Below are 72089 nucleotides of genomic sequence, written 5' to 3'. Positions count from 1 at the left end.
AAGTAGAGAGCCGTTCAGCTCCTATATGGGGAGAGCAAACATGTTTTTCATGGCAAACAATATAATGGAGATTAGTGGTGAAGGAGAGATAGTGATTGAAACAAATAAGGCTGTTTGCAAATGCATGAAAGCGATTCTGCTCACGGAGGTCGGTCATGAAATGTACGGCATACTCGTGAATCTCCTTGCGCCCTTAAAAGCAAAAGACGTGCTATTCAATCACATTATAAAGAAGTTGGAGGAGCACTTCAACCCAAAGCCTCTGGAAATTACAGAAAGCTATAAATTTGGCACCTCTGACTGTGCAAATCATAGTGGCCAGCTACAGAAATAAACCAACCCTCCTTGGAAGGGATTGGCTGAGTAGGGAATGTTGGGTAATAAATCTCTCTCGTGATCCAGGCAGTCTGCATGTAAGTTCTTATTCAATCTGGCATCCGGAATATAACAAGGTCTAAGTTATTCCTAAGGAAAAATCTGGAATAAAAGCAGAAAGCTCTTGACCGAAAACATCATCAATCCATGTTCTCCAGAGATGCTGCCTAACCTATTGAGTTACTTCATCACCTTGTGTCCATTTGTAAAAGCAGAATATCTGGTGAAAGTCAATGGTCCAAATGGTATCTGTCATGAGGGAAATAGCCTAACGTTGCAGGCAGAGGACGTTTCATCAAAACTTGTTGGACGTTGCTTGTTTTGTATTCCGATAATGAAGTTGAAATTCTGTATTTCCATCAATTACCAGTCTTGTTGGTTAGAGTCAACATTTCACTTCAGGGTTTGTAATGTTTCCCAGGGCAGGTTAATGCCCTGACCTAATTGAAAATAATTTAATACCTGCAGATGCTGAAAATCTGAAATAATTACAGAAAATACTCGGCAGCCACATAAAAATGTGGTGTTGTTTGGACAACATATCACAGTCATTCCTTCTGATCTATCTGTCCCTCTGTCCCTTTCCCTTTCTCTGTAATTTTAAACACACTTGTTTTATCACTTTTTCCACTTTTAATTAAGGGTTTTTTTACCTGATATGGTGACCTGCCTCGCTTTTTCTCTCTCTGCTGATACTGCCCCTGTCTACTCTCTCAGATATCAGCAGAAGAACATAATATTTTGAAGCATGTTATTTTCCAAAACTCATACTAAATCAGCTAGCATCTCTGAAGAGAATAAAGGACATGTTTGGTGTACCATGTGCCGTTATGATTGCCGAACTGTAGGAAGGATATGATTAATTGGGAAATGATGCAGAATAGATTCACCAGGACGTTACCTGGACTTCTGGTCTTGAGTTTTAGGTTGAGGCGAAGTAGGCTGGGAATTTTTGGTTTGGAGCGTATGGGGCTCTGGGTGAATGTAATAAAGTATACACAATTATGAGAGGCATGGATAAAGTAAACTTCAACAATCTTTTTCCCAAGGCAGAGCATTCTAAAACTAGAGGGTTAAGGTGAGAGCAGAGAGATTTAAGAGAGGCCTCACGGGCAACATTTTCACTCAGAGGGAGTCTGTATCAGGAATGGCTGCCAGAGGAAGCTATAGAAGTGGATACAATTATGACTTCCAAAACACATTTGGACAGATGTATAGAGACGGGAAGGACATCGAGGGTTATGGGCCAATGTGGGCAAAATAGACTAGCTCAACTTGGTCGGCATGGATAAGCTGGGCCGAAAGGCCTCTATGATTATATGAATAATACCAATGTTCCTAAAATGCATTAATGATCCCATATTCTTTTGGAAAGCTCCAGGTCCCTGTCTCCCACACTTATTTGAAATGGAGTGAAACCCCAGTTTCTGCGCTCCCTTGAAACTCACTGTTGCCCTAGTTCCTGAACACCCTTGATGCTCACTGGAAAATCGGAACACAATTCCTGAGCACCCTTTGGTTTCGCCAGGGTCTGTTTAACATGCTTTGTTTAAATGCAATGGCTTTGTTGGAAAAGGTACAATAGTACAGAGCAACATTTAAAAAATTTTAAACTGTCAGGCTATTAATAGACATAATATCTAATCGTCCAGAAAATCTGTTAGTCCAATACCGCAAAAGTCCTAAGTGTGCCAGACAATTTGATGATGGCTGTATTTGGGCAAATAAAAACTATTGAAACAATGTTTTGTCCTTTACATAAATGGCATAGTATAACTGAACCTAATATTTAAATCACAAAGCATAAGAAACTGTCACTTCACTCCGTTCATTACCGCTTGCATCCAATGTTGCTAAGATACCTAGGGAGGTTCCAGCATGTAAAGACAAAGTGCTGTGAATCAAATTTATTCATGAATAGTACATTAACCAGAAAAGATTTGTGCTTAGAATTTGAAGATGCACGGGTTTGTTTTCAAAAGACTTTTTTCTACGCATTTTAAACATTTTAAAAAACACACACACACACACACACACACACACACACACTCACACACACACACACACACACACACACACACACACACACACACACACACACACACACACACACACACACACACTCACACACACACACACACACACACACACACACACACACACACACACACACACACACACACACACACACACACACACACACACACACACACACACACACACACACACACACACACGACTAAGTGCGACCCGTTGGGTACCATGTTCACATGGGAGGGCTGGTCCCTCAACCCAATATTCCACCTCTCTACCAATTCCAATTTTGGTGGCCAGTTGGGGGTGTGCTTTCTGGAGCACTAGTGTGGCTGTTGTGGGCTGAAAGGACTGGTTTCCAGAGGGCTAGTTTTGACATTGTGGGCCAAATGCATTTGTTGGCTGGCAGCTCAGTCACTCAGGCCTGGTGGGCTGGCAGCTCAGTCACTCAGGTCTGGTGGGCTGGTAGCTCAGTGACTCAGGCCTGGTGGGCTGGCAGCACAGTTACTCGGGCCTGGTGGGCTGGCAGCACAGGCAGAGCTGGTGGGTTGGCAGCTCAGAAACTGCCAGAAATGCTGCCCAAAACAGTTGAGAGACTCTGTGAGAGAAAAGGGAGAGAGGGTGGAGAACCAATTTTAGACATTTTTCATTTGTCCTGCAGATCACAGCAATGAAGGAAGAAAGTCTATCCTGGCCTGGATCTCACAGGGAGCAAATGAAGGGAGAGAGAAAAATACTTTGGTGAGGTTTAATACTTGCAGGGGGATTACTTACTGATGGGCTGAAGGGACTCCTCCTGGGCTAGTGCACTATTGTGGGGATAGGGGAGGGGGTTGGGGAAGGGGGCAGGAATGGGGAGGGATAAAGGAGCAATGTGGGTGTTGGGGGGGTGTGGGGTGGAGGGGTAGGGGGGAAGGGGGAAGGGTGGGTTTGTGGGGAGGAGGGGGTGGAGAGAGAAGGTGGGGTTAAGGGGATGTGGGGGGGAGGGGGGATGTGTGGGGGAGGGACTCCACTCAGTGACCACCGGCCGCGGCACCACACAGCAGCTCCTGACCCCACACAGCAGCTTACCTGACTTCACCTTTCCCAAGTCCACACAGTGACTTCCCGACTCTACACAGTGCCTTTCCCGACTCCACACAGTGACTTACCGGATTCCACACAGCGGCTTTCTCGACTCCACACAGTGGTTTTTCCGACTCCACTCTTGCAGACTCAATTGGCATGGCTTGCTTACTCAGCCCCGCCTCCGGGGTTTTATTCTCCAGCGGGTGGCGGAAGGGGCGTTACCTTCATGGTGGCTGACATATGAGAAGACCAATCTGCTGATCTCACGATTTTTTAAACCTTCCTAACTTTTCTCATATTTCACCAATTTTGTGGTGGCTTGGAGCAGAGAAGAACGGTGAGTATGGTGGCAATAAATTGTAGCAATATAGGGTAGCATTTTTGCACAAATTTAATTACAACGCAGACCGGAAGTGGTCAGGATGAGAGTTTTAGTAATAGTATAGATATGATATGATATGATATACACACACCACACACACACACACACACACACACACACACACACACACACACACACACACACACACGCACACGCAAAACAAACAACAATAATAGTGCACTAATAACAATAATAGTTTATGCGTTTCAGAGCTTAATGGAGGTTTTAGTGTTTAATTGCCTTTGTTGCAGGGAAGAACCTGTACCTGAAGTTGGACATTACAGTTTTCCAGCTCCTGTACCTTCTTCCCGATGACAGGGGTGAAATGAGTGTGTGGACAGGGACACTGATGATGCTGGGTGCCTTTTTGAGGCAGCGACTCCTGTAAATCCCTTAGATGGTAGGGAGATCAAAACCCATGATGGACTAGGCAGTGATCGCCACTTTTTGCATTCTTCATCGCTCTTCAGTATTATTTTTGAATATCTAATGGTATTTATGGTAATATTTTTCTAAAGACAAATTATTTACTAAAACATTTGTAACATTTACCCAATTACATAGGATCCTGCAAAGGCTTGGATACTGATCATCAGAAAGTCATGATTCATTTAGGTGTGACTCATATTCAGAATGGAGACCTTCCACTGTATCCCCAGCAATGAAGACAATACAGGTAATCTGCAGTATGAATTGAAATTAGAAGGATTCATAAACTCATTTGTGCACATGGGTGTACACTTGTACTGTTTATATGTTAGCAGATTAGTATCCCAGGTGCCTGGGATAATGATCTGTAGGCAATAGTTCAAAGTATTCTCGCGCATCTGGGCACATTTTAAATCCAATTAACACATCTGAATAAAAAGTTGGCATCAAAAGCAGGGATCTGAAGTTACACAGGTTGCATTAAGGACCCTCAGGTTCATTACTTTTTTTTAAGGGAGGAAATCTTCCATCTGTTAAGGAGATTTGCTAATGCTCTTCAAGATGGTTCAATCTAATGTGAACCAGACTGGATTGAAGCATGGAATGGGTCTCAAACTATGTGGGCAAATTGAAGCAAATGTTAATAATAAAGTAAGCAATTCAGTAGGCAGGACAGACAGGGTCAAGGCAGGGAGCAAGGAACTAAACTGCATTTATTTTAATGCAAGAGGCCTGACAGGTGGGAAAGGTGAAATCAGGCCATGAATTGGTACATAGGCCTGACAGCTCAATGTTACAGGCACGATAGAGGTGCAGGTAAGAGAGGAAGTGAGAGTCGTGTTTTTGTTAAGGCAGAATAACACAACAGTATTTAGGAAAATAGTATTCTTGGGGGATTATCCTGCAAATCTATATGTGGAACTTAGAAATCTTCTTATCGTCCACACCACAAGATTAGAAATTGTTCAGCCAGAGGTTCTTGTGCTTCTTGTGCATAGTGGTGGAAAGATTGGTGGAAACAGGGCCGCGACATGAACGGTGTTTCTTTGGCCCCAACGTAGAAATAAGAACGCAATTATTGCTTTGATGGGATTTAGTTTAGTTCTGAGATACAGAACAGAAACAGGCCCTTTGTCCCACCGAGTCTGCACTGACCAGCGATCCCCACACATTCATACTATTCTACACACACTAGGAACAAATTACATTTATACCAAGCTAATTAACCTACAAACCTGTACGTCTTTGGAGCGTGGGTAAAGACCGAAGATCTCTGAGAAAGCCTACGCGGTGACAGGGAGAAGGTACATACTCCGTACAGACAAGCACCCATAGTCAGGATTGAACCCGGATCTCTGGCGCTATTCTAAGGCACAAACTCTACTGCTGAGCCACCATGCCGCCCAAATTGTTATGCTCTGCCCCAATAGTCAGCAGAAATTTGAGGAACAAATAGGTAGGGAGATAGACACAAAAAGCTGGGGTAACTCAGCTGGACAGGCAGCATCTCTGGAGAGAAAGTGTAGGCCAAGTATATGCAACAGGAATCAAACAAATCCCTTGAAGAGTATGGCAAATAGGAGTATGCTCAGAATGTGTGGAGAGGGGGAGAGGGGAGGGGGGGGAGGGGGGGGGGGGGGGCAAGAGGATGGGATAGCTTTTGCAGATGGAATAAAGGCAAAGCTCAAGAAATTCTACAAGTGTACAGCAAAAGGATAACTAGGGAGAGGATATGATCCGTTAAGAATCAACGTGGTCATCTATGTGTGAAGGCACTGAAAAGGAGAAAGGTGTTAAATTAACATTTCTCATCTGTATTTACCATAGAGATGATCATGAAAGCTGAGGAATTAAGGGAAATGATTAGTGATGCATTGGAACAAATCCACATTACAAAAGAGAACATGCTTGCTGTCTTAAGGTGCATTAAGGTGGATAAATCTGCAGGGCCTGAGCAAGTGTGAACTAGGACTTGGTGAAATGCTAGGGAAGAAATTGCATGAGCCCTGTGAGAGATGTTTACATCGCCTTTCGTCACAGATGATCTGCTAGATGACTGGAGGGTAGATAATGGTGCGACTTTATTTAATAAGGGCTTTAATAAGAACACGCTTGGGAACTATAGGCTGATGAGCCTAACATCAGAGGTGGGAGAGTTATTGAAGGGGATTGTAAGTGACAGGATCTACCTGCATTTGGAAAGGCAAGTATTTATTTGAGATTAAGGAAATGCATTGTTTTGTGCCTGGGAAAAATGTACTTGGTGAAAAGAGGCAGAGGGTGATAGTGGAGTGTTGTTATTCACATTGAAGGCCTGCGATCAGTGGTATGCCACAGGGATCAGTACTGGGTCCAGATTGTTTGGTCAACTGTATGAACAATCTAGATATTGTTCCCATCAGTGTTGAAAACACAGTTAGTAAGTTGTGGATGACACCACCATTGCTGGTGTGATGGACAGCACAGAAGATTACCTAAGATTATATCACAGTCAAGATAAACTGCAGAAATTGGCTGAGGAATGGCAGATGGAGTTTTATTCCAATAAATGCAAGGTGTGTGTTTGGGTAAGACAAACCAGAGCAGGACTCATTTGTCTTTATTTGACTGGGCACTGAGTAGAGGAGTTGGGATGTAACATTGTAATTCTAAGCTGGCATGTGTGCAGTAAAGATTTACAGAAATATGACCAGACTGGAAGGCTTGAGTCATAAGGAGAGGATGGATCAGCTGGGTGCTTTCTCCGTGGAGCGTAGGATGTTGAGGAGTAACCTCATGGAAGTCTATAAAAACATGAGGGATTTATTGAATGGTACAGCATGGAAACAGGTCCATTGGTCCAGCATGTCCACGTCAACCATCGATTACCTGTTCACATAAGTTCTGTTTTATGCCACTTTTGCATCCATTCCCTGCCCATTAGGGTTTTTTTTTTTTTTTTTTTTTAAACAGAGGCTAATTGACCTACAAACATCTTTGGGATGTGGGAGGAAAATGGAGCACCCAGAGGAAACCCATGGTCACAGGGAAAACATTCAAACTTTACACAGACAGCATCCGACGTCAGAGTTGAACCTGGGTCTCTGGCACTGTGAGGCAGCAGCACTACAAGCTGTGTTACTCATCACCCCACGCACCATTGTGCTGTCCTATACGTAGATAAGGTAGATATCTTATCACAGTGTTTTTCCCAGAGCATGGAAGTCTAAAACTATAGGAAATAGATTTAAGGTGAGAGTGAAAAGTGACCAGAAGGGCTACTTTTTCCACACAGTGGTGCTAGGTATATGGAACAAGCCACCAGAAGCGGCTGTAGAAGCAGGCACAATTACAACATTGTAAAATACATTACACAGATAGAAGAGGTATAGAGATATGGGCCAAGCACAGACAAATGTGACAAGCGTGCATAGACATCTTAGTCAGCATGGAGAGGTTGGGCTGAATGGCTTGATTCCACACTGCACAACTCTATAAATATCCTTACCCCTTAATGTGATGCGTCTCAAATGTGATTCCAGGCTCACAACATTAAGGTTGATTTTTAATTGTCCTCAGAAATAATCTAGCAATCCCCTCAATGTATCACTAATCTACTTAAAGATGGTTTCAAACTTCCTGAAAAACCAAAGATAGATCTGGCTCATCGAGTGGGTCGCTTCCAAAAACATGATAATGCTACACCAAGGCAAATTATTGCAAAGTTTCTAGATATTTCAACTATGGAAACTCTATTAAAGAAGATAACCTATGGAGAAAATCTTACATTTGCTGGTAATATCGTAAGATTCTACAGGGATTATCCTCGGGAAATTCTGGCAAAAAGACGCGAGTTTCAAAGGGCAAGCAGTATTTTATAGGTACATTCCGAAGTTCGTTATGGCGTGATCTATCCAGCAAAAATTCACTCAGAAGGTCTCTGCAATAGCGTATTACACTGGTTCTCCAACTGATCTAATTTCAAACAACACATCTAATTTAATTCCCAAATCTCTAGCCTTGTAGTCTGAAAGTGCTCCTTCATTCCAAACTTTCCAGACTGGGGAACCATTCTCCTTGCTTCCACTCTGTCCAGCCCTGTCATAGTTTTGTTTGTTTCAATTAGATCCTCTTTGATTCTTCTAATCTCTCATTAATATAAAGCTAATCACGTTATTTCCTGCTCATTTTACATTTTACCTTCTCAGGAATCAGTCTGGTGAAGATTTACTGCGCTCCATTTACTACCTGAAACTTCCTCTTCTTCTTCTTATCGAGTCCACAACAAGATTGGAAATTGTTCAGCCAGAGCTGAACACACTTCTCGGCATCTGCATACAATGGTGTTGGTCTTGCGCTTCTTGTGCATCTTGTGCGTGGTGGTGGAAAGATTGGTGGAAACAGTGGCGCGAAGTGAACGCTCTTTCCTTGACCCCTACCTCAAACTGCACAAAATGCTCTCTGTGTGGTCCTATCGTCAATTCTGTATAAAATCATGAATCTTGTTTGTTTTAAATCATAACCGTACTTGTTTTCTGCCTGTCAACCAATTTTCAGTCCATGTCAGTATGTTATCCTCAATACCATGTGCTTTAATTTTGCGCACTATACTTTTACATGCGCTTTATCAAATGAATTGTGAAAATCCAAGTGTACTACATTTAGTTTAGCTTATTGTCACATGTACTAAGGTACAGTAAAAATATTTTTGTTTTGTGCTATCCAGTCAGTGAAAAGACTACACATAATCAAACCACCCACAGTACAGATAACATTTAGTGCAAGGTAAAGTCCAATAAAGTCAGATTAAAGATAATTCAAAAGTCTCCAATGGGAGGTCAGGACCACTTTCTAGTTGGTGAGAGGATGGGTCAAATGGCTGATAGCAGCTGGGAAGAAACTGTCACTGAATCTAGAGGTATCCATTTTCAAACTTCTGTACCTGTTGTCTGATGGAAGAGGGGAGAAGAGAGAGTGTCCAGGATGAGACTTGCCCCTAATTATATTGGTGGCCTTGATGAGACAGCATGAAGTGTTGATGGAGTCAATGGAAAGGATGTTAGTTTGCGTGATTGTCTGGGTTGTGTCCACAATTCTCTGCAATTTATAGCGGTCTTGGATGGAGCTGTCCCCAAACCATGCTGTGATGCATCCTGATATATCAACTGGTTCTCTCTAATCTATTTGATCAGTTACACCCTCAACACACTCACCAATTACAGATTTCTGTTTGAGAACGCCAGGTTGACTCTCTTCTGTCCTGTCAATAGCTTTTTAAGTTTCCAGCTATCTCTTTTTTTTTAATAGAATAGGCTCCTGCAAAGGTACTTAGGAATAATGGTGGTCTTGACAATTTTGCCCCAATTAAAACAAACCTTCAAGATACGTCAGTTTAGGTCAATGTCATTCTTTATGCTAAGCAATACCTAAATATTATGCATTTTGAGCTTTAAGGAAACCTGCTGTTTTCATAAAAGCAAGGAATAAAGTGGTTGGTGCCAGATTGTTGAGGCAAACAAAATTTGTCTTGCCAATATTCCTGCACAATGCATCCTTCAGAATTGATCACATAAAAAAACCATAATTTGTTGCACTAACCTTCTCAGTTTGGAGTAAAACAGCACCACACCCTAACTTTTCCTTGAGTTGTCAGTTCAAAACAATCTGCTTTCATGTCACATCAGCAGAAAGCATTTGCATAAATAGTTAATTAGATTGCCAAATAGGTTAACAAAGCTCATTCCTAAACAATTCAATAAACTTGATTAAGTTTGAAAATCACAATAACATTTATTTGGCCACTTTCTTGAAATTCAGTCTGATATCCACCAATCTTTTAAAATTCTATTGTTAGTGTTTCTCTCCAGCCTCATATGTTGTCCTCTCACCTTGCTTATTGACTGGTGGAACTAATGCCTGACTTTATTGAATCAATTTGATTGAAGCAAAGTAGTGAAATTTACTTCACTCCTTCTCTTTCCAAATAAGTTACATCTCTTTGCTTCTCTTTAATGAAACAACTTCTGTTGGTATAGTGTATTCTTCATTCTCATGATATCCCAAGGGTTTTACAGTTAATTAAATATGTCTAATGTGTAGTCACTACATGGTCAGTAAATAGGTAGCACGCTCCATTCACAGCAGTTTGATAATCACCTGTCAATCTGTTCTTGGAGAAGTTGGTTGATGAATAATGATTGGTTCCCCCTTCTTTACACATGAGTTCACAGAAAGGCCATGATTTACCATTCAAACAGTACAGCAATTCCATAACAAAATGTGGATGTGGACTTTGTGTTTTAATTATTCTGAGTGTGGCTTGAATCCACAAACTTCAGTCTCAGCAGTGATGCTGCTATTTGTTACTCTATACCATTCAGCACCAAACTTTTCAACATTTATTCACTTATTTTACTTCCTCCATCATTCCCTTTGTTGCATTTTGCAGGTTGGATACATTTAATCCTGGGCCACTCCTTTGCAGAAAGTCAGTGGATCGTTTCAATCGCATCGTGATCATGGGTCCCTGCAGCATCCACACCCTCTAGTTTCTGGTATTATCTTGTTGTGAATTTACTCTGCTTTACAGCAACATATAGGATACCAGACATCTTGGAAAGTTACAAGAAATCAATTCACTGACTGTTTTTTGACAGCAGAATTTGAAATGGAATTAAATCTTTAAATTTGTTATCAGGAAGTTGATTCACATTCAGTGGTTTATATTGAAAAATGTTTAAGGTACTAAAATAAACTAGACTAAGTGGGACCCATGTTCCCATGGGAGGGCAGGTCCCCCAACACAATATTCTACCTCTCCATCGATTTCGGGGGGGGGGGGTCTTTTTTGAGCACTAGTATGGGCATTGTGGCCCAAGGAGACTGGTTTCCAGAGGGCCAGTATGGATATTGTGGGCCAAATGGATTCTTGGCCTGGCAGCTCAGTCATTCAGGACTGGTGGGCTGGCAGCTCAGTCACTCAGGACTGGTGGGCTGGCAGCTATGTCACTCAGGACTGGTGGGCTGGCAGCTATGTCACGCAGGGCTGATGGTCTGGCAGATCAGTCACTCAGGGCTGGCGGGCTGGCAGTTCACTCATGGCTATTCCTTGAAATAGCATTTCAAGCAGAGTGCAGGCCACCAAATTCAGTTTCATAGTATTTCTAGCAGAGTGCTGGCCACCAAATTCAATTTCATGGTATCTCAAACAGAGTGCAGACCACCAAATTCAATTTCATAGCATTTCAAGCAGAGTGCAGCCCACCAAATTTCAATTTCATGGCATTTCAAGCAGAGTGCAGGCCACCAAATGCAATTTCATAGGATTTCAATATAGCATAACATTTCATAGCATAACATTTCAGGGGTTTAATAAAACCCCTCCCTCAGTGCATCGACAGCTTCCCTGCAGGATCTCAATATTTTCAAAGCATTCAATAGTTATTCTTGCAGGCTCTCCATGCTGTGCTGGGCCATCTGAACAACAGCTACACAAATATTAGGCTGTTGTTCATCAGCAATTCAAGCATGAGAGGAATAGATCGGGTGGATGCACAGGATCTCTTGCCCAGAGTTGGGGAATCGAGGACCAGAGGGTCTGTCCCACTCGGTGATTATTTTGGCCCCTGCCGGCACCATTGACTGGTGTATCAAGGTCGCCGAAAGATTTTGAACATTTCAAAATCCAGCAACAACAAAAAAAAGTTATGACAGCTGAGGAAACACCGCACGTCAATATGTCATCACTCCGCATCACCGCTGCATTACGCCGCAACTTGTTCTGTGACCCGATACGTCAGTCAATTATGCCAGCAGTCGCCAAAATAATCACCAAGTGGGACAGGCCCTATAGGGGAATCGAGGACCAGAAGGTGAAGGGGAAAAGATTTAATAGGAAACTGAGGGGTAACTTTTTCACACAAAGGGTGGTGGATGTATGGAGCAAGCTGCCAGAAGAGGTAGTTGAGGCTGAGACTATCCCAACATTTAAGAAACAGTTAGACAGGTACATGGATAGGACAAGTTTGGAGGGATTTGGACCAAGTGCAGGCAGGTGGGACTAGTGTAGTTGGGACATGTTGGCCGGTATGGGCAAGTTGGGTTGAAAGGTTTGTTTCCACACTGTATCACTCTGTGTCTCTATGGCTGCACTTAGCACTATCATAGCTTCCAAACCAATCATCAAAGCCAGGGACTGTATCTCAGCTCCTCTCTATGCAGTTGGAGCCTTGACTTCCTCATTGGCAGAACTCAATAAATATTAATGAGCAACAACACTTCCTCTTTGCCACCAACAGCAGTGGGGCACCTCAAGGCTGCATGCCCAATTCCCTGCTTCACGCTCATTTAAAAAAAAAGAAATTTAATGAAATTCCCATCATCTATTTCAGGGCCAATATGCAATGTGGTTACTCACATTGTGAGACTTAAGACTGTTGACCTGGCAGCTATGAGTTCAATACCCATCTTGTCAAATATGAAATTTAAATTCAAGCAGGTAAGCAAATAAGAAATTTAAAAAAAAATACAATAAACTACTATTTTGGCAAAGTCTTATTGTGTTTATTATAGCCCTTCAGGCTTTATCAAGTTTGTGACATGTTATTGTCCTCAGAGAGAGACTATTAGGAGTAGCTAATAACTACTACCCTGACCAACACACCTCGATCAAATGAACAATTAAATCAAATGAGACTGGTATGGGTGCTTGCAATTGTGGGTAGTGGACATTGCTCAGTTTTGTCTTGGTACTGATCATGCAAAATGTGTATATTTATAATCTTCAACAGATGGTATGCTGATGAATTGTACAAATTGTTTCTTCAGAGGATAGAAACATAGAAACATAGAAACATAGAAAATAGGTGCAGGAGTAGGCCATTCGGCCCTTCGAGCCTGCACCACCATTCGATATGATCATGGCTGATCATCCAAATCAGTATCCCATCCCTGCCTTCTCTCCATACCCCTTGATCCCTTTTGCCACAAGGGCCACATCTAACTCCCTCTTAAATATAGCCAATGAACTGGCCTCAACTACCTTCTGTGGCAGAGAATTCCACAGGATCACCACTCTCTGTGTAACAAATGATTTTTCTCATCTCAGTCCTAAAAGACTTCCCTCTTATCCTTAAACTGTGACACCTAGTTCTGGACTTCCCCAACATCGGGAATAATCTTCCTGCATCTAGCCTGTCCAACCGCTTAAGAACTTTGTAAATTTCTATAAGATCCCCCCTCAATCTTCTAAATTCTAGTGTGTACAAGCCAAGTCTATCCAGTCTTTCTTCATATGAAAGTCCTGCCATCCCAGGAATCAGTCTGGTGAACCTTCTCTGTACTCCCTCTATGGCAAGAATGTCTTTCCTCAGATTAGGAAACCAAAACTGTACGCAATACTCCAGGTGCGGCCACACCAAGACCCTGTACAACTGCAGTAGAATCTCCCTGCTCTTATACTCAAATTCTTTTGCTATGAATGCTAACATACCATTTGCTTTATTCACTGTCTGCTGCACCTGCATTCCTACTTTCAATGACTGGTGTACCATGGCACCCAGGTCTCTTGCATCTGCCAGGCATTTGCCCACTCACCCAACCTATTCAAGTCACCTTGCAGCCCCCTAGCATCCTCCTCACAGCTAACACTGCCCCCCAGCTTCGTGTCATCCGCATGAGAGGGTAAGGATAAATTGTCTTATTGCTGCATTTACATCCGAGCCCTCTTGGAGAGATGTTTCTACTAATTTATTTTTCCCTTCATCAGTGACCTTGGGAAGGACAATGACAGCCTTTGCTTATGTTGCTTCCCTCCGCAGAGTGTTTCACTTCCCAACTGAAACATAATTACATTCAGTCAGAGAGATAAGCAAACATTGGATTAGTAGTGAACAATCTAGAAAAGCTGGAAAAAAAAAAAAGATCAAAGTCCCTCTGGTCTGCCATGTACTAATCCTGGTACTCACATGATGCACACATAACAGAGCAGTTGAGTAGTTGCAGCAATCAATCTCTGTCAATTAGTCTAGTTGGACTCTTCATGTTCTTCTCTTTGGCAGAACCCTGCTGTTGAGGTTGGCTTTCTTCCATTCCAGCTTAGTGGTTCCTGAGTTGGCTGATGAGGCCAAAGTGACTACTGCAGACCTGATGAGTAGGTGGGTAGTTTATTAAGTTGTGCATTCCTTCTGCCCTGTGAAGGCGGCTTCTGTGTGCTCCCAGTGCAGGGAGTGGTGGTTCTCACTAGCACCCTGAATGTTCTTTCTCCATCTGGTGTAGTCATGAACCAGACACTCCTTTGAGCCAGTGGAGGTGTTCAATTTTTCAGAGGCTTTGAGCACTTCCTTGAATCTTTTCTTTTGTCAGCCTGGTAATTTCCTCCCATGATGCAACTTGGCAGAAATGTCTATTGCACAAATCTGGTGTTATTCATGTGCACAAAATGTTCTACCCAGTGGAGATGACTAAGTTTAATTGGGACCTCTATACTGAGAATCTTGATCTGAGGGTGGAGACTTAGAGTCATACAGCATGGAACCTGCCCCCTTGGTTCAACTTGCACATGCCAACCAAGATTCCCCATCTATGCTAAACCCACCTGCCTGCATGTGATCTGTAATCCTCTAAAACTTTTCTATCCACCAACTTGATATTGGTTCAGTGGTTCATTGGAAGTCATTGATTCATTGTTTCATTGGAAGTTACTTGATTCACTTAATCTTGCAGATAATTTGGGATTACTGTATGGCAACATCATTGTAGGTCTTTTTCCAGAGCTTTGAAGGATCTGCAGAAAGTAGTTCAGGTTTCAGAAGCAGACAGGAATGTAGATATTACTGTCCGTTCAAACTTGAGTTTGTATCAATAAAATTCTTGATCTTTTTTTTTGAGTTTAGTTTAGAGATACAGCGTGGAAACAGGCCCTTCGGCCCACCGGGTCCGCGCCGACCAGCAATCCCTGGACATTTAACACTATCCTACACCAATATGGACAATTTTTACATTTACCAAACCAATTAACCTACATCTTTGGTGTGTTGGAGGAAACCAAAGAAAACTCACGCAAGTCACGGGGAAAACGTACAAACTCCATACAGACAGCACCCACAGTCGGGATCTAACCTGGGTCTCTGACACTGCATTTGCTGTAAGCGAATCATCAAATATCCTTTTTCGTCAATTGACAACATATTGAAGATGAATTCCAGCCTTCATGAGAAATGGTAATGAACATTGAACATGCTTATGATGAGATGAGTTGGGAAATTTCAATTCAAAACCATCGGCTCCTGACTCCATATTCCAAAACAAGGTTGCCTGTATTAAATCAAGCTATCTTGGATTAAAGGAATCCATACTATTTTCACCATCTTCCTAGGAATACTTATTCCACTGATTCATGCCTTGATTTCAGCTGAATTGGGTTAAACTGAGCTGAGGGACAGGCAGAAATCTTGTGGGCAATGGGCAGCTGCCACCAGCTCATGGTGTGCTCTACCAAATGTGAAAGGCCAAGGCAAGATGCAGGCACGGTGGTGGCACAGATGGTGTACCACTCCCTCGCTCAATTTACTGTAGACTCCAGGCATGATGAATGGGAGAGGCTGGTTACAATTAGCATTTGGACTCTCAGCTTTATGCCCGGGAGGGCTGACCTGGGGATGCCACCGCCATTAATTTAACTGAAGTCGCCAACCCTTCGGTAAATGGTCGGTGCTTTATTTATTTATTTTAATTTTTAATAAATATATGTCAGCATCTTAAGGTTTTTTGGTATTAAAAAAACATGTTTTGATTCTTACAAAATATTTTTTAAAGATATTTAAATCTGTTTGAAGATTAAAAAATTGTTTATATCAGTAACACACAAACAGACTTCAAAGGTCTATGTTGGTCTGAGGTCTGGTCTCATGACATGCTGCCTGAGGCTTATTCAATGCTTGCAGCCCACATTGTGTCTCGGGAATGAAGGGTCAGATCATCTGGTTCACTTCATCGAGAACAGTACGTCTGTGCAGGCAGGCACCAGAGGCAGTGGACTATCATAGAGTCAAACAACGTAAACAGGCTCTTTGGCACAAATTCCCATTTATACACTAAGGTATTACACTAATTTATACACTAATTATCTGAAGAATGGTCTCGACCCGAAATGTCACCCATTCCTTCTCTCCAGAGATGCTGCCTGTCTCACTGAGTTACTCCAGCTTTTTGTGTCTTGCTTCGGTATACACTAACGTTATTCTCCCTGGAGGGCCTGTCCCACTTAGGCAATTTTTTAAGCAACTACAGGCAACTAGACTGTCGCCACATGGTCGCCGGGGTGTCGCCTGTATGGTCGTGAGTAGTCTCCTCAGTCACCCCAAGAGTCATAGCGTCTTTCAGGTCACCGCTGGATTTTCAACATGTTGAAAAAGTTTCTGAGCCAGTCGGCGATAGTGGGTTTAACGCCAATGTGCGTAGCTTGACTTCCCCTGATGTAGGTGCTGTCCTAGTTATCGCCAGGTTAACGTAGGTTGTCGCCAGGTTAAAGTAGGTTGCCGCCGGTGCTGACTCATTTATTTTGTTGATGTTAAAGTAATGATTCTATTTCAAATTTTATGTCGAGAGGGGGGGAGGGGGTTCCAGTCGCCAGTTTTTTGGCGACCTGCTATGACTATGACAGTCACCGGCAGTCCCCTTCACATTCCCATAAACTCTCTCAGTACTACAACTTACCAATATAGTACACAAGCATCGTACTTGTGTGCTTGAGATATGAGAGCTATAAATGTTTTGTTCCTGGTGCACAGGGGGCTGAGGGGTGACCTTACAGAGATATATTAAATCTAGGGAGGGGGCATGGATAAGATCAATGATCACAGTCTTATACCCAGTGTAGAGGCATATTTTTGTTTACACTGAGCTAGTGGGTATATGGAACAAGCTGCCAGAGGAAGTGGTAAAGACGGGTAGGATTACAACATGTACCTTTAAAAAGGAGATGAGGAGGAATTTATTTTGCCAAAGCATGGTGAATCTGTGGAATTCATTGCCGCAGAGAGCTGTGGAGGCCAAGTCAATGGAAATTTTTAAAGCGAAGATTGTCAGGTACTTGATTAGTAGGGGTGTCAAAGGTTACAGGGAGAATGATAAGAGCGGACGATAGATCATCCATGACTGAATGGCGGAATAGACTCGATTGGATGAATGGCCTAATTCTACTCCTATGACTCGTGAACTGAACAAAAGACATTCAGACAGGTACATGGATAGAAAGATTTGGTGGGAAATGGGTCAAACACATGCAAATGGCACTAGTTCAGGAGGGCAATTGGTCAGCATAGATTAATTGGGGCAACTGATCTGATTCTGTGCTGTGTGACAAGGGGCAATAGACAGTGGACAACTAATCTACCAACATAGATCTTTGGAAGCCAAGACTCCAAGAGGAAACCCCCATGGTGACAGGAAGATCGAGCAAAGTCTGCACACACACAGGCGTACACACCACCCTAGGTCAGGAATGAACCTGTCTCTCTGGAACTGTGAGGCAAGAGTTTTACTGGCTTCCTTCCCCTCCCCCCCTCCCCCCCTCCCCCCCTCCCTCTCTCTCCCCCCCTCCCTCCCCCTTCTCTCTCCTCTCCTTCCCTACCCCCCCCCCCCTCCCTCTGCCCTCTCTATGCAATAAATTTTAAATGTAACTCATATGTATTTCAAAGGGGACACTAAATGTTCACCTAAGTCCCAGTATATACTGGGAATATACTAGTAGTACTGAGAATCTGCTTAATCTTTCCTCACAGGACAAAGCTCCCTTCACAGAAATAGACAAGTGAACTCTTATTGCATGGCTTCGAAAGTGATTTTGTTCTTATTTAAACCACACAAAATTCGCCAGGTGTAATCGTACTAAAAACTGGTGCAGCTCTGGCAAAGCTTCCCTACATTTGTACTCCATCCTCATTTCAATTAAGGCTAACATTGAATTTGACTTCTTAATTATGCAGTACCAGCATGTTAATATTTTTGTACAAGAGCACTAATCTTCCTCTGAACAACATTGAACAATTTGTAGCTATAAATATATATGTTTTAATGGTCTTTCAAGCAAAGTACATATCCTTATAATGTTCATCTTTGTACTTGATTGGCAGTCTTTTACTCAATCACTTAACACAACTATATATTTTTGGCAACTCTGTATCTCCTTCTCACAACCTTTTCCTTCTCTCCCGCCCCTTTTTGATTGTCGCCAATCTTGGATATATTGCATTTGGGGCTTCATCTCTGTCCTTAAAATGAATGGTAAATGGCTGGGAGCTCAGCACACATCTCTGAGGCATCACATTAGTTTCAGGTTTCCAAATTGAAAATGAGCTGCTTTGTCCCTAATCTCTCTTTGTCTGTTAACCAAATCCTCTGTCCAAATTGACTGCCTTTGAGCCCTTGTCTAGCACAATATTTTTTAATATTAAATCCTCAATTTTAATTATTTGTTGAAAACAATTTATCTTTCTAAAACCGTTTTGACTAATAATGTTGTCTTTTTTAATTATGACTTTTTTAATTGCAGATTTCCATAATTGTGATAAATGGCAATAAATATTAGGCTAGACCCTGTTTTCTCTCTCTCTATTTTTCCCACAGTAATAGGACTGTATTTGTTGTCTTCCAATACCTGTATATTGGGACCATTCCAATATCTAGAAACCATTGGCAGATCATATCCAAAGCAACCAAACATTCTTTGCAGAAACCTTAATTTGGATACAGGCCATCAGGTCCTGAGCATTTATTTGCCCTTTTCCCTTCAACTTACTGTTATTGTTATATTTACTGATATAAATTGATGATACTCTTTCAATTTCTTACTTTCTTCTTACCCCCTGGACACACATTACTATTTTATGTAATATTTTGTGAAAAATATATATAAAATACTCAATTAAAATTTCCACTATTTATTTATTTTTCAATATTAATTCACCTGTCTTAACTTTATAGGGTCCAACATTGTCATTTGTTATTATCTTCTTTCTCACCTATTATTAAAGCACTTACAATAGTTGATTTATATTGATCACTAGTGCCTTGGAATACCTTTTTCCAACTCTCTAACCTGCCTGAACCCCTATCCTCTAACCTGCCTGTACCTCCATCCTCTAACCTGCCTGTATTTTTTGCAACTTTATTTCTCCATGCAATGTACATTCTTTAAAGTCCAGTTACTGTTTACCCATAATCACGTGTTCAATCCAATTTCATAATATGCTTCAATCACTCACTCCTTAAATTAATGTAATTGTCAATATTTAATATCTTGTGAAGGATTTGGCTCTCTGATCTGTTTGGTTCACTGCCAATTTGCATTTGACTCAGCTAGTAATCCAGATGTTGTTATCTTTGTAGTTCTGCTTGTTAATTTAGGGCACAGGTCCTCATGCACCATTAGCAGAACCCTGTAAGTGTCTTTGTAATTCTTGGCTTCCTTTGCACGGTGTAGGTGGCACAATGACGCAGCTGGCAGGGCTGCTGCCTCACAATTGCAGACCCAGGTTCAATCTTAATCTTGGCTGCTTTCTGTATAGAGTTTGCAAATTGTCCATGTGGGTTTCCTCTGGATGCTAGGGTTTCATCCCGCACGCCAAAGATGTATGGGTTTGTAGGTTAATATTGCTCTGGAAATTGCCCTTAAAGTGTCAAGAAGGGATGTGAAAGTGGAATAACTTAGAACTAGTGTGAATGTGTGATTAACGGTCAGCATGGGCTCAGTGGGCCATGGTGTATCTCTAAACTAAAACAAAACTTATTTGTATCAGGACATCTGCAACTTTCCTCCTGCACTGCACATTCCATTCCTGCCCTGAGGACACGTCCTTGTTTAAGACAATGAGCAACTAACAATATAAAGCAGCGGCATGAGGGTGCTGCGGTAGAGTTGCTGTGTTACAGCGCCAGAGACCTGGGTTCCATTCTGACCTTGGGTGCTGTCTGTACGGAGTTTGCACATTCTCCCCATGACCTGCGTAGGTTTTCTCCAGGTGCTCTGGTTTCCCCCATACTCGAAAGACGTGCAGGTTTGGAAGTTAATTGGCTTTAGTAAAATTGTAGGTGGGGGAGCTAACATAATTTTATGGACAATGAGCATGGTTTATCTTGAACTATTTACAAGTAAAGGAATAAATTGATTCATGTTCAGATTTAATGCTGACAAAGATAAACCTTGGATGAACAGGGAGACTCTCTTATAAAGACCAGATCAGGGGTTTCATGAAGGGTGACCCCCATACCATACAAGAAGGACATGTATGCTCCCTCTGAGGCCATCAAATATGTCAAGAGAGATTTTTAGAACAAGCTAGAGGGCCGATTCAATCAAACAAAAACAGGCGCAATCTCTCGCAACAATGCATCATTATGGAAAGAGTTCAATGCATTCTACGACCATTTGTAACAAGCAAACAAAGTTCCATCAAGGCATTCTGCCCATCCCACACTTGTCATTTGCCACTTTCTTTACCACTATATGAGATTCCACCTTCAAGGAACTATGCACGGTTATTCCCAGATCCCTTTGTTCAACTGTATTCTTCAATTCCCTACCATTTACCATGTACGTCCTATTTTGATTTGTCCTGCCAAGGTGTAGCACCTCACCTTGGCAGGACAAATCAAAATAGGACGTACATGGTAAATGGTAAATGATTCACATCTTCAAGTTCCTCGGCACCCATATCACCAACAACCTAATGTGGTCTCTTCAAACTGATGGGCTGATCAAGAAAGCACATTTATTTTCTTAGGCATCTGAGAAAATGCATCACATCTACGAGCATTATCTTAAAATTCTAATGATGTGCTATAGAAAATAATCTGACTGGATACATCTCAACCCAGTATGGCACCTACTCTGCTCCTGACTGCTTGAACCTGCAGAGAAAGAAGAACACAGCACAATCCATCACTGGCTCATAACTTCCTTCCATCCTGTAGGTCCTCATGGTGTGTTGCACCAGGAATGCTGAATGTAGTTTCTGCCACCCTGGCCAGTCCCTATTCTACCTTCGTGAAGAAGATAAAAGTATTTTAAAGCCTGGATGTCCAGACTAAAGAACAGCTTTCCCCCCATGTTAATATACTCCTAAACCAATCACCACAGATTCCCTTCCTGGAGGGAATGTACTATTGCTTTCAACTCTACATCATTCTCATATTCTGTAATTGCACTATAGGTCAGTTTTTCTACTACTTTAGGGTGCATTATGACCGTTGCACTATTTTCTTGTTTTGTATATGCCTTTTAGAGATACAGCATGGAAACAGGTCCTTCGGCCCACCGACCAGCGATCCCCGCACATTAACACTATGCTACACACACTAGGGATAATTTACACATACATCAAGCCAATTAACCTACATACCTGTACATCTTTGCAGTGTCGGAGGAAACAGAAGATCTCGGAGAAAACCCACGCAGGTTACGGGGAGAACGTACAAACTCCGTACAGACAGCACCCATAGTCAGGATCAAACCCGGATCTCCGATGCTGCAAGCCTGTAAGGCAACAACTCTACCATTGCACCACTGTGCCATCATTGTTTTTTTGTTGTATCTATTATTATCATGTATACTATTTACTCTAATTTTGTGAGAAGAAAGAAATTCATTGCACCCTGCTATATATTGCCATAAACTAATGTGATTCTGAATCTGAAGTTATCTACAATTTAAGATGACAATGAAAGATGCTGGTGTTCTTGGGACGTGGATGTCCTTGCACAAGAATCATTGACAGTTATGGGTCTGTACCACTTAGGCGACTTTTTAGGCGAGTGCAGAAGACCCTGCACTCGCCACAAGTGCGCCACATGTTCGCTGATGGTCTCTGGTGAGTCTCCTTTATGGTCGCGAGGAGTTCCCGCATTCTGGGCACTAGTCAGTATGATCGCAGCAAATCTTTCAACATGTTGGTCGCCATGGGGAAAATCAATAATCGTGTAGTCATTGGTGCAGTTGTAGTGGGGTCGCCATGTAGTTATGGGTAGTCGAGGTAGTCGTAGGTAGTTTTAGTTAATTGCCTTTGCTGACCGGTCATTTTGATTGGCTCATTGGGGAAAAAAAACGTAAGGAGGTGTTTTCAGAACTAAGGATAACCAACCGGTAATGCTAAATGTCCGCCGAACTTCACAGCAGTGTATCTCTGACTTATTAAAAGTGGTCTGGCATCTTAAAAGTTGTCTCCACTCCTTCTCCCCCCTTCTCTCCCCTTCTCCCCTATTTTAAAGGACTTACCATACACTGTGCTAGCCATCTTAATTACAGCATCAACCTTCCTGTTCATCGCGATGTGTGTCTGTATCACCTTGGCTTTGTACCATGTGAATTTCAGACAGCGTTCCCCCGCTTGCCCTGGTCCCGCCTTTGCGATGTATTTGTGTGTGTGTTCTACTCTGACAGTCGCCATTCCAGTTCCTGGTTTTTCAGTCGCTGGCAGCCCGCTGAAAAATCGCCTAAGTGGGACAGGCCCATTAATGTGCAGATAGAGCAAGCACTTAGAAAGGCAAATGACAGTCTGGCCTTTATTGCAAGTTTATATGAGTATAAAACGTTCTTGCTCCAGTTATATGTTTGTGGACAATCTGCAATGCTGTTCACAAATCATTTAGTTTAGTTTAGTTTATTGTCACCTGTTCCAAGGTAAAGTGAAAAGCTTCTGTTTCATGCAAACCAGTCAGCGATAGACTATACATAATTACAATTGCACACTGCCATCCGCATTGTACAGATACATGATAAAGGGAATAACATTTTGTGCAAGGTAAAATCCAGTAAAGTCTGATGAAAGATAGTCCGAGGGCTTCCAAAGTGGTTGATAGTAGCTATGGATCGTTCTCCAATTCTCTAGTTGTTGAAAGGATGGTTCGTTATAAGCGAAGATATTCTTGCAAAAGAGAGAGCACAGTGAAGATTCACTAGATTGATTATGCATTGATTGTGCTATCAACAGAGATTAAGCAGATTACATTCCTCCTCTCTTGAGGATAAAAGGATAATCTCATTAATATGTGCAATTTTCTTATGCAGTTTGACAGCACTAATGTTGAGCAGATGTTTATCTTGCCTGGTATGCATCTAATTTCCTTGCTCACAGTAAGGGTCAATCATTTTGGTAAGAGATAGAGAACAAAAATCTTCACCGAAAAGATTGTGGGGGGTCTAATGCTATGCATTTTCACAAAAGGATTCATATATTTTTAAATGTTGGTGGAATGAGGCTTGTAGTGTTTATTACAGAAAGAGGGCACAGAGATAAAATATTACCCATGTAGTTATTGAATGGTGAAGCAGGCACAAGGAGCTGAATGGCCTGATCCTGTATCAAATATTCATATTCCAATCAAGTGGAAATTATGTTGATTAATGCTATGTTATGCTGTGAGAAACAAATTTCCTCACAACAGTAGCAACTTGACAAGGGAAAGCACATCAAAAGTGGCCTTGAAAGTTCATTATATTTTCTATTTGTCTCAAAATATAAATCTTACACTAACACTTCAAAGTTTTCTGTGGCTTATTATTTATGGGAGACTCTAGAAATTCATTGATGTAACACATGGTTATATGAGCAGCGCAATTGATTTCAAGCTGAAAATGGATCACAAGATTACTAATTTAAGGCATTTATCAGATGCCTCTGTGCCAAACCTGTTCATGTGCTGATGTTGTTGGGTGTGGAACAGAGAGGATAGTCAGTGTGCAATGCACATTTGTAGTTCAAACTGAGGCAATGTAGTGTACATTGCACTGAAACAAATGTGTGGACCTCAACTAGAAAAGCAGGATCTGATTAAGAGCCTAGATAGTCTTAAAATCACGTTATATAGCACCAAACAAATGACCCTTTGGCCCAAATCATCCATGCTGATGAAGTTGTCTAACCAAGTCCCATTTTCCTGCATCTAGTCCATATACTTCCAATCCTTTACTGTCTATGTACCTATCCAAGTGTCTTTTCAATGTTGTAATTGTACCCACTTCTGTCACTTCCTTTGGCAACACCTTCCATATATGGATCATCCTCTGTGTGAAAAGGTTTTTCAACCCATCTACATTTACGCTCAAGTCAGTTATATACGTCACAAACAACAGAGCTCTCTGCATAGATCACTGCATAACTCCACTGGTCACAGACCTCCAGCCAGAATAACACCCTTCCATTACACTCAGTGTCCAATGAATAAACCAGTTCCCATTATAAATGACCAAATCACCATGTGTCCCAAGCATCATAATCTTCTGGATCAGCCTACCACCAATGTCTTTAAAAAAAACTCCATGTAGACCACATCCATTGCCCTGTCTTAATTAATTACCTTTGCCACCTCCGCAAAAACTCAGTTGATCAAGATTCTGTTGAAATCTAAGAATCTTTCTCACTGGCCATTATGCCACCATTTTAGTGCTATCCACAAACTTACAAACCATGCCACCTACTCTCTCATCCAAACCATTAATGCAAATAAAGAATAACAGTGGACCTGGCATCAATCCATGTGGCACACTTGTTAAGACCACCAGTCTGAAAAATAACTCTCTACCACCAACCTTTGTCTCTGAACTTCAAGCAAAATTTGAATGCCAATTTAATTCCCATGTGAACTAACCTTCCACACCAGCCTACTATGCAATACCTAATCAAAGACCTTGCTAAAGTCCATGTAGGCGACATCTACTGCTTGCCCTCATCAATCTTCATCATCAGCTCATCAAAAAAACTCAATCAAATTTATGAGACATGAAACCCCATGTGCAAGCCCCATGCCTATTCCTCATCAGTTCTTGCCTTTCCTAATGTTTTGCTCAGAATGCCCTCCAGTAACATCTGATTTTAGGCTAGCCAGTGTGCAGCTCTAAGGCATTTCCTTGTAGATTTTCTTAAACACAGGCACAACATTAGCCAGCATTTAGTCTTATTGCACCTCTCATATTGCTATTGACGATGCAAATATCTCTGCCAGGAATCCCACAATTTCTTCTCTAGCTTCCCACAATGTCTTAGGATACACTTGGTCATGTCCTGGGGATTTATCTATCGTTGTGTTTTTAAGAATGAAAGTATCATTACTTACCTTACCTGCTGTTGGGTCGTTCACCACTGAAACTAGCCATGGAATGCTGACCAATGGATTAGATGTCAGCATGGTTGATTTGTATCCTTTTTCTTTTGATAGAGATACAACAAAGAATGCCTGAATGCAATCATTCTCCTCCTTGGTGTTCTCCTCTGGTGTCACAATGTGCAAGCATCTGTAGGACACCTGGAATGCCTTCTTCTAATTTCGGTTTTCAAACACCGAAAGCTATCACTTGAAACCCAGTTCCTGCTGTGTCCGCAATTCCCACATGGCTCCTGAAATTGTACACAGTTAGCAAATCATGTTGCAAAGAAATCTCAAGAATTGTGAACGTGACAAGTTCATATCATTCAAGTCAGAATAATCTCTCCCTTGTGGCCTGGTAAGAATGTGCATCAACATGTGCATCAATATTTTAGAATTCATTTCAATACGTAATTGAATTTCAGTTGCATGATTTTCAACACTTTATTGGGAATGAAAAACAAGCTAGTTGTGAAATATGCGTATTATTGATGTGGATCGTGATCAACAGTTCAAGGTACAGGTGCACAACCTTTTGTCCGAAAGCCTTGGGACCAGACACTTTTCGTAATTCAGAATTTGTCGGCCTTCGGAATGGAAATTTTTTAGCGTAGATTTTAATGGCTGGCTCAGTGGTAGAGTGCTCGGCTCGTATGTGCAAGGTCACGAGTTTGCGCCTTGATCCCGGCAGATACTCGGTCGCGGGTTTGAGTCTTCAATGTAGTTTTTTTTTGTAGAATAAATGTCTGTATGAAATGTAGTGTGTTGAATGAATTACTGAATTTGTAAATGTGCCCGCAGCATTGAATCACCTCTCGCACTCATGTCACCCTAGCGGGGCTACATGCCCTTAGGCGGCCTAGCTCGGGGATTCTTGAATCCCGGAGCTAGGTCGCGAGTTTGCGCCTCGATCCTGGCAGTTACTCGGTCGTGAGTTTGAGTCTTCAATGTAGTTTTTTCTTGCAGAATAAATGTTTGTATGAAATACAGTGTAGGAGAGGTGTACTGACTGTGTGGGCAGAACTTTGGAAGTGATTGCCCACCAGTCTAAAAAGCCGCTGTGTCTCCCTGTCCCTGGGATAGCAGGGGGTGATCAAGCAGCACAAAACCCCCCTCCCCCTCCAACTCCAGAGGAATCCTCTCCCCGATGGGCCGCTACGGCGACAAGTGGCAGTTTGCCCACAGCCCGAGCTGCGCCACCCCAAGAACACCTTGCACACCATCAGCTTCTGCCCCTATGTGTTCCTCTGGAGTTGGAGCGGGGCTGGGCTGGAGTTGCTGCTGGCTGTGGGTCTCTGGGATCTCCATGCTTGCAGTGGGCCTGGGGGTCGGTATCCCGTTGGTCCTGACGTCTCCGGTCACCCCCCTGGACTGGAGCTGAGACTGGGAACTGTACCGCCCTTGCCCCCTCCCTCTGCAACTGCAAACAACCCCACTCTCCTGCAAGGGCGGTACAATTCCCGGAGGATAGCAAGTGGCCGGAGACGTCAGGACCAACAAGAACCCGCTCCCCGATGGGCCCCTACGATGCCCCGAGCTGCGCCCCGTCATCCGCAACCCAGGTTCCTCTGTAGTTGGAGCGGGGCTGGGCTGCTGTTGGCTGTGGGTCTCTGGGTTCTCCGTGCTTGCGGCGGGCCTGGTGGTCGATGCCCAATTGGTCCTGACGTCTCCGGTGACTGCATTGTATGCTGGCATCGCCGACGTGAAGACAGTGCAAAGCCCCCGCGCCGGTGCAAAGCGGGGAGCTGGAGAGGGGAGGGAAGGGGTCACACACATGGCTGGGATGCAGAGGGGTGTAGGTGGGGTGAAACTGAAGGGAGCGACATTCTGCTGCCGCCTGCCCGCTGAGTTAAAAAGTTCCCACGCAAGACTCACAATACACTGTGTATCGTGAGTCTACCGTGGGAACTTTTTAACTCAGCGGACAGGCAGCGGCATATTGTCAATTATTAACCCACCCGCGCAATATATCCTCACCTTTTCTTTTATGAATGGGGATTTAGTTCCCCTTTCTTCGAGGTCCGACCGGAGGTTCCGCTGTCACCTCTGCGGGCCGCCCTCGGTGAACGTTTTCAAGGACCTTTCTTCAAGGACCGAGAAAATGTCCGCTATTCGGAGGTTTTCGTTATTTGGATCGTTGGATAAAAGGTTGTGCACCTGTATTGCATACATCATTAAATATGGCCAACAGTAGTGCACTGGAGATTAGCAACAACTTGGTATAATAACACCCTAGAAAAGATTTAAACGACTTGAATGTTGAATGGATTAGGACCTGACAAGATCTGCTCTTGAATTTTGTCAGTCTGCTTTCAAAAGATTATCATAATGAACCTGGGGTGTAAACGTAACCAGGGAAGTGAATCTCATCTGCCAATATGATTTGATAAGCCACAGATTCACTTTCTCTTGCATTTGATAAAATCTAGACCTGGAGCTAGAAAGTTACATCTTTTTAAAAACCTCAATTCAGTGTTGATGCATGACAATAGACATGCTCTAGGCTGCTTTGAAACTATTTTATTTGTAAGGATCTGAAATAATAAAGCCAAATTTTTAGATTTCTGATGGTAAATTGGTATTTTTTTAATTTAAGAGTGGCAGAGTTCGGAGGAAAGGCAAGGTCGTGGGACAAATTAGTTATCTCTTTTGAATTGTTGGATCAGATTCAGTGAGGTGAAAGCTACTTCCTGTGGCATTGCAGTTCCTCGATTCTATGAATCAAAGCCTCCCTTGAACCAGCTATTCAGCTGTTCATTTCAACCAGCTGTGACCTCACTGCAGACAGGGCAAGCACATCAAGTCCTGATAGAATACATTCTATGGAATTGGTTCCATCCAATTTTGCTGCTCACCTAAGAGGGGTGCTCCTGCACAATGTTGTTTATTAAAAAACATTTTGAGGAACAGATTCATAAAGCTCAGCTGGAATATTAGGCTGGAGCACTGGATATTAGACATATATTAGTGTTACTGAACATTCACTATTACATAAGAGATATTACAAAAGCCATTAAAATTCATAGCCTACTTAAATCTTTAAGCATTGGAATTTTGTCAAGTTAAGTCTAGTTTATTGTCTTATGTGCAAGTATGGTGAGGTACAAATAGAATGGAAATCTTGTTTTCAACAAACATAAAAACATAAATTATACACAAATTCTGAATAACATCTGCAAGCCAGTAAAAAGAAAAAAAGTTGCAGCAAACCAGATGTCAGTGCAAAACACAATTAGATAACAAATCCATGGTGGTGTAGCATAGGATCCATAGATCAAGAAGTCATCAAGAAAATGTTTCGATAGTCGGTGGGCTTTTCCCTTGATGTATTGGGTTGAGTGCCAATCCTTCCACCCTTTTGCTTCCTGTGCATAGGAATTGTCATACCAATCCATACTGCAACTTTAAGTGTATAATTAAAACAAATCTGGGGTCATCGAGATTTTGGTGAAGACCAACTCACAAATCCAATGATTAAATTGCATTCACACCAATCAGAGTCTCAGCAGCCAACTCGGTGGGACTGGATGTTAGGGCAGACCACAAATTCACAAAAGCAGTGATAAGAATGAACATCTTTCTGATCCTGAATTCTGGTCTTTGAAAGCAGGGCAGCTATGCCAAGTGGCAGATGATGTTGGTGTAGGAGTAATCTCTGTAATAGTGAACAAAGTAGAATAGACCCACATGCTCTGAGTACCAAATTTATTTCTCTATTTTATCGCTTAATTCTGCACCCTTCTTTATTTCATTTTTTCTGTATTTGATCTGACCCCATGTTTTACCTCATTCTATTTCCTTTTCAGACATTAAATTTAATGGATTAAATAGATCTCCTGCCATCGTTCGGGTCTCAGATGAAGGCTGTCCATGATGCAGCAGGCCAGGCTGCAGCGTAGGTGAAAGTTGTAGCCACAGCTGTGACATGCCTCAATCCAACAAGCATAGTCTCAATAAGGTGTAGCAGGTAAGAGCCAGAAGTGACCATGGGTTAAGATGTTAGAACAGGGAAGCACATAACAGATGTGAAGATAAACACAAAATGCTGAAGTAATTCAGCAGGTCAGACAGCATCTCTGGAGAAAAACAATAGGTCACGTTTCGGGTCTGAACCTTTCTTCAGACTGAAAGTAGAGATGGGGGGTTAAAATATATTGGAGGCGAGGAAAAAATCAGGGCCGGCAACAGATGACCTCAGGAAGAATGGAGCCCATAATGGTTGTTATTGGCTGATGAAAGTGTGATAACAAGAGGGATACACTCCAAGCCCAGCAGACAATGGGCCATTGTGGGCTCCTCCCTTCCTGAGGTTATCTGTTGCCGGCCCTGATTTATTCTGGCCTTTTCTCGCCTCCAATTTATTCATCCATCCTTCACACCACAACCTCAACTTTCAGTCTGAAGAAGGGTTCCAACCCAAAGCGTCACCTATTCCTTTTCTCCAGAGATGCTGCCTGACCTGCTGATTTATTCCAGCATTTTGTGTTCAGGATCTTTGGTATAAACCAGTATCTGCAGTTCCTTCCTACACAAGTATCAGGTTAAACAGAACTGAAACTATATAAATGGAATGTTTGAAGATACTGTAGATTGAAGCTTGGTAATTAGCAAAAGGGAAGTAAGCTTAAAATGTAAATATTGTCATGTAAGTGTATTTGCAATGATGATCTGTGCATCACTTGTTAAGATCAGTGTTTAAATCCCATTGCTAAAAGTCATTAATTTTGTGTCGTAGAGTTATACACTATAGAAGCAGGCCTTTTGGCCCAACTTTCCCATGCCAACCAAGATGCCCCATCTACACCAGTGCCACCTGCCCACGTTTGGCCAATAACCCCCATACATGTCCTACCCATGCATCTGTCCCAATGCCTTTGAAATGTTGTTAGTACATGCCTCAACTACCATTTCTTGCAACTCATTCCATATACCCACCACCCTCTGTGTGAAAAAGTTGCCCCTCAAGTTCCTATTAAATCTTTTCCTTAACCTGTGTCCTCTAGTTCTTGATTTCCCTACTCTGGGTAAAGGAACTTACTCTATCTATTCCCCTCATAACTCTATAAGATCACCCCTCGTCCTCCTGCACTCTAAAGAATAAAGGCATGATCCACATAAAAATTGTGGTCATGGTTTATTTTTAGTACCAGATTCTCAGCAGAATTTATATTCCTTAGCTGCCATGGTGGCAATTGAAGTCAAGTTTCTGGATTGTTCATCCAGACTTCCAGTTTATTATTTTCGTTATTTAACTGCTGCACAACGATTAGTCCCTGTGTACCCATATTAGGCTTGAACTCACAACCTTCTGATTCAGAGCCAAAACTTAACCATTGAATAAATGTAAAATCCCAACAAAACCTTTGCAATGAAGGAAGTTACAACAAAGTTACAACCAATAAATGACAGTCAAAAAACTGCAGTGCTGAAATTCTGAAATAAAATAATAAAAATGCTGTAAACATGAAGAAATTCCAATCTAACTCTCCACAGATGCTGCCTGACTTGCTGACTGTTTTCAGAAATTGTATGTTTTTATTATACGTAATAAGCTTGTTTTTAAAATTTATGACCACAGTATTCATGGCAGAGATGCAGGTACCAGAGATGCTGCCATACAGATCTTGTTATTTGAAAGTTCACTCCTGACATCCCTGTTGGACGAGTCTGCATGTTCCACCATGATGGCTTGGGTTTCTCAATAAAATGTTAACCTTGAGGAAGGGTCTCGACATGAAACGTCACCCGTTCCTTCTCTCCAGAGATGTTGCCTGTCCCGCTGAGTTACCCCAGCTTTTTGTGTCTATCTTCAATTTAAACCAGCTCCTGCAGTTCCTTCTTACACAAAACGTTAACCAAAGCAGGGTCTCGACCCGTCTCGTCACTCATTCCTTCTCTCCAGAGATGCTGCCCGTCCCGCTGAGTTACTCCAGCATTTTGTGCCTATCTTCAGTTCCTTCCTAGATGTTGAGTTGTTAATTGGCACAGCAGATTGCCTCTAGTGTACAGTGTGGGGTGAAATCTGGAGGAGTTGAGTGAGCTAGTGAGAATGAAATGGCCTTTCCTTAGTATCTGTGTAATTGGTTGTTTGATTGTCAGCATGGACCAGGCCCATTTCCAGGTTGCATGGTTCTATTGAAAAAGGGATTGGGAGGGCATGGACACAAAATCGACCAAGGCACTGAAAGTGGATGGTTGCATTTTCATACAGAAAGTGGTATACTGTGAGGCACCATAGCCAGTGACATCAGGATCACTACTTTTAATGATATGTATAATTAAACTAGACGTGGTGTTCAAAGCATAATTTCAAAATATGTAGAAAGCACAGGAAACAACATTGAATGGGATATTAACATACTTTTCAGAAGCAAGGGATAACTGACCAAATGCAAATCTCATGGCCAAATGAAATTTCATATGATGTGACATGAGTTGGTGGGAGGGGAGAAATGCAATAGGTGCCAAGGTTGTAATTACAATGCAGGGATGGAGAGACTTGAGGGTCTATATTGGTGGCAGAAAGGTTGAGAAACTGTTAAAAGGCTTTGTTAATGGGGATGGTGTGTGCATGAAAAGGTTATCCTAAGCCTCTTAAAAGCACCGACTAGATTTCAGATCTTTGAGCACCACATTTCAAAGGATTTACTGGAACAGTGGCAATAAGAAAGCCCCAAAATAAGTCTGTGGAGACTGAAAAAGCTTGTTGCTCTCCTTAGAGAATGTCAATAGGATTTCAATGGGATGTTGACAATTAAGTATGAATTTCACAGAGGAAATGATGGGAGAAATTACATTTTGACCACTAAATGTCCACTGGTGTGCATTCAGCTTAGTTTAGTTTAGAGTTGCAGTATGGAAACAGGCCCTTTGGCCCACTGAGTCCGCGCGGACCAGCGATCTGCATACACTAGTACTATCCTACTAGGGTCAATTTATAATTTTACCGAAGCCAACTAACCTACAAACCTGTACATCTTGGTGTTCTTTTTAAAGACAATGAAGCTGCATTGTATTAGGTAGGAAGATTGAGGATATATGTGCTTGCTATCATGGGTGTGTGCGTGCGGGTGTGTGTGCTTTCATGTATGTGTGTCTGTGTGTGTGTGCGAGCAGTTGGTTTTCATTGTGACTGTTGTGCTTCTAAGCACATCGTCTTAGTGGCTGGTATAAACAGATCCAATCTATTTACCGATCAAGCCCTTGAAGCTTAAAAGTAGAGCCTTAATAAACCAAACTCACAGCACAATCACACATTCTAGATCACACAAGATCACAGAATTCTTGCAGTTAATCCAAACATGTTTCATGTTTAACCGTCAAACACTCTTATTCAGTCTTTAATGACAGTTCCTTGAATACAGTCAGGGGCTATTTTTGTTTAAACTATTTTAGGGATTATGCAGCTTGAATGCAGTTAGAACAATCAATGTGAATCTCTATTTACAACTAGCACCAACATGGTTGACAATGGCAGACACATAGTTATGATTATCAATGGACTTCCAAATAATGGGTATATATATTAAAAAGATACACATTTTGGAAAAGGGCAGTTGGCTTAAATTTCCCTTTTCCAAAATGCTCAGTAAAAAGTTATTTTTGTACATATTCGCTATTTGAAAGTCCCTTTATTTTTATTATCTCGGCAGGTAAATTCCCTTACTACAAAAAATGCAGTAGAGATGATTCAGTTTAAATAGTCCGACTTATTTAAACATAAGCACGGATAGCCTTTAAAACTAAAAAGGATAATAAAATCTCTGCAGATAATCACCATAAGCTGTTCCTCATAAAGTTAATATTGGTCTGAAGTATTTATTTCCAATGGAAGTCTCACATATTGGGGCACCGGATCACGGTATTTCCCAATGTATTTTGCCTTGATGTGTCGCTTTCCCGAAATATTTTCGCACACGGTGTAGACAGTGGATCAAAAAATCAAGACTCAGGGCCTTGGTATTTAACTCTCAACAACAGGAGTACATAAGGGAGAAATAAGTGACTTATGCATGAGCGAACGTGTCCTCGCGGGGATGGGGTTATATTTTATACATCCCCTCCAGTTTCTTTAATGTATTAACAGTCTTTTTGCCTGCAGTCAAACACAAATCGAAGCACCCATGCACCGATACATTCAGGCGACAGGTGCCCCGACCTCTGCCCTCAACCTGCCATGGCGCTAGTGGGACGGGGTTACACAAGGCACAGAGCGCACCTGCCCCCGCCAAATGGCGGGTTCTTCATCCAGTGGCATGTACGTAGGAATGTTACAAAATTTTGAAATTTTAAAACTCAAGCTTGTAATTTATCCCATCAGATAAAGCATAAAAATAAATTTAATTTGATACCTAATTCACTTTCATATCTTCAGTATTTTAAAAGTTATGGTCATTTTCATACTCGGAACATTAACATCTTGCTTTTCCATCGACTTAAGACAAAAGCTGTGATCGAGGACAGTCAAAATCCCATAACTTTCTTAAAAATTAAGAGAACTGAATGAAATTTTCAGTTATTATCGACTGAAACTTTCTGAAACAAATATGAAACATTTTACTTGGATGACCTGAAATTAAAGCATATAATTAGTGAAGGGCCTGTCCCACTTAGGAGACCTCCACAGCAACCTCTGGTGACCTTGCCCGCAACCCATGGTCGATGCAATTTCGCCACGATGTCACAGGAGGTTTTGGTCACTGTCCCTTATGGTCGAAAGTGGTTTCCGCATGGTCGAGGCTTCATCTAGGTTGCTGCTTTTTTTTCATCATGATTAAAACCGGCCTCAACTAAAAATAGGTCGCCGTCTGAAAAATTGATAACATTTTAGTTGCAGGTCTAGATGTAGCTGGCGGTGATGCTAACCGTAGGTAGTCAAAGGAGGTCAAAGGGCAGTGGAGTGGTGTCGTTAATTACTTACAGGCAGGCAAATGCAGCCGTAGGCAATCTCCTTCGCTGACCGGCCATTTTGATTGTCTCATTGGAGTTTCACGACCTAGAAGAACCACCGGTAGGTAAAATGCCCACTAACTTTATTATACTTCTTAAAATTGTCTCCACTCCTTCTCCCTTCCTTCTCTCCCCTTCTATTCCCCATCTCTGCCCTTTTACCCCCCTTCTCCCCCTCCCTTCTGTCTCCATTCTCTCTCCCCCTCTCTCCCTCTCTCCCCTTCTCTCCCCTTCTCTCTCCTTCTCTCTCCTTCCCCTTCTCTCTCCCCCCCCCCCCCCCCCGCCGCGCTCTCTAAAGGACGTACCGTACTCTGTGGCAGCCGTCTACCTTAATCGTCATTGCGCAGACAGGGCTACTCTGCTCTCCATGGCCCCCACCTTTGCGATGTGTTTGTGTGTGTGTGTGCGGTCTGTAGGTACAGCTCGTGGTTTCAACGCGGCCGGTCGTTCCAGCTCGAGTCTTTCCATGCGAGTGCCCTCGAGCTTAAAGGTCGAAGGCACTCTTCTGGACTCGCGGATTAGGCTGCCCAAGTGGGACAGGCCCTTTTGTTACCTAATTATAGCTAATTACAAAATTGAACAATGTGACGGAAATAGTAATAAACACCCAGAATGCCTTGAAAATTCAAAAATGTGATATTTTCAAGATCAGAACTTTAATATTATTGTATTGTATGCTGTAAGTCCATAACAGATAGATAAAGAAATTACAATTTCTAGCAAAAGACCAAGTCTTTATGGAGAAGATTAGTTGCTAGCTGGTACATTAACATATCACAATCAGTAGTATCATCATACTCCTCAGATTGTAACCAATAAGCAACTCTGTACACCTTGTTTTTCCTCAACTTTTCAATTTTGGCATTGTAGACTACAAGGTTTTGGTCTTCAAACCACGCATGCCATGCCATTCTGCCCACTACTTTCCCATTAAATATGTCCTGCAGATCATCACATTTGGAGTAGTCCAAATTCAGATAATCTCTGCGAATGCTATCTCAATCAGTTTCTTTTGCTGGGCATTTGGATTGACAATTTTGCATTTCTTCTTTGGAGATATCTGTTTAAAATGTAAAGAAAAAAAAAAAACACTGAACAACATTAACAGAAACAAGTTATTATTTGCAGTTTTAGAGAAAAAGGTAAAAATATCATTTAAACGCTAAAACAAATAGTAAATACACAACAAAAAATTCATGTTCGTCAGTTTCATCAAATCAATCGAATCAATCTAATTTCATCTAAATTCAATTACTAGATCTAAACATCCATCCGCCTCTTAAGAAAAGGTGATGACCTCTAAGTATCCAAATAACAAATAACAAACTGATCCCATTCACACATGAATTCACAATATAACATGATTTTTATGTCTCACTGTCATGAATTTGTATGCCAAATGGAAGGGATTTAATTCCCATAAATTAATCCAGAAACATCTACTCTCAAGATAATCAAAATCATTATTTTTTGTACAATAAAATTGTACTCAGGATATTTAGTACGAAAATATTGATCATGTGTAGACAATAACACAAATATAAAGATGAGTTAGATGTTCTTACGACATGATTGTGCAAAAAAATAATGAATTTGATTATCTTGAGAGTGGATGTTTCTGGAATGTGTCGATTGGAAAGCTGTCGTTGCCATAAATTTAAGCCCATATCATCAGGCAAAACATATGGGGGCCTAAATAACATTTTTGCATAATAAGATTAGAATAAAGCCACACCAAAAAGCAGAATAATATGTTAAATAAACGACATACCTTTTGTTTTGTCCTGATATTGCGACCCGTGATGTTGAAGGTGTCAAAGGTGTTTTTAGTCGTGTTTAACTTCAATGGAGCGATTAAATCATCCAGTAATATTTTTTTTAAACCCGCAAACGGAAGCCCGAACGATTTTTCTTCGTCAGCTAGCATCCCAAGGAAATCCCTCTACGATAACCAATGCAAACCTCCATTTTAATCCCGTCCCCCCACAAAGCCTCCGGAATCGAACGCACCGGCAGTGCCACATTTGCAACACCGCTGATGGTAGGTTTTGTAACATCGTCAATGTATGAAGGTAACCCCTCAAACTTGCACATCCTACATTCTCCCCACTTTTATGTCAGAAAACCTTGCAATGGCGCTGGTTTTCCATAACCAGCGTGAGAATAACACGGCAGATGCCTGTCCTATAAGGGAAGCTGTGGTTTAAAGGGGGGAAACAATATCAATGCTCTCTGAAAGCAAACATGTTTGCTTGAGCAGCTGAACAGCACCTCATATTTCGCTTGGGCAGCTTACACCCAGCGGTATGAACATTGCCTTCTCTAACTTCAGGTAACCCTTGCTTTCCCTCTCTCTCCATCCCTCCCCCTTCCCAATTCTCCAACCAGTCTGACTGTCTCCAACTACATTTTATCTCTATTTGGTTTGTTGTTACCTTCTCCCAGCTTACTGTCAGCTTGCAGTTGAGAGAATTTATAACACATCAATTGGGAACTTGCTGATGGAATCAAGAATATAATTTTCAATGCAGCATTACACAACAACTTTCTTCTATGAACCCTGCAAATGATGCTTGCTATCTCTGCATGACTTTCCCAGGGAGCATTTATGTGTCCCTTGACCATTTTTTAAGGTAATAAAATGCCCTGGCACAATTTCTAGACTGGGTATTCCCATGACTTAATTTCACCAGCAGGAATAAGAAAACAAAATAATATTAATCACAATAGTGGCAAGTAAATGCAAGACCAGGTCCTTAAAAGAGGCAGCAGAAGGAGAAGACAAAAGTGCTCTATGGGATCACCTCTTGCACACTCAGAGTCCCTCTGGATGTTATAAGATCAGTTGTGGCACAGGCGTTGGCATGATTGAGAGAAATGGACTAAACTGACCTGTTCTAAACAAGCTAACACCTGGCTGTAAACATATGAACAGGGGCAGGAGTTGGCCAATATTCTCCTTCGCCCTGCCTTGTAGTTCAATGAGATTGTGTCTATTCCAATCATGAACTCTCTACCCAGGCCCTTTAAATTCTATATAGTTCAAAATCTAGCAAAATCTTTGGATGCAATCAATGACTACCCCTCCAGAATTATCTGTGGTGTAAAATTCACGGCTCTCTGAGAGAAGGAATCATCATCTCTGTCCGAAATGGATGAACACTTAATCTGAGTCTCTGCCACTAAGTTTCAGATACCATCACTAAAGGAGACATGGTCTCAGCATCCATCCTGTCACCCAGATCCGCATCCTAAATGTTCAATATGATCACCCCACAGCTCAGACTACAGAGTGCTGGAATCACTCAGTGGTCAGGCAGCATCTCCAGAGGACATGGACAGGTGACATTTTGTGTTAGACCCTTCTCTCTGAACTCAGATTTACTCAAGAAAAATAAGTCTGATGGAATAGAATATGTATGCCTGCAGAAAGCAGGCTTGTTGCCTACCCATGTTCTGAGAGTGAATACCTTGAACCGACAACAATCCCATAATTGATTAGTGGAAACTCCCCTGTTAGTAGAGGACATACACTTCTACACAGAATGTCTTTGCAGAAAAATTTCCTGAAAATATATTCTGAGTTGCATGCAAACCTACCATAGCACAGCTCAATAAAAATGGAAACAATTTTAGTAGTTCTTTCACTTTGTCATGCTTCTTGTGAAGAAAATTAAACATAAGCTGTTCACAAGTTAACAATTGCAGCTGCTGTGTTTAAAAATGGAACAAGTAAAGCTAATGGCAATTCTTTGAATGCAAGTGTATGGGGTAGAAGAAATGTGCTACTTTCTGCAGGAATTACTGGAAGAAATGAGGAAATCAATTAACAGTTCAACAAGAATCCTTTATCACAGCCCAGCCTACACTACACACAGCTGCTTCTTACCCGCTGTCAAGGTGTGGCCTCATCTATCGTAGTATTGTCCAACAACCTGCTACTTAGTGCAAGCTTTCTCTTCACACATTATTGAATCTTGTTGACATTGCTAATAAACCTTTTGGGTATAACTTCAGTAAATATAAAGACTGCATATCTGCTTTCCATGTGGGTAGGGATGCCTGACAATCATGTACTCAGCTATGCTCAGGGTATGTAACCAATCCCATTAATCAGCCAGACTGTGTTATAAATTGATTATCTCAGAAAGAAGGCCATATGGGAACGATTGACTGAGATGCAACCGAATAGAAATTCATCCAAGTTAAACGCATTAATTCCTCAAAATTCAATTAGATAACATTCATCGCCATCTGTTTCAACGGGCTAATCACACATAGAATGCAAAATTTGCCTTTTTTGAAATGTGCGTCCCCATTAATAGCTGTAGCCCCAAACACTGAAGAATAGGTCTGGGCATTTGCTGCCCGATTCGCAACACACGTCACGTCATGGTATATCTCCCACATGTGATAAGATCATCAATGGATGCTTGAGTTGCATGGGTGTGTGCCTGCTCTTTAATAGCGCAGCCTTGCCTCACTTTTGCCAAACTGTGAAAGCTAACCCCATTGATCAGATCAAAACAAATTGGTGCTCAGTACACAATGCATTCAACGTATAAAAGGATGAGTTTTAATATTTAGGCTTTAAAGGTGTGATTTCTTGTGGGCTTTGAAATGGGCTGGATGAATGAATATTGGTATTTGGAACAATGGATATTTTGCAATTTATTTTATTGATTTATGATGCTAAAAGCAAATTACTGTGGAAGTCAGCGGCATGTAGAACTGCAGACGCTGAAATTTTAAGCAAAACACAAAGTTTTGGAGTAACTCAGTGGGTCAGACAACATCTCTGGTGGGAATGGATAAGCGATACTTCAATAGTTTATATGTTTCTGAGTCCGGAATCAATGGTTGTCAGGTCTTTTCAATATCTGAAGAATTAAGAGAGTCGAGGGTCAAGAATGTTTAATTTTCATATGAACTGACAACAGAACAATTAAATTCTTAATTCTTAATTAATTCTAAACCCAGATTTTAAACCTTTATTCACCTTGATCATGTAATAACCTACATTCCACATATGCACTAACCTCAATTTAAATAGCAATCACATTCCAAGCCTTCACTTGACTGAGCTGCCATTCAGATTGTCCACCTGTGGACAGTTACAGGGAACTACAACTTTACAGCTGATCTATGTAAACTCAGAATGTTAGGCCCTTACATCTGCGATTAATCACAGAGTCTCACTGCTGTGCAGGATGTAAAACAATATTTGTTTTCCTTATTGCCATATTCAAGCCATACTCAGAACAACGAGGAAATACACCATAGTGTAACACTACTACAATGACTGTATTCCAAATGTGTATGTGACCCAGCATACTTATCCCAGGAGGCGTTAAACTTGGAGCAACTTCTATAAGATATCAGATACATAAACACACAGAATTAAGATTTCATTTTATGTTTTATTTTTCCATAAGTTTTCCGTAAGTGTTTCTGAAATGAATAACTTATCCTTTCAGTTCATGCTTTAGGATTGAATGGGTCGTGTAACAATTTGGCTGTAGTGTTGTTTGGCTTTTGTTGTGTTGTAGGATGTGTTCTTCAAGCCTGTTGACATATTTTCATCACTACACTGAAGACTGTCTTGCATTAGGAACTGCTACAAAAGAGCAGAACAACACTTAAGGTTTTTTTAGAAAATATATAATTGTTGGGGGTTCCAAGTAACAACTACCAGGCTGTTACTGAATCACCTCAGATAACATATGCGGACAGTGAAAGATCAGATCCCTTTGTTGACAGTTTGTAGAGAGATCTGGGTTTGATTGTTCAGATCTTTATTCAGTGAAAACAGGATAATTGCATGTGTTTTACTCTGGGCTCATTACTCAAATAAATCTGATATATCAAAGCTTTGACTCTGTACAACAAAGAGAAACGTCCTGAAATGTCACCTATCCATTCCCTCCATCGATGCTGCTTGACCCTCCAGTTACACCAGCATTTGTGTTTTACTTAATGAAAGCTTTGCTTCCTTGATGGTTTCCTTAAGGCAACCTTTTGACTGCATTAACTAAAGTTTCTCTTTGGTAGCTTTCAATTACCACTGCACAATAATCTTCACTTAACTGGCAAAGGTCAGCAATAAAAAAATATACTGTATATTAATTTGTGCATTCCAATTGGGCACACACTGGACATCCATTCTTTGGTGGAATACTTGGTTTTTCTATTTTGGTGTTTTCTATATTTCTGTGTGGAAGATGATGCCAAATTAGACTAATCTCATGTGTCTGTTGGATTGCATCACAAATCACAAATTGGTTTGGGAACAGCTCTACTCAAGACCACGTGAAAATGCAGGGAGTTGTGGATGTAACGCAGTTCATCGTGCAGACCAGACTCACCATTTGTGACTCCATCCGCACTACAGCCTTAGAGAAGAAGCCAACAAAATCAAAGCCTTTTCCCTTTCTGGTCATTCCTTTTTCTCCCCACTACTGTCATGCAAAAGAAACAGAAGGTTGAAAGTGTGCATTACCAGGCTGAGGAATAGCTTCCTCTCCTCTGTTACTAAGCTTCTAAATGCTCATTCATATAGACCAATTCTCCTTTACCCCCTTGCAGACATTGGACTTTTCTCTGGAACTGATGCTGAAACTATATTCTGCACTCTGCATCTTTTGCTTCACTATTATTCTGCACCCTGTATTTTTCCCTTCTACCTATTGTACTTGGGTTTGGCTTGATTGTATTTATTAATACTATTAACTGTTTTTGAAAATAGCAGGTGAAACAAATCTTTTCTCTGTTCCTCTGTACTTGAGCCAATAATAAAACTAAATGTGAAACTGCATGTGAACCGTATTCTCCCCATTCCCTGCATATCTATGCACCTATCTAAAAGCCTCTTAAATGCCACTATCATATCTGCCTCCATAATTACACTTGGTTGCATGTTCCAGGCATCCACTATTCTCTGTCTAATAATGTATGCAAATTAAATTTGGCAGATGATTTTGTCACAAGAGTATCAAGAGTATCAAGAGTATCAAGAGTATATTTAATTGTCATTTGGACCCCTGGAGGTCCAAATGAAATGCCGTTTCTGCAGCCATACATTACACACAAATAGACCCCAGACACAACATAATTACATTTTACATAAACATCCATCACATAGCTGTGATGGAAGGCCAAATAAACTTATCTCTCCACTGCACTCTCTCCCCCCCGATGTCAGAGTCAAAGTCAAAGCCCCCGGCTGGCGATGGCGATTGTCCCGCGGCCATTAAAGCCACGCCGGGTGGTGCGAGGTCGCACACCGGGTCTTGATGTTGGAGCCCCCGGTGTGCGCTCGCAAAGTCTCGCATTCCAGCCGCGCGGGGCAGTGGTGTTAGGCCCCGCTCCAGGAGCTCTTCGACCCCGCAACACGGGCGGGAGAAGTCGCCGTTGCAGGAGCCCCGAAAAGCGGTCCCCCTCCAGGGAGCCGCGGCTCCCGGTGCCGCCATCCGCAGACCCGCAGCAGCAGCCTCCGACTCAGCAGCAGCAGCAGCAGCGGCAGCGGCAACGCTCCTCCACCGCTCCACCCGCTCCGGTCTCGGCCAGCTCCGCGACGGTGAGGTGAGTCGGCACCTGAGTCCCCGGCTTCTTCCTGTTTGAGGCCGCTCCTCGTTGCGGCCCCAACGACAGCTGAGACCCGACGAGAAAAGGTCGGGTCTCCAGTGCAGGGAGAGATTCAAAAGTTTCCCCCCCACTCCCACCCCACCCCCCCACCCCCACACACACCCCAACATAAAATAACAAAAACTACATAAAAACACAGACAAAAAATAATAAAAACGCGGACAGGCTGCAGAGGCCGCTGCTGACCAGAGTCGCGCCGCCTACCGGAGAATACAAGAAGGGGAGAATAAGAAAGGCTTGCCAGCCAAATGACAGAGAGCAATTAGCCACAAACAACAATTATCAGGTAATCTGCTCCAGTAATACTTGCCAAAGTCCAGTAATATTTGCCATCTAGAACTCTTTTTGAAATGTGCATCAGTGTCTCTAGGCCTTGTTTTAAGAGTGGCGGCTCCAGTAATGTGCAAGAGCCTACATGCATTTCCTCATGATTCTTTCTTGGGATTTGAACCCATACGTCTAGGTGCAAAGGCAATGGTTCCAACTACTGAGCTAAGACAGAGAATTGAGACCAGACCTGATCTCCAGAAGTCTGGCCTGCCCATATGGGCTTTATTCATCACTGGTGGAGCATCTATGTGGCATGCTATGGGTCCAGGACCCAACACTGATCACTGTTCTGCTTTTTAACTAGATGCCAGCATCACTCTGCCTTTTTCAATTCACCCTGTCACTTTGACAATTATACATTAAAATATCTGGTAAACTCAGTTATATAAGATTTGGTATAATGAGAAATATTAACTTCCAATCACATTCCACAGTTTTTAGATCATGTATTATTTTCTTAAATTTACCTTAAATAAAGAAGATAATCAAACTTTTCTGTCCTGTCATGTTTGATGACACAATGTCTAAATCCTTGGATACAAAATTAACCACAATTTAACAATTTTCATTACAATGTTCCAAGAAACACATATAGTCATAATAAAAGTACCCTCCAGACAGAAAGCATCTGATGCCACATAACTCACTGTCCAATATTCCATGTTTTCCTGCACTATGCAAGCAATGAGCTCTAGCACATTATGACCAAATATATGGGGACAACCTGAGGTTGTAACAGCCTTAGATTTCCTTGTGTGTGCAGATGAGTTTTTCAGGATCTCAAGGAAAGAGAATAAACCTTGCTCATAGTTAATGGTTCAATGGTACTTTATGTCACATGTACCTTGGTACAGTCCCAAACCCCTGTCTCACGGTGCGAGTTGACCCACGAGGTACGCCGAGTTAAAACTCGTGGTAATAACGTCTGATTAACGTAGCTGTAATGTCGGAACTCGTGGACGCAGCTTAGAGACTCGTGGCGCTAACGGCAGGTACCATTGAAACTTGTTAACTCTTGGAAAAATTCAAACATGTTTAAAGTTTTCCATGAGTAAAATGTACAGCTGAAGTTAAAAATTGGAACATTTAAACTCGTTTTAAGAACGTAGTGGCCCGTGCGTCTACTGTGGGAACTCTTTAGGGATTTAAGCAAAAATCACGTCGTGGATGAGTTTGTGTTTTCCATACTTTGTAACCACACTGGAATACAAGCAGAATCCATACTGTGAAGATTTCTATAGATCAGGAATCTGAAAACATGGACCATGGACCCCCCCCACCCCCCCCCCCCCCCCCCCCCCCCCCCCCCCCCCCCCCCCCCCCCACGTTATATTCTTGTGGGTAGAGCAAATGACTTTGTAAAATTAAATTGAACTACTTCAGCATTGATTTTTTAAATAAGATTATCGAGGTGTGATAGGAGAATTGACAAATTTTATTTTCCGTCACTGTGCAAAATATTGTGATTTGAACACTGACACCACACAAACAGAAACAGCCATTTTCCTCACATAATATAGAAAACTAACGTGTTTTAAACTGCTGATAATGTTGTTCCAGGCAATTTTCTGCTGGGTAGAGATACTACTCGCTATATTTCTAGTTGTATAGTTGGCTAGTAATTCTAGTTCGAGTGTTTTATTGTCATACGTCCCAGACAGAAATGTATTCTTAGACCCTTCTTCAGACATATTGTGATACTTGTACTAAACTGTTCATCAGTACATGTGACAAATAAAGTGCCATTGAACCATTGAACTAATGAGCTCCTGCTCCCCAGATATGGAATCTTACAGTGAAGTGCCATCACTACTATCCACCACACAAATCACTTTAGCGATCCAGACAGCCATCTACATCCCACCTCAGGCAGATGTCAAACTTGTACTTGAGGCACCGCACACACTCACTAATAGCCTTGGGACAGATTATCCCGAGGCCTTGTTCATAATTGCCAGTGATTTTAATCAGGCCCACCTCAAGAGCATGCTACTAAATCACTAGAAAATATTCCCTCCTGTCCAACTCGAGTACCAACCACCCTCAACCACTGCTATACAACCATCAAAGACTCTTACCACTGCGTCCCCCAACTGCACTTTGGTGAATATGACCATGTGGCTGTGATTCTAATCCTTACTTCCTCGCAAAAACTGAAGTAGAAGTATCCGGTACAGAAAGTTGTGCGGTGCTGGTCTGAGAAAACGGATGAGACTCTTCAGGACTGTTTGGAGTCAGCTTTGTTCAAAATCTAGGAGTCTGCGGCTCAGTTGGATGGATATGCCTCTGCTGTCACAGATTTCATAAACAAGTGATGGAGGATTATGTACCAAAGAAGACAATACGTATGTTTCCCAACCAGAAACCATGGATGAACCGTGCAGTCCATTCCCATGGGAAGTCCAAGTCTGCAGCATTCAAGTCAAATGACCGTGGGTGGCACAAGAAATCTATCCACGTTTGCATAGACTTTAAGGATGCCAAGAGGGAATTCTGGATCAAGCTGGAATCCCGAGGCAAGGACACGGATGCCATAGATTGTGACCAGGTTTGCATGCTAAATGGGCTACAAACCAAAGTCGAGCAGTATCACTGGTAAACAACAGGTTTCACCACAAGGAGATCATTGCATTCGCTTCTATGTTCGCTTTGAACAGAAGGTCGTTGGAGAACGTCACCCACCCCAGTCTCGGGTGTGCCTTTACTGTGGCAAACATAAAAATCAGCCTTCCTGAGAGTGAATCCGTGGAAAGCAACTGGCCTAGATGGAATCCCCAGCTGTATCCTCGGGTCCTATGTGGACCAGAGGCATTCACGGACATCATTAACATCTCACTACCCCATTTTAAAGTTCCCACCTGCTTTAAGAAACCCACTATCATCGCAGAGCCAAAGAAAATTAAAGTAGCATGCCTTGATGACTACTGCCCAGTGGCTGTGATATCCACCATTATGAAGTGCTCCAAGAGATTGATGATGCATATTAACTCCAGCCTCCCAGTCAGCCTTGATCCATTGCAGTTTGCCTACTGTCATAACATGTCCACAGCAGATACCATCTCCTTGACCCTAAATACATCTTTGGAACGCCTAGACAACAAGCACACCTGTGCCAGACTACTATTTTTCAAAAACTTACCTCGACGGAGATGCAATTATTTTCCGTATCGTATCCCCGTCCCCACTGCGGCCTAACATCGTGGAGTTGCACGGCCTTTCCTGGAGACCAACCCGGCTCTTCAATTGCGGGCGCGCCACGGCCTTATCATCGTGGAGCTTGGGATCCCTTTGCCGGGGATTGACGGTGGAGAGCTCCAACCGTGGGCCTGTGGACTTTAACATCGTGGAGCCCGCATTCCCTGGTTAGAGACAGATTCGCGAGCTCCAAGCAGCAGAGTTTCAACTGCCCCGACAAGGGAGTTTCGATCACCCCGACGAGAGGGCTTTGGATGGCCGACTGCGGGAGCTTTGATGGCCCCAACTGTGGATGGTTTGGCAGCCCGACCACAGGAGAATAGAGGGAGAAGATTGAACTTTATTACCTTCCATCACAGTGAGGAATGTGGGGGGCCGCTGTGGTGGATGTTTATGTTAACTTTTCTTTTATGTGGCTGTGTGTCTTGTTGCTTTTCACTTAGTATGGCTCAATGGTAACTCAAATTTCCCTGTACCTTAATTGGTACATGTGACAATAAACTTAACTTGAAACCTTCACCGTTAACATTTATCAACCAGAGCTCTGCTTTCAGTGCCATGATTCCATCAAATTTACAATCTCCAACTCCTGGAATGCACCTCTGCCACTGGTTCGTCAACTTTCTGACTCACAGACCATAATCAATGAGGATAGGTCTCAACACCTCCTCAACAATAATTCTCAACACCAGTGTCCCATTGGATGCATTCTCAATCCCCTACGCATTCACGGCTGTGTGGCCAAACTCAGCTCAAACCCCATCTACAGGTTTGAAGATGACACAACTATGATGGAGTAGATCATAAATGATGACAAGATGGACTACAGGAAGGAGACAGAGAACTTAATAACATGATGTCAGGACAATAACCTCTCTCGCAATGTCAGCAACACAAAGGAGCTAGTTCTCAACTTCAGGAAGCGTGGTGGAGTACATTCCCCAATCAACATCAATAGTGTCAAAATAGAAATAGTTGAGTCTTTCAATTAGGGTCCAAATCAAGCATTTTAAATTTAGTTCAACTCTGCAACATGTTTCTTTCAATTGGATTAATGCTCGTTGATTAATTGAGCCTAGCAATTTAAACACATTGACAGGAACAAAGGAAGGTGTATCCATTGTGTAAAATTGAATGTGAAACTACCCTTTCAAGCTGGACTTACATCTTATCATCTCACCATCTCCGCGAGCTTTGTACACCCACACTGGAATGAAGTTTAAGCTTTTCCTTCATTTGAATTTTATTATAATGTTCACATGCCTCATCCGATAACCACTGACTGTGAACGAGGGACTTCAACTCTATCATTTTTAATTATTTTCCGCTTCTGTTGATAGAGCAAGGTGATTTGCATGCACAGACAGAGCACTATGATTAATTGAAGTATATGATTTGTCTTCCATGTGCATGCATGTGTGTGTGAGTGTGTGTGAGTGTATGTCTAGGTGTGTGTGTCTACTTTTGTGTGTACATGTGTGCACGCATGCATGCATACATGTACACATTTTATGTGTGCAGATATGTGTGTGTGTATAAATGTGGTGTGTGTGTGTGTTTATCAGCATCCAGCTGGAGAGAATGCTGGAATTTATTATACAAACCACAATTTGTTCTGATTCCTATCTGAATCTTCTCCTGAGCTTTGGCTTTTATAATGCACAAAATGTATTTGAATCTGGCAGGATGACTTATCAACTAATTCCCTATATCTAACCCTTCCGTGATCTTTAATCTTAGTAGTGGAATCCTGCATTACAGGGATTCCAGTTATTAAATCTGCCAAATATAGAAACAGCTACCAGTCATGCATGCTGCCAATGAGCATAAAGAAAAGCTCAAATATCTTCAGAGACATAGCATGGTCTATCATTGTAGCTATGGGGTTTAAGTATTGATTACATTCTGTATTTTTTTTTGAAATTCTGGCAGTTTTAAGCAATTCCAAGTCTATGACAATTCTTACAAAATTCCACACTGCAATGTTCAAAATTGTCTTCATCTAATTTATTTTATATTTTTCACATATACAGTGGTATGACCACATTCAACAAAAGAGAGTTTAACCATTTTCCCTTGACATTCAATGCTATTACCATCTCCAAATCCCCATGATCAATATCCTGGTGAGCGATGACTTACCAGAAACCCAACAAGGTCAGAATCTGGTTAAGCCTGGTAAATTATTCACCTCCTTATTTACAACCCAGTGCCTTTTCATCATCTGCAAGCACAAATCAGAAGCTTGATGAAGTACACTCCTTTTCCCTAGTTGAGTACAATAACAGCACCTGTGAAGAAGCTTCACATGTTCCAGGAACAAGCAGCTTTCTAGACCAGTGGTCTAACACCACAATAAACATTCATTCCATCCACCACTGATGCACAGTGCCTGTATGGGGTGACATCCCATACATACATCACACAATGCACAGTACTCACCAAGGCTGCTTTGGTAGCCTCACTCAAACCCATGATTTAAACCATCAAATAGGACTAGTGCAGTGAATGCATGAGAACACCACCACCTGTTTTTTTCCCCTCCAAATTTAACAGCATCCTGATTTTGAAATATATTGTCCGTTCTTTGTTTATTACTGGGTTTAATTCCTGGAACTCGCTCCCTGACATCATGGTAGGAAAAACATCCCTGAGAAGGGTCTGAAACAGTTCAAGAAGGCAGCTCACCAACACCCTTTGAAGGGCAATTAGGGCAGGGCAATAATTGCCAGCCTTTGCTACCAAAATCAGATCCCAAAATTGCATAAAAAAAGACAGGTTTAACATTTTTGGTTAAACGTCTTTAATCAGAACTATAAAAAAGTACAGATGAAACAAGTTGTAATCTGCAGGCAGAATGCGGGGAGAAGCCAAGAGAACAAAACAAGCCCGGAAATATGCGGGAGAACTGGAGAGGTTCAAAAACACAGGTAGTTGTGATACTGGCTGAGGGCGGAAGGTAAAGGTGTGTCTGGAAGAGGTGAAAATAAAATGACGTAAATAAAAACTGAAATATCAAAAGAAGATCGAGAAAACAAAAATAATGCTGAAAATGTGTGTTTAATTTGGAATTTGTTTCTAATTTTAGTTTAGAGATACATCGCGGAAACAGGCACCTTCGGCCCACCGAGTCAGCACCGACCAACAATCTCCACACATTAAACAGTCCTACACACCTATACCAAGCTAATTAACCTACATACCTGTACGTCTTTGGAGCGTGCGAGGAAACCGAATATCTCAGAGGAAACTTACTCGATCACAGGGAGAATGTACAAATTCCGTACAGACAGCACTCGTAGTCAAGATCAAACCCAGGTGTCTGGCACTGCAAGCGCTGAGGCAGCAACTCTACTGCTACGGCCGCCCTATGTTTTGGATGGCAGAAATATTTAATATTTTGAAAGCTTTGGCAGCCAATTAAGTGAAGGGTTGTGACTTCCTGCTTACAAAAAAATAACTTTTCAGTAGTTTTAATGTCAGAGCAAACATGCATACACAGATGAGCACAAGACCATCTCAATCCAACAAGATCCTGCTGTGAGATATGAGTAAGGCAAATACGGAAAATTTAATCTTATTCTGGATATCAATAGCAAGCATTGTAGCTCATTGTCGATCACAAAATCAGGGGAAATAAATGTAACACTTTTTAGAATTCTCCTCCCAAAATCGATTCACAAAATGGGGCAATGAATCAAAAAAGTCTTAATGCGCAGAATTTAGCAGGAAAATATATTTGATCAAATAAAAACCGAGATAATGGGAGAATTGCCTAAAGGAATTCAGTCAAGGAACTGGATTCCAAGAAAAGTTTGAAAAAAGGAAAAACAGAAGGTTTCAGTGTGAGAATTCCATAGACGTTGAAGGCAGTGCTGCAAATGAACATTGTGATTGGAAACCATATCAGCAGTATTAGATTCCTTTATTGTCATTCAGACCTTATGGTCTGAACGAAATTATGTTGCCTGCAGTCATACACAGAACCAATAAAAACAAAACATACAATAAACACAAATTAAACATCCACCACAGTGAGTTCACCAAGCACATCCTCACTGTAATGGAGGCAAAGTCTTAGTCTCCGTCTCTTCCCTCCTTGTTCTCCCTCTGCGCTGAGGCGATCGATCCAGGACGGAGGTGCCGCCCTCCAGTCCAACGGACCTCCGTGGTGATGTTGCCGCCGCCGAAAGCCGGAACGCCGTCTCCACTCCGAGACGTCCCGCTGCAGCATCAGCTCTGGGCAGCCGCCCCAGCTCCAGGCCTCCGCCCCAGCTCTGGGTCCTGCAGTCTCCGCTCCGGGCCACCGCCCCAGCTCCGGGTTCCGCAGTCTCAGCTCTGGGCCGCCGCCACAGCTCCGGGTCCACAGTCTCAGCTCCGAGCCCCGCTGCATCAGCTCCAGGCTGCCGCCAAAAGCTAGAACGCCGCACCAGCAAGTCGGGCCACCACTGGCTCAGCCCCGAAGACGGCCAGCCTCTCGTTGGTGAGTCCTGGCTGGCTCTGCCTCTGGAGCCTCGGGGTTAGTCGCAGGCTGGAGGCCGCTAGCTCCGCCATTAGGCCTCAGCGCAGATGGAGGCAGAGAAGGAGGATACGACATGAAATAGTCGCATTTCACCTAAGGAAGAGACAGAGAACATGTTTCACCACCCCCCCCACCCCACTAACACAACCCAACAAACTAAAACTTAACCAAAACAAGACAAAAAAAACAACAGAAAAAAGTAAAGACAGACGGACTGCAGGCGAGCTGCAGCTGTTAACAGCGCTACCACTTCCGTATCAAACATCATGTCACCATTTCACCACATGGAGACAGTTAATGGATATTTTTAAGGCAGAGATAGATTCTTGATTAGTACGCATGTCAGGGGTTATGGGGAGAAGGCAGGAGAATGGGGTTAGGAGGGAGAGATAGATCAGCCATGATTGAATGGCAGAGTAGACTTGATGGGCCATATGGCCTAGTTCTGCTCCTATCACTATGACCTTATGACTTATGACCATTACAGATTGAGACAATGGGACAAGGGAGGGTGATTAATTGATAGCAATGATGCAGATCTTGTGATGTAAGAATAAAGAGGAAGGTATCGCACTTCCTATGGTTTAATAGGATTATAGAGTAACTGATTATTCGACTGGTGACAGACAATATAGAGGGAACAGAAACGTTTAAAGAGATGGCTTTCAGTCAGAAAGATGTGAGTGCTTTAAGAAAGGCCAGCAATATTTTAAGGGATTTAGCAAACACTGCTTTGCAGATGATGAATGTTGTTTTTTTTTTCATGTAATTATTAGGAAATATAGAAACAAAATCAGAAATACAGAAAACAAATGATCCGCATACAACAACCACCCTTAAGGGCCTGTCCCACTTTCCCGAGTTATTCACAAATTCTCCTGAGTTATTCACGAATTCTCCCGAGTTTTCAAACTCGCAGAATGTTTGTAATGAGTCTGTAGGAGGCCGCAGGAGTTTGTGGATATATCGTAACGGCTCGTTATGCCAGCCGTAGGTACTCGGGGCTGTTTTTTTTTTCTTGTGGACATTTTTCATCAGGCTGGAAAAAACTTCCTGACTTACCTGATGCCCCAGATTTTCCAAAAGTAATCTTATTCTAGATATCAATAGCAAGCATTGTAGCTCATTGTCGATCACAAAATCAGGGGAAATAAATGTAACACTTTTTAGAATTCTCCTCCCAAAATCGATTCACAAAATGGGGCAATGAATCAAAAAAGTCTTAATGCGCAGAATTTAGCAGGAAAATATATTTGATCAAATAAAAACCGAGATAATGGGAGAATTGCCTAAAGGAGTTCAGTCAAGGAACTGGATACCAAGAAAAGTTTGAAAAAAGGAAAAACAGAAGGTTTCAGTGTAAGAATTCCATAGACGTTGAAGGCAGTGCTGCAAATGGACATTGTGATTGGAAACCATATCAGCAGTATTAGATTCCTTTATTGTCATTCAGACCTTACGGTCTGAACGAAATTATGTTGCCTGCAGTCATACACAGAACCAATAAAAACAAAACATTCAATAAACACAAATTAAACATCCACCACAGTGAGTTCACCAAGCACATCCTCACTGTGATGGAGGCAAAGTCTTAGTCTCCGTCTCTTCCCTCCTTGTTCTCCCTCTGCACTGAGGCGATCGATCCAGGACGGAGATGCCGCCATCCAGTCCAACGGACCTCCGTGGTGATGTCACCGCCGCTGAAAGCCGGAACGCCGTCTCCGCTCCAAGACGGCCCGCTGCAGCATCAGCTCTGGGCAGCCGCCCAACTCCAGGCCGCCGCCACAGCTCCGGGTCCCGCAGTCTCCGCTCCGCACCGCTAATACTGCAGTATTAGATATTTATAAAAAGGTAAGTGTTCATAATATACAGCAGATTAGTGACTTAGGGGAAAAAAAGCCTAATGCTTCAGGATGATGACCTTTCAATAGAATATTTTGTAATAATGTGGAATGGGGATAAATATTGTCCAGGATTTGTTTGTTCTTCTTCAAAGTAGTTGAGTTTGGATATTTTACATTTTCCTAGACACCAAATAGAGTTTTCATTTAACGTAAGCCACCTCCTCTGACAATACAGGGCTCAAGCTGTACTGTCCTGGAGCACAATCTAACCTAAGTGCACTTAATCCTCAAAGGTGCAATTCAAGGTAACCTTCTACCTCAAAGTCATGAGTACTGCCAGTTGACAGTACGATTAAAAGTAAAAAAATGGCCCTGTTTTTTTCTGGCTATTATTGATTTATGAAAGGATGTTTACAATTGTAAAAAAAAAAACAGAAAGAACTATGAAATATCTTGTGAACATTTTGCAATATCAAATTGGTTCCATTTGTATTTTAGATGAATATTAACAAAGTGATCCATCTGAGTCTTTGCAAATTCTAAAAAACCTCCCCTGAAACCTTTGCCTCAATTATGACTTGGCTAATTGGATTGTCTTGAAGCATAGAATCACTTGAAAGGACATGCTGTAATTAAATCTGATTTCTATTCTTAATCAGCCAGAAGACCGAAAATTACAATGTTTAATTTAATATACCTGACTGGACTGCTGAGTAACTATAGACATTTTATATATTATATGTTACCATGATATGATTGTACTGTCTAGTTCACATTCAGGAATCCTTACAGTTGTGTGCAAAGGAAATATATTGCAAACTATATTCTAAAATTAACCTTCAAATTACCACTTAGATACCAACACAGTGGGAGTACCTATCCCATGTGCACTGGACTGATTGAAAAACGATTATCATTGTCTTCTCAAGGGTAATGAAGTGTGGGCAATAAGTGCCTCTTATGCCAATGGTGTCCATGTATTGAGATCAAATTAAGAACACATATCAGCTTGCTACATTCATTTAAATAGGTGCAGAACCGTGGCCCAACAAGTAGTCTAGATGTCTCTCAAATCCACTGTCCTGGGTTTGATACTGATCTCTGGTGCGGTCTGTGCAGAATTTGTACCTTCCCTCTGTAACACATGGATTCCCCCTGTGCACTAATTTCACCCCAACAACCCAAACATATGCTGGCTTGTAGATTAATTGCTCGCTTAAATTACCTCTTGAATAGGTGAGTGAGAGGGAAATCAGGTGGAGCTGGTGTTCAGGTGAAAGGGAATGCTTAAAGAGAAATTGATGTGGCAATGGAATGACTGAGAATGCTCTGAAAGCTGGTGCATATTTATCAACTGAATATCATCCATCAGTGTCATTATGAAATCTGATTGATAAATGTATCAGGTCAGGAACCAACAAGCAAAGGAAGAATAAATAAACATGACAGCTATTGAACCAGAGACCTAAGAGCTGAAGCATAAGTGTCAATTTAAAACTAAGCATTTCAGGATTATTTTAGCTTCTATCCTAAGAAGATCTGGGATTATAAGTGCCAGTCAAAAGCCATTTGGGAAGAATGAATTAATCGGATCAGTCCCGATGGGAATTGTTCTTCCTGTTGAATGCTTCCCTCTGTTTCAGACATGAAGAGAATCATCTTGATCAAGGTTGACAGGCCAGGCAACCCTTATAATTCCCGATCCAGTCTCCCTATCTTGAGAGAGATCACAAGTTTTGATGTATTCTGTAAATGAAGATTAATGACTAACTGATTGAGCAGGAAATACCATAACCAAGGCCAAAGGCCATTTTCTATTAAAATTTCCTATTATAATTCAGATCGTGATTCCACGAGTTTTCAAATACTGCATAGATATGATGAACACCACGCTGTGAATTTTAATATTGACAATGTATAATGTAATGTCTTGGATGGTGTGAATAGCCAGGGGCAATTGCCAAAAATATAAGCACATTCCCTACAGTCGTAACCGAGTGACATTCCACACGTTCATAAGTTCTAGGAGCAGAATTAGGCCATTTGGCCCATCAAGTCTACACCGCCATTCAATCATGGCTGATCTATCTTTCCCTCTCAACCCCACTCTCCTACCTTCTCCCCATAACCCCTGACACCCTTACCAATCAAGAATTTGTCAATCTATGCTTTAAAGTTAAAGGTGCAGCCATGGGGCCTCAGCTATGCTTGCCTTTTTGTCAGTTATGTCAAACAGTTCTTGCTCCAAATGCACATTGACACTATCTTCCAACTCTTTCTCTGCTGCATTGGTGACTGTATCGGGGCTGCCCATTCTTGACCTCTATGTCTCCAACACAGGTTCAGACTATCGACCGATGTCCACTACAAACTTACCAAATCCCACAGTTATCTGGAATACACTTTCTCCCATGCTACGTCTTGCAAAAATGCTACACCCTACTCTCAATTTTTCCATCACTGCCGCATCTTCTCCCAAGATGAGGCTTTCCATTCAAGGATATCTGAGATGTCATCATTCTTTTGGAAGAGTTTCTATGAGAAAATACTTAGGGGTATCTATGAAAAATATTTTCTCCCAGAACCTCTTGCTGGGACTACCAAGGGAAAAGCTTGGTTCCAGATAAAATTCTGGCACTTCACTACATTTCTTGTTCCAACACTCAATTGCAGTTGGAAAAGCCACCGAGATTGTTGGTTCCATGTCAGTGTTTGAATTGACAAATGTGTGGTAGGGATCCATAAAACATGCAGGTATTTCGCACCTATTTATCGACTAATATTATCTCAGAAATTATTCAACAATCAGAGAAAAAGAAAACAAGACTTTCAATATTTTTTTTATCAGGAGAGAAATGGGATAATAATTTGGCTGTGGTTTCTGAGCTGATTGATGTCTAGTACCTTATTGATTCTCGCAAACACCAAAATTGTGCTAATCAATTCAGACAATTTTACTTCGGAGTCACGTGAGTGACTACGTGAAAGAAACCCGCTACGACGCATGCGTGTCATATCGCATACACGCATTGAACGAGTCAGACATGGGAGAGGACGTCTCCCTAGAGGGAAATGCAAAGAAGCAGGTAAGAGACTGCAAAATTTTTCCCACTTACCTTGCAGGTAGGAAAGGCAAGGAGCTGCGGGAAGCTGGAGGGGAGAGAACCGCGGAAACAGCGGACAGCCAGCAGCCAGCAGCAGCCGATGCGCGAATCCTCCGGAGAGGATTCCTAAAAGGCTATTTTTAGCAGCAGAACAGCTGTGCCCGACGTCGCTCCCCGCACCGGCAAGATTGACTGCTGCCGGGCGGGAAGCGAAGCAACACGTCCCGGGGGTTTTTCCAGACTAAGCAGTCTATGTTGGAGCAGTCGCTAGCGGCTCTGTGAGCTGATTGAAGCGGCTGCGGGACCCGGAAGAGAGCAGGACTACTCAGTAGCCGTCGGCTGACATCTGGGACAGCAGCCCAAGGACCTACGCTACGGGGTCCGTGGGGCTGCGGGAGGAAGGACGTTCCTCCCAAACGACAAGCTGAAAACCAGTACAGGTAAGAACAAATTTCTCTTACCTTTGGTTCTTTTTCCAGACGTTGCTGCTGTATTCTGAAGAGCAGCAGGCAGCCAGCTAAGGACGTCAGGGCAGAGCCACAGGTCATTACTGCTGTGTTCTGAACAGCAGGCAGCCAGCTACTGATGTCAGTATAGAGCTGAAGTGCTGCCACACAGAATTGTTCCTGCTAAATGACCAGCAGCAGGCAGCAATGAATGTCGGCACCAGCATCTCCCATAAGGGAGCGAGTGCCAAATTTCACCCTAAATGGGTAGAGGTGCCCGTGAGTACCGGGAACATGGGGAGCGACCAGTGCCCGTAGGCATAGGGACCGGCTGCGGGAAATACCGCGTGCGACTAGTGCCAGAGAGCACCAAGGTCGGCAGGAGCGGTCCCATATATTAAAGCACCCGCGACGACTAGTGCCCGAGAGCATGTAAGTCGGCTGGAGCGGTGGCTGGAGGAAATTTCTCCACAGTGGCAGGCTCCGGGATTGGAGGATAGCCACAGGGGGCAAATAAATATAAGTCCCACAGCAGTTTCCCATAAGGGCTGCATGAAATGTCAGACGCCTCTGAGGAGGGTATGGAAGGTCTGACGGGGTAAAATCTGAGCAGGTGATGGAGCCACTGTCCCCTATTGAAGGGTGGGAAAAAACAACCTGCTGAACATGATGAGCAGTACTGCCAGCAGAAACACACTGAGAATGATCTCGAGAAGGATGGCTGTGAGTATTGAAGGACTGTGAGTCCACCCATCAACTTCAAGCTAATATTTTTGCTGAAGTGTTGGCAAGGCTTCTATACCCCGGAATATTGTGGTGCTCTTAATGTAGCCATTGTTACAGGTGCATTTGCAGACATGTTGGGAAGGCCGTTAGGAGTTGGGATATTAAAATCCGTAATACTCTGAAAGGTCTCATGGCGGGCATAACAGCTTTGGCCCGCATGTTAAAAAAGGTGGACAAAATTAGTGACCACAAGGATGCCATTAGCACTATTTTTTGCAATGTGCAGTTTGAAGGGCCATTCAGCCAGCTCTAGACCCTAGTTCGCTATACTATGTAAGCAAAGGGCTATAGACCCCGTTATTTGGGGGGGGGGGAGGACCTGTCTAAACAGGTAAAAGAATTGGCGAGGAGGCTCGACTTTGGGGCTGATTAAAGCATCCAAAGGATATCTGGGGAAGACATTAACCTTATGTGCATCCTAAGAGAGGTAGTGTTTTTGTAATTATACTACAAAGAATTGGGCAGAGGTACCCAGCAGCAGCGTCCTGTTTAGGGTTTGGCCCGGGACGACCACTGTGGAAGATGCAAACGTCTCTACGTCAGCATCTACCCTAACATTAACCTTTAGGCTCTCCACAACCGCGTATGAAACCAAGAAAAATAACTTGGTTACCACCAATAACCATGGAGGTAGGTGAATTTGGGGCTCCAGCATTAATAGGGAGCACGGAAGTTGGAGGGACATTGCAACTTCATGTTGAAGCTTGGTGTAATATATCTATGGACAGATACATCCTTAGCAGTTTTAAGGGATATCTGATAGAGTTTCTACTCAAACAAAACCCTCCAGTACAACATAAACCGGACAGATATACATGCTGGTAATGGAATAAACCAAACCTGAACAACAGGATTTGTCTCAAACATCTTTATTAGAAATAAGAAAGATGGGGGTTGCCGTATTATTATGGATTATCAATGCTTCACAATGTTGTGCAATATATTCATTTTAAAGATGGATACTTTTAGCAGTGCTAAAGACTTAGTTTTCAGCAGGCTACTGTATGGCAAGTATTAATCTTTAAGATCCTTGCTATTCAATATCCAACAGGGGGAAAATTTTAAACCAGCGTTGGGACTGCTGCAACACTAAAAATCATAGAGTAATGGTATAGTTGGATGATATCCTTATTGTGGGAAAAACTTATGAATCGGCATGTTAGGCAGTGGTTGCCACTAAACAATTGTTTGAACAGCTGGGATTCATTGTCCATCCACTTAAGTCAAAATTGACACCATTAACACATTTAATATGTTAATGACTTTACTAATATGGAAAGCCACAGAGTTCAATGGGCTCATAATTATAGAGGTCATTTATTTTGGCCAATGGAGCTAATGATAGAAGCTATAAAAGAATTACAATGTTGGGAATACAATGTTAAGTATTGCTCCAAACCCAATAGTTATTCAAAACCCGTCTGTGCTATTACAAACAGATGCCAGTGCATTTGGTTACGGTACAACTGATACCATCTCGAGCTATGGGGGAGATGGAATATATAAGAAGCTAACCTACATAACACTAAGGGTTAGAAATGTTAAGTGCATTTCATGGGCTAAAATCTTATTGCTCAGGAATGAAACTGCAGCATGTTAGATGGTAGATAGATAATACCTCGGTGATGGCATATATAAGTCATATGGGTGGAAAGATATCAAAATCTTGTGATGAATTGGCAAATTCAATTTGGCAATGGTGTGTCCAAAGGAATATTTGGTTATCGGCTACGTATCTACCAGGGATACTAATTCAGTGGCAGACACCAGGTCACGAAAATTTATTGAAAGTACTGAATGGATGTTGGATAGAACGGTATTTGCTAAAATCAGTAAAGTATGTAAGGCCGGATATTAGAATTGCATCCAGGGTTAAATCACCAGTTACCGAGGTATGTATCATTGGTACCAGATCCTGAGGCAGAAGCTACAGATGCTGTTTCACTGCACTAGGGGAGGGTTTTCATTTATGTATTACCTCCTTTTTTCTACTTTATAAATTTGGGGTACTAAGGGAAATTCAACAGGAATCGGCATCGGGGATGTCTTAGTACCTGATTGGCTTACCCAACTATGGTTTTCCGGGGTACAGGACATGGTGCTGGAACCATGTATAACGGTAAGACATAGTCCTAAGTTGCTGGTGCATCCAGTAACTGAGGATAGCTATCCATGTCATAGAAAATATTGATTTAGTAGGTTGTAGACTCTAAAACACCGCTACGGGACATGGGGCTAACAAAAGAACTGTGGACATGATCACAGCAGCACGAAGAAGGTCTACACAATAACAGTATTTAGGTCATATTAAAATGGACTAATTACTGCCATAATAACTTTCTGGACCACAGAAATAAGGATGTTCCGGCGGTGCTAGAGTTTCTCACCAGCCTGCAATATGGAGGACTGAGTTTCAGCACTGTGAATAGTGCCAAAAGTGCATTGTCAAGTTATTGGTGGCAAGGAACAGTAAGACAGTCTGTGGGATCACATCCTCTGGCAGTTAAAAATTTTAGAGGATATGTTAACACCAAGCCACCAAAAAATAAGATACAACTATATCTGGAATGTAAGTGTGGCTTTGACCTTGCTAAGGAATTGGTCGCCGGCTACAGCATTAAATCTGGATAACTAACTAGAAATGGTAATGCTGATGGCGCTAGTCACAGCGCATAAGCTCCAGTTATTGCTAAAAGTAAGACTGGATGGCTTCACTATTGCGGCACGAAGTTTGGGGTTTGTGATCCAGGACCGTAATATTAAACAAAATAGGCCAGGATCAGCGGGGCAGGTCATAGAATTGCTGGCCTACCCGGAGGACAAACGCCTCTGTATAGTGAAGCACGTTTTTGTTATACAGTGAAAGTACAAAGGCTATCAGAGGCAAGGAATTGGCGTTTAATCAGCTATAAGAAACTGTACCATAGAGTGTAACTCAGACCATTTCGCGGTGGCTGAAATATGGGTTATGATAGGCGGGAGTGGATAATAACATATTTAATTATCACTCCACCAGGGCTGCAGCTACATCCGCAGCAAAACGCCTTGATGTATCCATGGACCAAATCCTCAGGATTGCAGGATGGTTGTCGGAGAAAACGTTTCAGAAATGTTATAACAAACCAGTTAGCAGTATGGGAACGTTTTTCGGGGAACATTTTAAGTTCTGTATGATAATTTATCCCTGAAGAATACAGGGTTATGATTTGAATTAATTCGATATTATTTATCATTTCCATTAAATAATTGGTATGAATGTTTTGAATATAATTAACAATTTCTCCCTAACTACCAAGGCAGTTGTGAAGCATGGACTCGTTTCCACGGCATGAGGTCACAGAGCTTTGAAATCTTTCACGTAGTCACTCACGTGACTCCGAAGTAAAATAGTAAGATTAAACGAGAACTTACCAGTTTGAAGTTTGATCTTTATTTTATGAGGAGGAACGTTGAGGGAATACGTGCCCTCCGCTCCCACCCTCGAATGGTCATATCTTAAACTGGTATCTCTTTAATAATCTTACTATTTTAGGTCATTATAGTGTATCTGTGACCTCACACCGCTGCTTTGAAGGATGACACGCATGCGTCGTAGCGGGTTTCTTTCACGTATTCCCTCAACGTTCCTCCTCATAAAATAAAGATCAAACTTCAAACTGGTAAGTTCTCGTTTAATCTTACTATTCTATTGAATACCATTGCAGTAATTAATTATGTTTTTGAAGAGTCCTACATTCTCTCCATTTAGTGGATAATTATACATTACACTACGTTTCACAGACTTTTATCCTAATATTTGTTTCTATTGTTACAATCAAACAATTATTACAAAATATTTGACATAATCAAATTTAAATTTCGTCCAATGGTTAGGTGATCAGTCTATTAATTACAATGGAGCTTCTGAGGCTTCTGTTTACAATGCTTGTCCATGAGGATTCTTGAAAATAAAATCATATTGATCATAGAAAATGCCTCTAAACTGGGAAATTTCTGTTTGCACTCTTACTCCCTTCAAGCACTAAGGCTCTATTGGAAGCTCTATTAAACTAATAATGCATGACAGGTCTTTTGTGCTATTTCGGGGGACATGGTGTGGCACAGTTGCTGACAATCTTTTTCCATGATAGTGGATATAAATGCGTGTTTCTTCCATAGGGAACGTCATACATTCCTCCACCTCCAACGGGATCCTACCACTAGGCACATTTTCCCATCTACACCCCTTTCCATCTTCTGCAGAGACCATTCCCTCCTCAACTCCCTGGTTAACTCATCGATTCCCACCCAAACAACCCCCTCCCCAGGTACCTTCCCCTGCACCCACAGAAAATGCAACACCTGCCCCTATACCTCCTGCCTTGGCTCTGTCCAGGGACCCTGTCAGTCCTTTCAGGTTAGGCAGAGATTCACTTGGACCTCCTCCAACTTCATCTACTGTATCCGTTGTCAAGATGTGGAATCTTATACATCGGCGAGACCAAACATAAACTGGGCAATCATTTCGCGGAACACCTTCGCTCAGCCCGCCTGAACCAACCTGATCCCCAGGTCGCTGGACATTTTAATTCTCCTTCCCATTCCTCCATAGACCTTTCTGTCCTTGGTCTCCTCCATAGTCAGAGTGAGGCTATATGCAAATTGGAGGAACAGCATCTCATATTTCGCGTGGGCAGCTTACAGCCGAGTGGTACGAATATTGATTTCTCTCACTTCACGTAGCCCCGGCGTTCCCTCTCTCTATATTTCCCCCATCTCGTTTTCACCCTACAAACGGCTAACAATGGCCTGTTTCTTTTATCATCCTGCAACATTAATTAATTAATTGTTCTTTATCTCTCCACATCATTGTCTATAACTCTCGTTTCCCTCATCCCTGACCAGTCTGGGGAAGGGTCTCGACCCGAAATGTCACCCATTCTTCTCTCCAGAGATGCTGCCTGTCCCGCTAGGTTACTCCAGCTTTTTGTGTCTATCTTCATACATTTAATGCTGGGAGGTAAAGCAGTTCCTGTCTGGGCCGGTGACAAAAACTAATAAAAATCTTCCCTGGAGGTTCTTTCTTGATAGATATTAATAGGGATACTATCCAGTCATATCAGCATGCTTTTCCCTTCCTCAGAGAATTATTCCAGCCTAGTCAATAGAATGCAGTTGGTATAGAATGGGCCGATATGCACCATACAATTTATTGAGCCCTAGTACCACTCATTGGGTATATTCTTAAGGATTTTATTTATGGATAACACTTGCTGCATGTGAGTCATGGGCTGGTTTGAGTGGTGTTGCATTTAGTTCTGTCCTTGCTCCTAATCTATTTGTGTCCCTCCCAGACTAATAGATAGAATGGTGATGCTGGCGTGGTGGTGATTGTTAAAGAACAGAGGACTCCATCATCTTGTTGCTCTCAGTCTTCTGGAATGGGATGGACTGGATGGACAAACTGGGCTTTTTTCTGTGAATTAACTTTGCATGCTTGCATTGCCAGAGAAAGGCAATATATAATCCTTTAGATCTAAAGTAATTACTGTGTCATGCATTTGGATTATAGTGTATTGCTAATAATATTCTAAATGGTTGGAATATTATTAGTTATGCACTATTATCTAAGGCTTGCACAGCCCCACGATATCTCCAATTGTGTTGCTATCTCCAGGTCCACCTGCTGTGTCAGTGGATATTTTTAAGGCAGAGGTAGATAGATTCTTGATTAGTTCAGGTGTCAGGGGTTATGGGGAGGGCAGGAGAATGGGGTTAGGAGGGAGAGATAGATCACCCATGTTTGAATGGCGGAGGTCTTGCTGGGCCGAATGGCCTAATTCAACCCCTATTCCTAATGGTCATGATCTTATGCTGTTACGAGGGCCTTGATAAAAGAAAGAGGTCAACCACTTTCCTCCACCCTTCACCATCAACCTCACACCGTCTCAACATTTTTCACTCCTTCCTTGTTACAGTACAGCTACACTTTGAATAAAGGTTAATGATGTAGGTTTGCAAGTATTGCTCTTTTGTTTTTGAACAGATAGAAGCAATTACATAATAAGTACATTTACAGAAAACAATAGCAAAAGCAGAGAATGATCCATGGGTCTGAATGAATGCTTCCCAACCTTCTTGTATCAACACTTTGTTACAGTTCATATCTCCTATGCGACTGGTTATTTGCTTTAAAATATTCTACGATAGCCTGGATCACTGAATAGTAGATTTTAGTCTGAATATAATTTTACTAGCTGCTTCATTCACCAGCTTTTTCTGAACAATGGCTTATTTCAATCAAGAGGTAAATCACATATTTCCTGAATTAACAGCTTTTGTTGGTTGTCATCAGCATGATTGAGATTTTTGAGGTGACTGGGCCAATGGCTGCCACATACAGCTCAATGGGAATAGGTATAAATAATCAGTTTGGAAGCAAAATATTGAATTAGGCTTAATGGATAATGTGGAACAGTTGTGCAATAAAGTTAATAGGTTTCAGTGAATCCATTTATGAAGTCATGATTACAGTGCTTGAATGGCAAAACATAAAGGCTAATGGGTGAATGGTATGTAATGTTAAAGAGCGCGGTTGTTGCTACAATAGGCCAGATCCCATTTGTAGTGTTCGTTTTGTTTTTGAATCAATGACATTTTCTTCATGTTATTATGTTAAGACATGCAGTGATGTTGGATATAAATTAATTGCAGTATGAGGTCAACATAAGAAAACATTTTCATTTGTTTGTTTATAGCCGTAATTTATTGGAGGGGGTGAGGGGGAAAGAAGGCACAAAATGCATAACAGAACAAAGTTAGAAAAGCCATGTTAATATTGTGCCATGTGATGATAAAGGCCTTATCAATGGACAAGAAAAAAAAAGATATATTTTTGTGAAAAGAAGGGATTCAGAAATGACAAAGATAGGTGAGAAAATAATTAATCTGAGAAGGTTTCTATTGTGAAGTGCTTTCATTGTCATTGTATACAAGGTTATTAGCCGGAAATATTGATCATAATTTTAGCATGTAAAAATGGCTAGAGTAGGATTGGCCATAAACTCACCTTCATCCTGCCTACTTTCATGGTTAAACCATGGAATTGTGAACAATTATTAAAGATAAACACAAAGTGCTGGAGTAACTCAGGGGTAAGGCAGCATCTCAGGAGAAAAAGGATGGGTGACGTTTCGAGTCGGAATCCTTCTTCAGGCCAATTATTACATTATTCGGGGATTCCCGGCCGCTATCACCACATAAACACTTTAGGCCTTCTGCTGTGTCCAAGCTCTGTATTAATGGCTGAATGAATTGATCCAATGATCTCAGTGAACTACTATTTCATATGAAACATATTGTCACATTTGATCTCTTACTTACATCCTACAGATCCTTATATTCTACTCCCAGACGTATTTGGAAATTTAAATCATCAGGTCACACGGCATGGAAACAAACCCTTTAGCCGAACTCGTCCATACTGAACAAAATGTCCTAATTAAGCTAGTTCCATTTTCCCATGTTTGGTACATATCCCTCTCAAGCTCTCAACTACCACTGCTGGCAACACATTTGATATAACCACCACCTTCTGAGTGAAAAAAGTTGCCACTCAGGTTCATACTAAACGTTAGCCCTCTTTCTTTAAACATATGTCCTCATGTTTTTGATTCCCCTACCCAGGGTCAAAGACTGCGTATTCACCGTTTCTATTTCCCTCATGCTTTATACACCTCTGTAAGATGATTCCTTAACCACCTGCACCCCAATTGGTAAAGTCCTAGCCTACCCAAACTCTCCCTACAGCTCAGCTCCTCAAATCCTGGCAACATCCTCATAAATCTTCTCTTTACCCTCTCCTCCTTAATGACATATCTTACTGCAGCAGGGTGATCAAAACATAAAATGTACTCCAAGTGTTGTCCTTCCATTATTTTAATTACACTCTGATTTTGCTTGATTCAACTTTGACAGTTTTCCCAGGTCAAAGGAGACCTCACAGCTGAAGGTTGATGAGGATGTCTTTAAAGAAAATGACATGTGTTTTCACAATAGTTCTTGGAGGCCACAAGAGCAACAGTTCTTACCGGATGCCCCCCAATCGTGGGCACATTCTCTTTCATTAGCACATTGCACTTTTTCATGATTTGGAGAATCATGCACTTCCTGGGATTGGGATTGTATCCCTGGATCAAAGCCAATCCATAATATGCCCACACTTTACCATTTGCAGCTGGTCCCTACTCTGAGAGGCTTTTGAAACTAACGTCTACTTATTACGATAAAATACAATACGATATGATAAGATACAATAGAACTTTATTTATCCCAGGAGGGAAATTGATCTGCCAACAGTCTTAAAAACACAAAATACACAAAACATAAAATATATGAGACATGAAATTAAAGTGATGAGTGGAAAGGCTTAGCGGATGTGCAAAGATTGGGGAGGGGAAATTATGAGAGATAAATTATGCCCACTGGGAGGTGCACAGGGAAGAGAGGAAGAAAAAAGGAGAGAGGTGGGCAGTTACCTAAAATTGAAGAGTTGTTGCCTGACCCACAGAGTTGTTCTAGCACTTTGTGCCTTCCTCTTTTTATGAACCTTTGTTATTTTCATTCACCATCTGCAGAATATATCTGGTCTGCTGCATGTCTGTGTTTTTCTTCTGATAGAAAGTGTTGATATAGTTTAGTTGTTGGGGCCAAGGGGATGTGTACTGAGAAATGGGTTAGCTATGAGGACAACCTGAACAGCTTTTCAGATTACAGGCATTAAAGAGAAAGGCACCTAAAAATGTATAGCAAGTTATTTCCACTTGTCAAACTCAAATTGTGATAGAATTAATCATCTCATCTTCCTACTTAACTAACTCAATGAATCTACTGAATCCCTTATGTGCCAAAGCCAAGCCCTTCTTTCAGAACTTTTTGAAACCAGTCTGATCATTTAGTTGCTGAATATAGTTTACTCTCGGTTGTGCTTTCCAATATTGATTCCCATTTAATACCCAACTAGCACTTATGTCTTCATTCCCAATGTCCAATACATCCAATACTTTACCCAACCCCACATCCAACCATGGTGCCCCTACTCTGAGAATACCTGTTAAGTTCCTGAAACTTCACTAACATTTCTCATTAATATAAAATCAAACTGGAATCAAGATAAGACAGTTTAATCTTTACTAACATAAATGAAGCTGTTGAGTTTCTAATGAGCTCACAATGATTCATAGTATCACTTAAAACTTTATGAAGCTCTGTAAATGCCTCCTTTTAAACTGTCTCTTGCTTCACATGCATAATATATAGAATTACTTCTTAGCTTTTCCTGCTATTGCACATTTTCTCCTGTTCCAGTAATTAATCACACACCAAATGCAGCATTTTGGCTTGGGTTTTTTTCTCTCTGCTACTAATTATTTATACTCTTCATAGAAATGTAAAATTAGTTCTTTATTCAGAACATAGTCGTCATTAACATTTTGCATGGTTATCATGCATCACACATTCCTTCACATGTTTCTATCCACCAAATACCTCAGACAAAAGAAACAATCCACCCTTGTGACAAAGGGAGGAACAGCATGATGGTCACTTTATAGTCCTGTCTGTCTTAATCTGAATTAATTTCATCTAGTGAGGCTTTACTATGGGAAATCATATCAAGTCAAGTCAAGATAGTTTATTGTCATGTGTCCCCAATAGGACAATAAAATTCTTGCTTGCTGCAGCACAACAGAATATTGTAAGCAAAACGTACAGAACAAGTCAGTTCAATATACTGAAATCAGAAGGCAGCTCAATTGTCAGCGATTCATCACTCCCTGATGAGCTCAATGCATTTTACGCACACTTTGATAGGGAGAACACTGATGTGCCTTCCCAAGCCCCCATTCGCCGTGACGGTATTTCAGTCACAGTCACATAGATCAGAAGATCCCTCAGGGGGGTGAACCTTCGGAAAGCGCCTGGGCCTGATGGTATACCCGGTCATCTTCTAAAACCCTGTGCGGACCAACTGGCTGGAGTTTTTACAGACATTTTCAACCTTTCACTTCTGAGGTCTGAGGTTCCCACCTGCTTTAAAAGGGCATCAATAATACCGGTGCCCTAGAAGAGCAAGGTGACGTGCCACAATGACTATCGGCCAGCGGCACCAACATCTGTGGTGATGAAGTGCTTTGAGAGGTTGATTATGGCGCATATCAACGTCTACCTCGAGAAGAACCTCGACCCACTGCAGTTCGCCTACCGCCATAACAGATCAACGGTGGATGTGATCTCACTGGCTCTCTACTCTGCTCTGGACCACTTGGACAACAAAAACTCATATGTCAGGCTGTTATTGATTGACTACAGCTCGGCATTTAATACAATCATCCCCTCCAAGCTGGTTACCAGACTCTCAAATCATATGATTCAGTGACAGACTCTGAAACAGTGAGCCCCCCTCAGATTGATTTGTCATCCATAAATGAACCACTGCAGTAATCTGCTAATGTCATGCACCAAAGAATTTTAAGAACTGCAGCGGTTCTTGTGAATGATGCAAAGAAATTCAATGATAGAGCTTTTATTTGATGATTCAGATAGCTTGGAGAATGTAACTGTGACAATCGTTTCCATATACTTTTCTTCCTTCTGAGGAGGCAGTTCTTAGATAATTGGTGTGGCCACAATCACTCAGCTAGCTCAACACTTAGCCCGTTCAATGAACAGAATGTTTGCCTTATTATTCTTACACGCCTTAGCAGTGCTAATCAGTACTTGATGAGAAGCAAGAACATCAACTGCTATTTCCCTCCCTAACTGCTAACACTACAATTACAAATTGTATTGAAACAATGCACAGAACCATAAAAAAGTAACCGCTGGAGTAGGCATTTAGCCCTTAGTGCCTGTTCCAACAATCATGATAGATATGAAGACCAGGTAACTTGGGACAGTTAATGGAAAGTCTTGCCTACAGTCCATATTATGATTAAGGAGATGCTGGATGTCCTAAGGTGTATGAAGTTAGTTATATCTCTTGGGATTAACATATATACCTGCTGAGACTATGGGAAGCTGGAGAAGAAATTGTTGTTTTTTTAAATCCCTTGCCTAGATAAATGTATATTTGTCAAACACTTTGAAGTGCTGGAAGACTGGAGGGTGCTAATGTTGTGCCTCTATTTAAGAAGGCCTGCAAGAAAAAGCATGGGAACTAGAGACTAGTGAGCTTAACACCTGTGGGAGGCAAATTACTAGAGAGGATTCTGAGATAAGATATATGGGCGATAACTCAGTCAGTGTCTACTTTGAAGTTTCTTGAAACCTGATAATAAAACTAAATTTTTTTGAATGTTGGTTCACAAAGATGAACATCTCTACTATGGGAAAAATATGTTTGGCGCAATCTTTTGGAGAATTTAATTCATTTTTTTCTCTACTTTTTGCAGGTTGCCCATTGCATTCAGTCATATCCATCGCATTTTTATGATGAACAACACTATAAAAAATAACTGATTTAAGAATATAAAACCACATTTTTGTCGCAGTCTTTCAAATTATAGAGTATCTTCCTCAAATAAACCACCAAAAAAAAAAAGTTTATAGTCTAACGCATTGATTTTAAACCTTCATAAGAGTTTACTGCCGAAAAAAATGAATTTCAGCACGAATGGTAACCGTCACATAACTTTTCACCAACTTCCTCTAAAACAATGTTTACTTCAGATGAATAGGCAGAAGCATAGTGTCCATTTATCAATTACAATTCATAATTATGGTCATTGTTGCTTTATTTTACACATTATGAGCATAAAATACTCATGTGACGGACATGACTACATGATGGAGATCGGCCCTCTTCAGCCCTTGTTCCCCGGTGAGGGAGAATCAAGGGCTGAAGAGGGCCGGGCGTGTAGAGGGACATCAGGTCATGTGAAGAGGCGATGGCTGCAACAGGCTGTTGTGTCCGGCTGGAGCTGGAGCTGGAGATGGAGCTGGAGATAGATGGAGATTGGGGATTATCTTACGGAGGTGGCCTTGACAGGAATGGTGGCCCAAGCCTTTAGCCCAGGATGGCCTCGCTGGAAGGCCATGCCTGGCCATATTGTTTGGACGAATGGCACATCGCACGATTTGTTCTCCATGGGAAAAGCCTTCACCAAGACAGAATGCAGCTCACCATCATCACTCTAAGTCAATTAGTTATGGACAATATACACTGGTTTTTCCAAAAATGTCCATATCCTGGTAAAATGAGTGTTTGTTAAAAAATGAATGTGGCCCAGATAGAAGCCAATGGTGTGTGAAAATTCTCAAACCTTTTCAAAAGAGCTGAGGAAGTTAGTGAACTATCATAAAGACAGGACGACAAGCAGCAACCTCCAGGTTACTTGTCAACCAAGCGCAGAATCAAAAAGCCTGGAAGATGAATAGGATTTGCCAAAGGAGTGTGGGTGTAATCAGATCAGTTTTAGGTGCAATTAAAGTTATTCTGGCATGTTAGGCTCGTGGGGACAATAAAGTTAGCTTAAAAGATTAATCAGGAAGGAAGAAATGCCATCAGTTATAAATGCTAGTTATAAATGTATGAGTTTAGCATTCTAATCAGAAAGGTTTGCTGCAATGAGGATGGTCTGTAAAAGGAATAAGAGAAATAGGAAACATAATTCACAAGTAGCTAATATTAGGAAGTAAATGGTCAAAATAAAGAGCATATACATTTATGAATTAGAAGTGGGAGTAGGCCACTTGACCTCTCAAACTTGCCCAGCCATGCAACAACATTATGACTGATCCAATTGCAACCTCAACTCTGTATTCCTGTCCACTTGTTATGATCTTTCATCACCCTTCATTTCAGGTCTTTCCATGCCTTTAAAATATTCAAAGACATTACATCTGCTGCCCTTTGAGGAAGAAAGTTCCAAAGACTCATGACATTTTGACAGAAAATATCTTTTACCTCATCTATTTCTTAACTTGACATTCCTTTGTTTTTTAACAGTTGCACCTAATTCAATATTCACCCAAAGAGGACATTTTTTTTCTCCAGATCTACCTTCAATGATCAAGACCAGGTCACTGAGATGATAACATTGCAAAAGTTTGGTAAAAAACACTAATTATAAGTTGGTGGTGCAGGATGAAAAACCTTGCAGAAACAATGGTGTGAAGCTTGATAATTTTAAATCCTCTGTTCCGATTTTGGAATTGGTTAAGGTATGCATTCCTTCGTAGGCAGTCCATGGTGTTGAGGGTGACTTCTGTGGGTCATGTGGGTGCAGGAAATAGGTCCCGTGGGTGCACGTCCAGAGGAGGAATACAAGAATGATTCCAGGATGAGTGGGTTAGCATATGATGAGCGTTTGACAGCACTGGGCCTCTATTCGCTGGAGTATAGGTGGTTGAGGGGGGACCTCATTGAAACTTACAGAATAATGAAAGGCATATATCGAGTGGATGTTGAAAGGATGTTTCCACTGGTGGGAGAGTCTAGGACCAGAGGTCATAGCCTCAGAATTAAAGGGCGCTTTTTTTGGAAAGGAGGCGAGGAGGAACTTCTTTAGTCAGAAGGTTGTTAATTTGTGGACTTATTGCCACAGAGGGCTGTGGAGGTAGTTATTTTTAAGGCAGAGATAGACAAATTCTTGCTTAGACCAGTTGTCAAGGGTTATGGGGAGAAGGCAGGAAAATGGGATTAGATGGCAGAGATCAGCCATGATTGAATGGCGGAGTAGACTCGATGGGCTGAATGGCCTAACTCTACTCCTATAACTTGTGAACATGTGAACTTGTGAAATATGGTGAGAAGCCTTGAGAGATGTGACAGTGAGCAGTCTGAGAAGTTAAAGCTGAGGGATGAGAATCCTCAACAGTTTAAAGATCCTTAAGGAATTGTAAGTGAGATAACGAGAGTGGTTGAAAGGTTAAATGTGAGAAAGTGGGGGGCTCCAAAAGGTTAAAGGTGAGACAGCAAGTGATTCTGGAAGATTAAAGGCAAACCAGTGAAAATATATGAAAGGTTAAAAATGAGATAGCAAGAGGTCCTGGAAGATTTAATTTGAGACATTGGTCTCCCAAGCATCGCAAAAGGTAAACCACATTTCAAAGAATGGGATTGGGATGTGAAGCATGTGATGGGATTGGCTGATTTGTTTCAATTATTTTGAGTCGTTCCAAATCAGTAAAAATAGATTTAAGTAAACAGAATTAAACTTAATGATAAAATATGTTATTTTGTTTTAAAGGCTTTTTCTTGAGAGTAGAAAATTTAAGTCTGTTAGACTTAGAAGAGAAATAGGGGCATGGATAGTTCATGTCATGAAAACAAATGTATAAAGAAAGTTTTCCAAAAAGTAAAATACAAGACCAGGATTTTACTGACACATGGGCCTGCCATCATCTCTGTCCGTCTGAGTGCACCACTGCCCTGAATTAACCTTATCCAGATATGCCTGATCAATATCTTGTAAGGACTGTATTCCATTTTCTCAGCTCCTCCATATCTGTTATATTTACTCTCATTATTAAACTTTTCGTACAGGTGCCTCTAAGATGTCTTGCTTCTTCCTGAACCTCCACGGCTGCCCCATTACCATTGTTAATAAGAGCATTGACTGTACCTCATTCACCTCCTGAGCATCTGCTCTCACCCTCTCTCCCATGAGACAGAACAAGCATCGAGTTCCCCTGTTCCTAACCTACCAACTCACCAGTTTCTGTATTTAACAGATCATTCTCCGCAATTTCTGCCATCTTCAATGAAATTCCACCACCAGACATCTTTCATAGAAACATAGAAAATAGGTGCAGGAGTAGGCCATTCGGCCCTTCGAGCCTGCACCGCCATTCAATATGATCATGGCTGATCATCCAACTCAGTATCCTGTTCCTGCCTTCTCTCCATACCCCACTCTTCCCCTTTAGCATTTTGCAGGAATTGTTCCCTTTGCAAATTTCCTCTGTTTCCACCAACCGCCCCCCACTTTCCCTTGCAACTGAATCTCTTCAGTTCCCATCAAGGGACATGATGAGAGTATTCAGATGATTCACTTGCATTTTGTACAATGTATTGTCTGCATTCAGTGTTCACAATGTGGTCTCCTTGACATTGGAGAAATCAAAAGCACAATTCGTATGCTCTTTTTGAGGAACATCTGTAGGATGATCCTAAGCTTCCCATTGTCTATCCCACTGATCTATTTGTCTGTAGTCTTCTGTGCTGTTACTTTGAGCCCCAACACAACCTTGAGGAACAACATCTCATCTTCCCTCTGGGTGTGGTGCTGCCTTCTGAACTTAATATTGAATTCTACAATTTCTGGTAGGTGAACTTGATTTCTGTTTATACTAATCATCACACTGTGATATTAGCTCATCTAGAAATGAAGGATATGGGCAGTCTGAAATGAAGGACATGCCCACTCTTCGTGCTCTGCATTTCACAATGTCTGTATTCCCTTTGTCCATGTTCTCACACCAGAAAAGGCTACGGGTGTTTTTCACCTGAAATGTTAGCTCTTTTTCCCTTCCTTCAGATGCAGCCTGACCTGCTGAGTATTTTCAGCACTTCCTCTTTTCATTTTAATCTCCAGCATCTACTTTTTTTGTTTTATTTTTCATTTACTTGAAGATTTTAACAATGCAGACTCAATACTGAAATGGGTGGAATTTCCAGGATCAATCATTAACCAATTCCAAAATTGGGAAATCGTTAAAATGAAACTGGGAAATCAATGAGCAATTTTGAAGGAGAATTATTAGCCATGGACAATAAGAATTGAATGATCAACTATGCCAGGAAATAATTAAGATTTTCAGAGGATGAGAAGTGTTTCAGCAGAAATTGAAAATCAAAGTAATTAATGGAATGTTGGGGAACCA

Source organism: Leucoraja erinacea, chromosome 3, assembly GCF_028641065.1.
Source record: "Leucoraja erinacea ecotype New England chromosome 3, Leri_hhj_1, whole genome shotgun sequence".
NCBI lineage: Eukaryota > Metazoa > Chordata > Chondrichthyes > Rajiformes > Rajidae > Leucoraja > Leucoraja erinaceus.
The sequence above is the reverse complement of the archived record's forward strand: the minus strand, read 5'-3'. Positions refer to the sequence as shown.